Here is a 72,089-nt window from a genome sequence, read left to right as displayed (position 1 = left end):
TATGGAGATCATTGTTTCAGCTCTATGGTAAAGGAGACATTCAGAAAATGGTGTCAGGTAATCGGGATGTCAGATATTTTATTAATAAGTGGCACAGGTGAATATAGGTGAGTACAGGGAGCACAGGTGAGTACAGGGATCACTAATGAATATAAGGATCACAGGTGAGTATAGGGAACACAGGTGAGTATAGGTGAGTACAGGGATCACAGATGAGTAAAAGGTTTACAGGTGAGTATAGGGATCACAGGTGAGTATAAGTGAGTACAGGGAGCACAAGTGAGTATTAGGATAACAGGTGAGTACAGGGAGCACAGGTGTGCACTGTATTAGCAGCTCTATAAATATTAGGTTTGAAATATGTCACTGAAAAGAGATTTTGGTTAAAGGGGAACTTACTCAGAAGTGTGGCTTCAGTCCTTGTTGGTGCTTGTTCCCGGTATCTCTGGTGATGAGACCTCGGTGTTTGGGCTTCCAGATCTGCACAGCCATTGTGGGCTCCACTTCACTCCTCCCCCCACTCCACAGGGTATTTTATTGGTGTGTTTTGTAGGAGCTGGAAATACAAATAATGTCTGGTTTAAATAAAGTTATTAGTGGTATGGAGTGTGCAGGATACAGCACAGCAATCAGAGCAATGGTGTGCAGAATGCAGTAAATAACACCCAGGCAGTATGGAGTATAGTAAGGGAGTATGTCATGTCCATCACAGTGTGTAGGGTGAGGCAGTATTGAGTATGTCAATTCCATCACAGTGTGTAGGGTGGGGCAGTATGGAGTATGTGAAGTACCCTGGGGGTTGTTGATGGCCAACCTGTTGTTGTTTTTTTGGAAATTGATGAAATTTTAGGTCCCAGCAGGGCCGATATCTTCTAATGTCATTGCTTACTTTATGATCTTTTTATAAAGGGAAAACAAAAATTAACTTTTTGTTTTGCTTTGGCAGACACATTCAGAGAAGATATTTCACTGAGGATTATTTGCCCAGCACACCATCTATGGACTGGCCAGGGTGATAGATATAAAAGAATGAATGCTGAGGATTCTATAGCCAACATCGGAATGATTTTATCCTAATTAATTCTGGCACGCAGATTACTGGGCTGTGCTGGACACAAACAGCATCCAACAATTTTCCTTACGCTGAATTTTTTCCTTCCAATACACTGACATTTTCAACAAAATTACTGAAAGCTGAATATAACCCATCAGTTACCGAAACTCAGGGTGTCACCTGCGGTGCAATGACAACATGGCAGACTGCAGGCACTGACAGGCCCCAGGGGACCCCGGAATACCCTCTGATATATCCAAGGCTGAGATTTAATAAAAATGCATTTTTCATAGCAGTGTGTTTTATGAGAATTCAGCACCTGGCCCAGGTACCTGGATGTACATTTTAGGGTACGTGCTTTTGAATGCAAGGGTCTCAGTGCAAAGAAAATAATGCATTGGGCAGGGCAGGCTGGGTAGGTAATTTGTGACGCAGGTGAAGTTTCTGATGCAAGCAGTTCAAAGAAGCATCAAAAGGCAGCAGCTTTCAGTTTGAAGTTCTGGTTTATTCTAAATATAAGGAGCAGTGACAGAATGTGAGAGGTAATTCCAGAGGGCTTGTTCAGACAGGCGATTAGCGACAATTATATAGTTGCGTCATTGCATGCCGGATGCCAATGTACCGCTACCCCGTGCTGTGCCCAGTCCGTTGTCTATTCAACCCAGTGAATGAACTGCCTGTCCAGCACCTGAGGCCATAACAAAAGGCAGCATGGATTGAGGTGTCTCCAATTACACATGGCTGTTCAGCAGCAACTGCACCACCCTAAAACCTGGCAAAGATCCCAATCATTCATTACTGTATACAAATAGAAAAATAAAATACTAGCGGGAGTTGAACTGTAGGCCCAGATTCCAGAGACATGACAAAACATTGGTGACCATTGTGCACCATTCACAAACTAGGTAAGTAAGGTAAGTATAACTGTGGAGAACCCAATTGTGTAAAATTCTATCACCTGTGCTTGGTACCAGATGGGTCATCATGGCAAGATGGCACTTGCAGCAGCAGTCTACTCTGTCTCCTCCTTTATGCAATTGTCCTAATAAGATCCCTACCTACTCTGTTCCTATTCTTCAGGAATTCCACAGATCTTTAAGTTATATCCTAGCCCTACTCTGAGGAATGAGCAGAGTTGTGTTGCAGCTGTTTTGGCGCTGAGAAATGTGCAGCATCCCATGGGCAATGTGCTTGTCAATCACTTTAATAGACTTGAGTAGGAATGCTTTTCAAATGCTTGCTAAGTGGTAATAAGTCGGTATGAACAATATCAAACAGAGGCTGGATTTCCTGTCCTTAAAATGCAACAGGAAATTAGTAAAATCTCCCAAATGTAAGGGGGAAAAATCTTTTTTTTTTTCTTTATAAATGCTACTAAGATAAGTTCACTTCTACAGCAACAAATTGGACTTCCTGTTTCCTCTACAACAGCCGTTCCAACACTTTTATCTCAGAGAAACCCTTGAAATAATTTTTAAGGAACTCCTGCTAAAACTAATTTACTTGGTGTCAGTGTTGGAAATTCACCAGATTCATTCATTCATCAGATGAGAGGACAGTTTAAGGAAGTCCTAGCCACCTCTGGAGGAACTCTGGCTGAGAGTAGCTGCTCTACACCGTGCTGCAAATCTGTATATACAGCCACATTTACTATATATGAAATTACATACTGCCATGGTTTCGCTCCTGTAATGTTCCCAGCAACCTTCAAAATCTTGCACATGCACCAGGTCTGGTCATACAGAATCAAGGCCCTATCTGGGTTATGGCTTTGATCCTCTCCAGGCTTCTCTCCATTCCTTGATCAAACTTCAGGCTTTCTCCTCAGACTCTCACAGCCTCAAAATCTAACACTGCAAAAAATGAAGGCTTGAAAAGTCTAATTTAGAACTTTATTAATCCATTGATCATTCGATTTTCTTTGAAACCATCGCTACATGAACCAAGTTTTACAGTTGGCTTTTAGGTTTGTAGGCTCCATTCCTGTAGATGTTGCCAGTTAGTTCAGGGGATGGATGGTTGTCTAATGCTAGACCTGAAATGGGGGTAGAATGTTGGAGCCCCTCAGAGCGCCATCGTGAAGCAATGCTACACTGACACTGTACAAGAAGAAGTGTAAATTCTGTGCATGTCAAGTAGCCGCACTCACTACCAGGTACCAGGACTCCTTCAGGCAAAGGTGTTTCCATTCACATTAACTCATCCTTTAAACACAGTTTATTTTTGCTTCAAAAGGAAGGCTCTCTGAGTACCGGAAGCCTAGCAGCACAGGCGGAGGCTGCACTGTCTGCTTACATACTGACTCACCCAGCTAGGCACAGCATTTGGTACTTTTGTGTAAAATGAGATTACACGCAGTTCGGGTACCTCAAACATCCTCTTATGGAGGCCATTAGTACTCTGCTGAGATGGCTGATGTCTTGGGAAGGCTCTGATCTCTGTAGGAGGATTACATTTTATATGGAGATTGGAGAATCAGAGGGCCCTTTAATGATGCAGCTATGGGGCCCATCACAAGGATGCTGCAGCATGTAAAACTCTCTTCTTTAAACCTTGGGAATAAAAGGAGAATTCTTTAATAGGATTTCCTGCAGTCTATCTGCAAAGTGAACCTGGCCTGAGGACATGGCGAGAGGAAAGAAACAGAGTTGGGCTTCACATACAATGTAATACCCAACACAGAAGAACGGAATGCCATTCATCTCTGCAGGAAGGAAACAAAAAGCCAAACTTACATACAGCCCTCATCAATCCATCAGTGCCACCTGGGAGCAAACCTTAAAGTAGAAATGCCTACCTACCCCCTACATACTCCAGGGCTGGAAAATGCACGAGAACAATTGGTAAACTGTGACTAAGTGTTGTCACCATATAACCTGAAATACCTAACACGCATCTCCATGGCAGGATCACTTGGTATTTGATTAATAAAAGTTGTGTGTATAACATTACCAATAAAGTGGCGGGTAATGGCTTCTGTAGATGTGTTATGCCGGTTTAGGAAATAGGGGACCCACATGTCAACCATTAAAGGTTTACAGAGGATTTCCTACAATTTTGAAGAGTCACAATATTCATCTATAGCTCATTACATGACACATTTGTGAGTGACATCATAAGATTAGATCATTTCTATTCTGCAGGTTTCCTGGGGAAATATACACAATCAGCTATCCTTTATTTCTTTCTGTGCCATCATTGGGAAGATTTTCTGTACCGTGACACCAGGAAAACCATGTCCCAAGCATCTTTGGTGTCATTCCGCCTTACGCACCGCTCTCTACTCTATCCATGTACTGCGACTTTGTGCATTGTTTGCAGTCCCTGGCTCCGGCCAACTGAAACCTTTCCACTGGTTTCTCCTGTTGCACAGGACATGGAAAATATTTCTCCATTCATGACATGGGTGTGTCAGGCCGCTGTTGCCGGAGTTGAGCCACCACGAGAATTACCACAGCGCAGCCGGTCGCCAGGAGGGATGGTTGCTAAGATGTTCTCGGGCACAAAAGAGGAGTCAGTTGGGACAGCCGGGGTGCTAAATATTGACACAGAAAACAGACTCCACGCACCTTGCTGCCAAACTCCGCATACAATGACTCAAGCCTTAGGGACATGTTAGACGGGCAATTTACTTGCAGCAATTCTCTAGTTTTTCTTTATTTCTTCTAACTTGATAATATTACAGCAATTTGTAGCTCAGTCTCTGAACTGCATTTATGCAAATGTCCAGCTCGCTGTCAAGAATTGCTACAGCTTAGATACAAGGGGGTCTATTTATAAAGCGGTGAATCTGACATTTGCTAAAACATTGGTGGAGAATCTTCTGGGTCAATATGTTTCAAAGGCAGTAATTAATTCAGTCTCAGTCAACGTCGGATTCACCTCTTTATAAATGAAACCCAAAATATTGAAAAAGAAAGTTTTATAACCGAGCACACAAATATATGGTGTACCATAAGCTTCAATACCAGAGATATATTGTGATTCTTCCCCAGCGTCTTCAGCAATGATATCGCAAACTTTTAAATGGTATTGAGCGATTTTCGCTGCTGCAAAATTTCTCATCTAGCATGGCCCTGGAGTCATCTGAGCTTTTTTCTCTGTGTAACAGATAATTGATACAATGTATCTAAAATACAAGCTTCTTAGATACAGAGTGAATGGTTAGAAGATAACCTGTTTACTGCTGTGTGTGCAGAGATTCACCCTTGTGGTGGTGACCATTGTCAGGGTGATACAAAGGAAAACCAAAATAAAACACTTACTTCATGTTGTCTTCATGCTGAGAAATCTCTTCTTTGGAACAGAGAAAACCATTTCTTTCTTCTATCCGAAACTAAATTAGGAGAAAAAAAGGAGTTAGAATTTTTACTTGGATGTTCCTTGCTGTATTCTTTTTTTTTGCACAGTGGTAATAATAATTTTAGCTCTGTTCTATCAGAAATGTTCAGTATACTGGAGGAAACTCCAGTAACCCAGACCAACTAATCATAATTCACTGTATATAAAGAGTACCTGTCATCTATTTAACATATTTGAAGTTCTCCTCACCCTCTCCACATCCTGGCGCTGTCCCCAACTTCTAGCAATACCTAGCAATACCAATACTCCAGCAATTGAGTGTCCACATTGTCCAACATACACTGTGACTAGACCAATCAAAGTTTATCAATATATATCACAGACTTTTAATTCTGGTAATTTGGCAGTTGGTTTCTGTTCTGCCATGTTGATTGGCTGTGCAAAAAATTTGTTAATCACTTCCAATAGATCTCAAATATCTGTGTGTGTCAGAGAACCAACAATTTTTTTTACAAATCCTTGTGGACTTATGATTGACAGATCATATTTTTTGCTCATTATTTTCATTGATCACAAAGTGCAGACAACACCGTGTGTTGCGTTAATCCATTACTTGTTTGCAATTCCTCACATCCAGATTGATCACTATGGGCTCTATTTATAAAGCAGGGAATATGACATTTCTGACATTGTGATTCCCACCAGGGAATGTTGGAGAGAATGTCTGATTCCCCGTTTTATAAATTTGAGCCCTATGTTTATGGCCGAGATACATTCTATGATTCAGTGACTATAGAGTGCAATCATTTTTATTGTTGGTTTGTGCAGCTGGATATACTTTTCAGTTGTGATGTGTTGCATTAAAGAACATGCATTATTAAGTGTTCATGCGTGTTGCATTAAGGCAGACGATTAAAGTCTGATAACATAAAAGGTCCCAAATAAATCCAGCATACAATAATTTTACCAACACAGCACAATGCATCACACTGCGGAAAATCACCGTGCCTTGTGGTGTGTAGCAATCCATGTGAGTTCAAGTTGCATTAACTTATTACATTGGTCTGCTTTTGAAACAGTTACAGTAATGTGTCCATTACTGCAATGCACCACAGGGGAAGGGTGTGAACCCATGCTTAGGCTTCCAAAGATGAAGAGTTTAAACACACCTTTGCGTTGAGGTGCATTGTGGCAACACATGCAATAACATGTTACCACAAAACACATTAAGTGCATTGGAGGTGTGTGGTTCTGTTAATAATAAATGGCACCTCAATGCCTTGAGGCAACACAACTTTGCTGCATGTGTAGTGCAGAACAACGCAGCGCATGGTAAAACTTTGCATATATAAAGGAATGCTTGTTTAATTTGTGGTCTGCTCCTGTGTGTTGGCTGCTCATTCAAAAAATTGGGCTGCCGTAATGCAATGCAAGACACATGGGGCCTGATTTAATAAAGCTCTCCAAAGCTGGAGAGGATACACTTTCATCAGTGAAGCTAAGTGATCCAGCAAACCTGGAATGGATCTGGTCCAGGATTGAAAACATTTGCTAACAAATAGCAAATGACTTTTAAGAAATCTATTCCCGGTTTGCTAGATCACCCAGCTTAACTGATGAAAGTGTATTCTCTCCAGCCCAGGAGATCTTTAATAAATCAGCTCTTCGGGGCAGGGTCCTCTCCTCCTCCTGTGTCACTGTCTGTACTCATTTGTCATTTGCAACCCCTATTTAGTGTAGAGCGCTGCGTAATATGTTGGCTCTATATAAATCCTGTTTATTATTATTAATAATATTAGTAAAATCAGGGCCATTGAGTGGCTTAATATAGACACACAGACAACTGTGAATAGGCCCTAAAATGCTGTGCAGGTCCAATAGACTCCTGGTTATTACAAAATAAGATCCGATTTGCTGCAGTCCTTTGCTCTGTTTCTGAACAAGCAGCCAATGGCAAACAAAATTTTATTTCCTAATAGGAAAAACAAGAGAATGACAGAGTTAGTCAGGTGGCGAGATGTCACTGGATGGAAATCCACCGACATCTCGCCACCCTAGGCTGTGTCCTCCTCCGACTCTTCACAATTCTGAGCATTGCTGGTTGGGCTAATGATAAACATTTACCTGGCAACCTGGGCACATTGCGTCCTTTAAACATTTTTTTGGTAATTGTGTTTAGTTTACAGCACACACTTGCACATTTTCTCAGATTTTATGAGTCAAATAAACACGTTCTTCAATAAGGTGGAGAAATGGCCGTGTTTTCTGCTTGCCTGCGTTTGATATCTCTCAACCAGAGTGTTTATAAATTGTAAACTTTTCTTCCAGGCGCTCATCGAATTTCATAAAATTTCTCCCATCTGGATGAGACTTGCTGGCAATATTACAATTGCATGGGTGACCCCAGTCCATCAGCATGTACTGCATTGTCACTAAAGGCAGTGCAGATGACCCTGGCAAGTAGCACCCTGCTGTGCCCAGTGGGCCAAAACTTCCTTTTGCATACCCGGCACTATTTGGATCATCACTTTACCTGTATGGAGTCTGAACACATAGGGCACGCTGCAAGCCATGCAGGGAAATGAAGTTGCAGTTTGGTGCATGCTACATGTGTTTAATGCAGTACCAACACAAATGTATTACAGTGCACCATAATGCATAATAACATATTACTGTGTCAGGGTGACAACAAAAGGGAGAAATTAGGAGACAGTTGGCACTTAGCCTGAACAAAGACCTTGCTTGAAGGATCACCAGGGGTAATATTAACAAAATCCGCAGATATAAAAAATAATGAACATTTATTTTTCAACACATTAACAAAATGAAGCCAAGCTGACAATAAAAGCTGTGCCTGCATAAAAGCTTGACATCTTTTTTTCAGGAAAGAATTTAAACTCTTTCGTCCTTTTGCTATTAATTACATTGGCAACAAATCCCAATTATCCTGACCAGGTGGCAACCGTACCTGCTGAGTTCACCTAATAGTCATCGGTTCCTTCAGAAACAGACAAGTTGTGTGGTTCACAAGTTGTGATCTCTGGCCCCCTACTGACATCAATGGTTTCTCCCGCTGAGCTACTCCTCACTGTATGATGTATGAGTGGGACGAACCACTGACAGCAGCGGGGGGGGGGGGGGGGTTGATAGGTACCAGCTTTGCTGGTGCAGAGCTGTTTCCTAATATTTTTTATTGGACATCTTGCTTTACAGGAAAAATCTGAACACCTTTTAGATTTATTACTTAGTTGGCTCGTGCTAAGCTTGGGCGTTTTCCTCCTAGGTTGGTAGCAGTGGGGTTACCCCCTCTTAACTGCCTTGGCGGTATTCCCGAGTGTGGCTCGGGGTGAATTTTATATACCAAATTCGGTAACCCCGAGACACACTCGGGGTAGCATCCAAAAATCTTACCTGCTCCCTATGATCCAGTGGCCTCCCCTAGCGAACCATGGCCGGCTTCTGCCTCACATCCTTGGCTTGATTGATGTGATGCGTGAAGCGTTGGTACGCTGAGAAGGCGTGGCCTGGCGGGAAATTTAAAAGCAGATTACATTGTAATCTGCTTTTAAATCATTGATCACAGTGATAAAGTTATAAAAAATAAATCCAAAAGTTTATTCTATTATTGTACCCTTGTTTGGACAAACGTAAAATTTTTTAATAAAATTATTAAAATACATTTCTTGTTATTTCATTATTTTTTATAATTAGTATTTATATTATAATTTATGATTTGTGTTTCAAACTTTATCATAACTGGGAATTATTCCTAAGAATTACAAGCCTAAAATATTAAACAACAAATTTCCACGCAAAACAATGTGCCGCTTTTGACATAAAAATACTGACATAATTAGACTGCCAGGGGGGGTTAAAGTGGAACTAAAATTCCAATTTTAAAGTTGTCATTATTGCAGAATGGAGAGGCGAAGTCCCTTCTGCAATAATGCAACTTGCCGAACCGATCGTTACACGTTTTTGACATAAAGGTGAGCTGAGCATGCGCAGTGTGAACTTTAGTTGCCGGTTTCCTTTGTACGTGCCGAGATGGCGTATGATTATCACCATCCTGGCATGGCCAAACAAGATGGCAAAATATCTTCCGGAGGATCAGAAGGAAGATGGCGGTACCTGGTGCTGGAACAGGCGATCATGCTGGGTTTAGTTTCACTTTTACCAGAGGTAGCCATGCCCATCGGGCAAACGCTGATAGCAGGCAGCTATATAGAAAATCAATGGGGGCAACTGACCAAAGTACCTGAAAAACATGGCGGTGGTAGACACTTGATGCCCATTATAACCCGGAGCTTGTCTGTGTGAAATTAGGCTTAATGCCACTCATAAATACGTCACCATAAAAACTAAAATAAATGCAGTTTTAAAGTTCTTTTTTCTAGCACAAATGCCCAGTCACAATAGAAGGGGCATTTAGGTCAGTGACAGGAATACATTTTCAGCTTCCCCACCCCATCCCTTCCAGAGATGAGACAACGCCTCTAATATCCAGCCTGCCATCATGACAGAGGCAGTTGTGGCCCACAGGCCAAGCTCCCCCTGCATTGATGGCTTTACTTCTGTCACAAAGCCCTTTTCATTCCATTACACGGCAGGAAAGGCTGTAACAAGCTTATGTAACGTGTTTCATTACACAGCCATGCTCTTGTGCTGCTGCCATTCCTGTCACAGCAGGGTTAATGCATCCATTTCTGCACACGGACTTTTTTTCCTGTCAGAGAAGCAGCGCCGTGCACAAAGCGCGGGAACGTCCCGCCCGCCTTTCATAGCTACACACCAGCCGGGACTATATAACCTCGCGGAGGGTTACACGTGCTTCAGTTTGCAGTCTGAGAAGAGGGGTGGCTTCTCTTCGCAGTGTCAGGCGCTCGCCTATTGGTCGTCGGGACCCTGCAATGGTTTCCCGCTTGAAAGAAGCTACGCCATTGGCCGCGCCGTACCTGCAATGCGTCAAGTGTTGGTGGTGGCAGCAGCAGCAGCAGCCGGCTGTGTGTGCTGGAGGAGGATGCTCTGTCACACAGGTTGTGGCGGTCTTCTGACAGATAGCTGCTGCTGGGCTCCATGTTCAGTTACAAATTAGCCCCAGGGTGGTGATAGATGATGACCACAAGGCTGCCCAGTTGTTTCCTGTACTGGTTAATGCAATCCCTCACAGCTGTACATTATATACCTGAGTGACTAGTGCAGTCTTTTGACAATGGCAGCATTGCCTAGTTACCGCTCACAATGACAGAAAAGTAATGTAAATAAAGATAAGCCTGAGGGAATAAAGGTATAAAAATAACAATGAACTGAAGAAAGCAAAACAGTAGTAAATAACACAATTTAAAAAGAATAAATAGAGGAGAGTCAGTAATAAGGCCTTGCTCAGACCGACACTAATGGAGGCTGCTAACCCAGTGTTTCTGAAGCCAGAAGAACTCTGAGGAGGCCCCAACAGCCAGATTAGGCCGAACGATGAGTAAAGAAGTTAGGGCTGGCATTTAGGTACGCTTTGATGTTAGTGGAAGTGTCATAAAAATTTTATAAAGTGTCTGTCCATTTTCCTCTCAGAAATATTTTTTCTAAGATGTAGAAGTAAGATGGAAGTAAACAACATGCAAGAAGAACAACCGCTACTGAGCGTTATTAGACACCCACGGTTCATGTTTCTGAACCGGAAAATAAGAAATGGGGTACAGTATTCAAGAGGTGGGCCTCACCTGGTGATATAGACAATGATATGCCCTTGTGATATCAGCCTTATTCTCTTTGATCTCTACACACTCTTGAAGTTTCCTTTACAATAAATTGAGTTACTAAATCCTAATTATTTTTTTTGTAATATTCAAATGGAATTGTGGGTTTTGTTCAAACAGGAAAATGGCGCCATGTGCTTTCAGATTGTCCCATGGGAAGTCCATCCAGCCTGGAGGCAGCTGTTGCCGCAGCGGGTGGTGGCACCGGATATTTTTTCCTATCGTTGGAAGGCTCCTCATTTTTTGAGGGAAATATTGACAATTCTGGCAGTTGGTTTATCCGAACTGGACTACAAGAACTAAGATTACAGTTTGCATTGATGTGCATTTCGGTTTCCATGAGAAGGTGTAACAAACTGTCTGCAGGATTTCTGTGAACTGATATCAATTATTGGTGGCAACTAGCAGGCAGTGGGTGAGCAGGGTGTGCTAAGTGCAGGGTGGGGGTTTGCCATTGATCTTAAAAAGGAACTCTGGCCACACTTATTGTTTTTCAATGTCATCAAACCCTCACTGAGAAGGAATGGCACCTCAGTTTTGTTGGGGGCTCCCTTTAAGGATCGCATACGCACCATTGCTGGCATGTGAATGGAGCTGCACCCCGGTGTCTTTGCCTTTGTCTATGCATTATTGACATTGTCCCCACCCACCAGAGGAGATTGCTGACTTTCTAAAATACCAGTTGCTTGGCTGTTGTTTTAAACTTTTGATTTCAATGAACAATCGACGCACGACCAACAGTCTACATTTGCATGTTAACTGTAAGTGTAGAAGTTGGAAGACCAGCATGACGACTGACCATCCTTTTCTAGATACACAGGTTCAAGCTGAACTAAACCCGTGATACTGACCTGTTCTCATTGCTGCCATCTTTGTTTTTTCCTGAGGGCGATCTTCAACCATGCTGATTGGCTGGGCTGGGATGACGCAACTCCTGCGCAGATGCACAGGAGTTTATTCATTACCAGCGTATGCAAGGAAAGCCAGGATTGCCGGGTATCCCTGGGAACAATAAAACAATGAAAAAACACAGCGTGCCCACTCACCCTATTTTACTAAAATACAATCACAAGACTGTTTTGTTTTAATGCGATGGAACTGCCATGTGTTGCAGCTCCTAACAGTGCCGTTGATTATGGTATCATTTAAAATAAATGGCACTGCAACGCATGTTACATTCAACACCGCAACTTTTGTATTACCACAACGCAAACATCTATCTAAGACGTGGATGGACAAAGCTCAACGCCTTCTCTAACAGCGGTAACCACGGAGTAGCCTGGCGGTGCCACTAATTGATGAAGGTTCTGAGTGGTTGGTTAATAGCGGGAGACTCGCAGATCGGCCTTCCACTCTACATAAATGGCACGTCTGCAACCACTCCAGCAGCCTTCTATTCACAATAATGCCACCTATTTCCCCGATAATTCTCATTTACAGACTAATGCGATTTCCTTCCCTGCTACGCATGAATCAGCAACAAGTCAGCGAATGGATTAGGACGACCACACAGAATACAGAGGCTGCGATCGCCCGCTCGCAAGCGTTTTAACCCCTCGTTCATGTGCAATTTAAACAACTGCCAACGAGCAGTATAATTTGAGTGAATGCAGCCGAATCGCTGACGTGGCCATAGCCTGAAGTATTTTCCGGAGAACTCCCCAGAGGTCATTACCATGGGGATGGGGAGCTGTGTATGTTGCAGACATGATACGGTGCAATGTACAGAGGACGGTGACTGTCAGGCGTGAGATAACAAGCTGTGAGAGCATCAGAGCCCGCAGTGATTCCTTTCTATATATTGACAGCAATGCATGCAAAAAGAAACCTGTTTTGTCAGTTGAAACGTGAACCCTGCAAAGAGGACCTGTTGTCACCGACCTGACGTGGGTCAATGTCGTTCTGCACTGCAGTAATAAAACGACTCCAACCCCCCACCCTTCCCCTTCACAAAATACTCCACTGACCAATCAGGCAACTTATTGCTGCATTGGGGATTTTTCTCAGTGCCTCCAGTCTGGGACTAATTCTGTGTCACATTCAAAGAAGAAGAAGGACAAAAACATTAAAGCGGACCTCTCAGTTTACAATTTTCTTGGCATAAATTACCTCCATTAGTGGCTTTGCTAAGATGATGTTATTAGTCTGCTGCAGGTAGGTGGAAGCATTTTCTCAGTCTTCTCTTCAGCAGACGTCTCAGGTCCTCATTAAACAAATGAAATGCTCATACGCAGGAAAACCCATTTACTAAATTTATATAGGGTTAATAACTACCCGTCTTGATGCTGAACACTCATGGCTGTCTTTTTAAACTTCATTGGCTGGGTATGCCAGATCTTTGGACCCCCCTGCTATGTGAAATGGTTCATTCCTGTGGCCTTCCATCTCCACTTTGTTCTGTAGTGACTTACAGGCCAAAGGACAGAACCATGGCGAGCAGAGGGGGGGACGGGCATTCAACACACAAGGAAGTGCTGGGTGTTGAAGTTTCACCATGTAGTGGAGCTTGTAAAGACGACACAGATCTGCTGCGGGAGGGGTAAGAACCTTTTTCCTTGCAGGAATTCCCTGCTTCAGATATTTAAAAGGTGATTTGTGCTGATGAATTGGGGATATTTCCCTTCACTTCCTGTCCCAGGGGAGCACTGATAAGTTAAGTTCCTTGGAGCTTACTTAGTAAAGCTACGTACACACGTCAGATTGATTATCGGGCGAAAATCTGCCGTGTGTACAGTCGGTGTCGTCCATCGTCCGGACGACCGACCTGCCGGATCCACGGACGATGGACGACAGCCGATCCTAATGAAAGGGAAGGGGAGAGCGTGCAGCAGGGTGCCGCTCCGTCGCTCTCCCCCTCCCCTCTCCATAGAGCATGAACGGTGCTGTATGTACAGCACCGTTCATGCATCGTGCACTCCCTTGTCGTTGGAAAGGATCGTGAAAGATCCTTTCCAACGACAAAAATTGGAAGTGTGTACGCAGCTTTAACCTTTACCTTTGCTCAGTCCAGATCCCCAGGAAATGCAGATTTTGCATTGCACGCGTCTATGATTGATCTCCACCACTGGAAATTAGTATTTCATAGGCCCAGGCCCGGTCATATTGGTCCTGGGAGCCCTTTTTACCCCTTAATGTAGCCATTTCTCTGGAGTCTAACAATAAGCACAACAGCTGGAAGCTGACCTTACAAAGGACATGTGAAGAGGAACAATGCTGCTTGGTTTTGGTGATAAAATCATATCAGAGTTACAAAGTATACACATACAGGAAGCGTTGGTGGGAGAGCCTTGCTGTGTTATCTGATCGGTGCTGCTGCTACAGCCTGGGGCAAAGTATAGGAATCATTCTTGTGTCAACAGAGGTGCAAATAATTCATGAACAGCCCCCTCCTGGGCTGTAACCCTAAACTAACTGCCCTGATGGGTCTATGCTGTGCAATGCTTGGTTGGCTGAGCGGTTAGCGCCGCCCTCTAGTGGCAAAAAAAAAAAACATTGTACACAAATGTAGACCTTAGGTTTTTTGAAAAAAAAAAAATATATATATATAAACGTTTAACCCCATCTATTTCTTTAAATAAAAATTGGAGTTATAACTGGCATAATAAAAATCAGCAGATGTACGCCATTCTTCTCAAATGTTTTCGTGCTTTATTAAAATGATGTTTCTTTTTTAGCTGAGTAGCAAAATAACACGCAGGACGCATGGTTACAACGCTACGTCCCAGGTTGGAATCTTGGCCAGGACTCTATATGCATGAAGATGCAGGCTCTCCCTGTTTGCGTGGGTTTCCTCTGGGTACTCCGGTTTCCTCCCACATTCCAAAATCATGCAGTAAGGTTAATTGGCTCCCCCCAAAATTGATCTTAGACTGTATTAATGACTGTATTAATATGACTATGGTAGGGACATTAGATTGTGAGCTCCTTTGACAGACAGCTAGTGACATGACTATGGACTATGTACAGTGCTGTGTAATATGTTGGTGCTATATAAATACTGTGGAAAAATAACACAACAAAGAGCTTCTCATTGCATTGGAATCTAACCTTCGAGCTTCCTGAACCCTCGATAATCTCCTCCCTGTGCGCATGCTGGATGGATAAATCATCAATGAGGGAAATTGACATGTGAGAGGTTTATTACATTTGATTGACAAGCTGTGCACTGCAATTGTCATCTCTGCTTAGCCTTTTATTTTCAGTCAATTGTAAAAAGTGTGATATCTCCCTAACAAATCAGAAATATAAATGTCTTAGTACCGTATGTGAGTAGAAGAACTTTCCTGTATTAAATGGAATATGAGATTTAAAGTGATTTCAATAGTAAACGACTCCAAAAAAAGCAATAATCGCAAAATGTAAATCAAAGAGATTTGTGCACCTTGCATGTGATTTCACCCTTCAGTTTGCTTTCCCTGAATCTATTGTCTTCTGTGACATGAAAATTTCCTGCATCAATTTATTTAATTTGGAGGAAATTATTGCAGAAAAATGATGCAAAGATATTCATAGATTTGTCCCATACAAGCAGGAAATGCGCTCATTGATTGACAGCAGTGGAGAGTTGAATGAACTGGAATGTAAAATTTACATTTTTAATTGAATATTAACATTTTTTTTTAATTGTATTCATCATCTTTACATTGCATTTTTGTAAAATCACTTTGTCCTTTTTTTTGCATGTGAACTCTTTTTCTTTCTGCATATTAATCAATACCAATGCAATGCACTGTTACTGCATTTTACAATCTTTATTCTAAAAGAATGGGCAATTGGAGTCTGCTTTTAAATGCATTTAGAAAGGATCTTAGAAAATGGTGAACTTTATATAGGTGCATTGCATAAAGGATGAAGTTTATTCTTCTTATATTTCATATTCCCTGGTTCTTCCTTCCCTAATAACATATTAATGAAATAATAAACACGCTGTTCTGTTTTCACTACATAACTTATTTAGCCCGAGTCACCAGCTTCTTCTATAGGCAATGCAGGCATATTATGGCCCATTGGAGGGCCCAACTGGGTGCTGTACATAGCCAAACTGAATTTTTTTCTAAAATATGAAACGATAATTTAATGACTATATTTTAACTGTTTAGTATTATTCTGTTACTAAGCCTATGATAGGCTTAAGTATGAGGGCTTTTACATAGGATTTATTGATTGATATAAAATAGTATATTCAGTAGCACTAATTAGATATGACTACATTTATTCCCCCCTCTCTTTGTGCTCTAGTCCCTTTTGAAAGGTGGTGGGGTGGGGCTCTAGTCCCTTTTGAAACAAATTGTCCATTTAACATTGGAATAAGTATGAATATAGAAAATTACTAGTTTGGAAATTATTGCACTAATAGGTAAGAATATATGTTAAAATCCCAAATGGGGATTAATTAGTTAATTGATAGTGTCTGATGCACACTCACAGATAGAGGTGTGATAATGAAAGGTTTCAAAATCCTCACTTGTTTGGCTTGTCATTAATGTGTGAAAATGCAATCAAAGTAAGCTGTTAAAGTTAATTAGCCTCTTTTATTTTAATCTGAAGCCTGTACCAACCTGATATAGGATACCTGCATTGATGGATCCTGTGACTCATTTATCCAGAAAATAGACATCTCTATTGATAGCAGTAAGTGCTCTACATGTCAATACAATATTTGCATAAAGATAATGCTGAGTTGTTATAATGAATATGTAAATGTCTGTATTCAATAGGTTAATGAACTCCTGATGAAGCGGACTTTGTTCTGAGAAACGCGTCGATATATCATTAGCCTATTCATTATGTACTAACCTCTGGATTCATTTTATGTACCACATTTTGGATTTTTGTGATGTTTTTAACCAAGTTTTATGAATTATAAATGAATAAATCATTGGATTATTTATTTCTAAATATAATGTTTAAGGGTTTTCAAAAAATATTATATGCTTTAAAAGTCCCAAGGCCAATGACCCAGCCAAAACAAAGTGTCTTGCAATGTTAGATTGAAAGGGATGTGGCATATTCTAACCATGTGCATTAATCTAAAGGAGCTATCTTGAGTACATTTGTTAGGGTGCTGCCAAAGAACTGAAATCCAATGAATGAAATGGGTGGGCCATGCTAGGGGCTAGATGATATTGGCCCTCCTCCAGCCAGGAAATGAGGCGGGCTCTGAGTTGTTGCAACTTCTAATGCACATTGTGAGAAACTTACAGTGTGCATTAAAATAAAATTCCAGTCCAGGAAAGGAGCCAACGTAAGAAAGAAGAGGAGGCTGGAGAGTAGATTTAATGAAATGATTTTTGCTATACAAGCTGTCCTAGTTATATTTTATTTTACTGTTATCTCATATTTTAGAACCCGTATCTGACTGGCATCTGAGATGGTTGTAAGGTGATCTATACCCTCACAAAAAAATAACAATAAGGAACACCGGTACTTCTAACACGTCACAATCATGTAAACACCCACATCTGATCTTCACATAGATGAGATCTGATTTTAACTTAACCTTCCTGAAAACATTCCATGTGTTATGCTGGCTTACCACTCCTGAGTATGCAAATCCTAAACCAGACACTTAGAGGTGAAACACCAAATCTGAAAATGTCAGATCAACTTAAAGGGAGGTCAATATGTGCAAATGAACAGGGCAATACACAGAGCAATGTAAAAGTTCCCTGGTTACTCTGCAATTAGCACATCACAAACCTGTTTTATTATTTTAGGTTTTTGCATACATGTTCTGCAATGTTGCAATGTTTTTTGCATACATTTGCAAATATGTGTACAGACACATTGCCCTTCCTAACACCAAACATTGTTCCCAACTACAGGATATGTATAGCAATGCATAGGATGGGAGAGCGGGGCAAGGCATGGGATGGGAGAGCGGAGCAAGGCATAGGATGGGAAAGCAGGGCAAGGCATAGGATGTGGGGGTGGGGCAAGGCATAGGATGGGAGAGCGGGGTAAGGCATAGGATGGGGGAGCGGGCAATGCATAGGATGGGGGAGCCGACAATGCATTGGATGGGGGAGCAAGGTAATGCATAGTATGTGGGAGCGGGGCAATGCATAGGATGGGGGGGCGGCGCAAGGCATAGGATGGGGGAGCAGGGCAAGGCAAAGCATGGGAGAGCGGGGCAAGGCATAGAATGGGAGAGCGGGGCAAGGCATAGGATCGGGGAATGGGCAATGCATAGGATGGGAGAGCGGGGTAATGCAGCGGGTTTTGGGAGCGGGGCATGGCAAAGGATGGGAGAGCAGGGCAAGGCATAGGATGTGGGAGCGGGGCAAGGAATAGGATGTGGGTGTGGGGCAAGGCATAGGATGTGGGAGCGGGGCAATGCATAGGATGGGGGAGCGAGGCAATGCATAGGATGTGGGAGCGGGGTAATGCATAGGATGTGGGAACGGGGTAATGCATAGGATGGGGGCGCGGGGCAAGGCATAGGATGGGGGAGCGGGATAATGCATGGGATGAGGGAGCAGGGCAAGGCATAAGATCTGGGGCCGGGGCAAGGCATAGGATGGGGGAGCGGGGCAAGGAATAGGATGGGGGAGCGGGGCAAGGCCCAGGATGGGGGAATGGGGCAAGGCATAGGATCTGGGAGCGGGGCAAGGCATAGGATGTGGGAGCGGGGTAATGCATAGGATATGGGAGTGGGGTAATGCATAGGATGGGGGAGCGGGGCAAGGCATAGGATGGGGGAGCGGGGTAATGAATAGGATGTGGGAGCGGGGCAATGCATAGGATGGGGGAGCGGGGCAATGCATTGGATGGGGGAACGGGTCAAGGCAAAGGATGGGAGAGCGGGGCAAGGCATAGAATGGGAGAGCGGGGCAAAGCAAAGGATGGGGGAGCGGGGCAAGGCATAGGATGGGGGGGCAGGGCAATGCATAGGATGGGGGAGGGGGGCAAGGCATAAGATGGAGGAGCAGGGCAAGGCAAAGGATGTGGGAGCGGGGCAATGAATAGGATGGGGGAGCGGGGCAATGCAAAGGATGAGGGAGCAGGGCAAGGCATAAGATCTGGAGCGGGGCAAGGCATAGGATGGGGGAGCGGGGCAATGCATGGGATGGGGGAGCGGGGCAAGGCATAGGATGGGGGAGCGGGGCAAGGCATTGGATGGGGAAACGGGGTAATGCAAAGGATGTGGGAGCGGGGTAATGCATAGGATGGGGGGAGCGGGGCAAGGCATGGGATGGGGGAGTGGGGCAATGCATAGGATGGGGGAGCGGGGCAAGGCATAGGATGGGGGAGCGGGGCAAGGCATAGGATGGAGGAGCAGGGAAGGCATAGGATGGGGGAGCAGGGCAAGGCATAGGATGGGGGAGCTGGGCAATGAATGGGGTGGGGGAGCAAGGCAAGGCATAGTATGGGGGGGCGGGGCAAGGCATAGGATGGGGTAGCGGGGCAAGGCATAGGATGGGGGAGCGGGCAATGCATAGGATGAGGGAGTGGGGCAATGCATAGGATGGGGGGGCAGGTAATCAGTAGGGAGCTCTCTACTTAACATTACAGGAGCTAAGGACCCCCGGTGTGTTTGCACTCCAAATCCAACATGGTCAGCCATCGATACAGTGTATGGCCAAACCAAATGATAGATGTTCAGACCTGCTTGGAGCTACAACAACAGCAGCCATTCTCACCCAGTATTCTGATGGAGGGGGTTCTTTAAATCGTGTCTGACTGGCCCATTTGATACTTGCATAGTTCTGGGGCCACTTGGTATACCCAGCTGCATGATTCTAATGATGTTTTTAGCTGTCTATAGAGGTGTAATCCCAACAACCTTTGTAAGGAATTATTCTTTCCACAAGAATGTGTTCAGGTCCTAATAAACTGGTTTGTAAGGGCTCACAAAAAGCTATGGGCAGCTGGTGGGCTCAGTGGTTAGCACCCTGGCTTTTGCCTTTGGCCAGGACACTGTCTGCATGGAGTTTGCAGGTTCTCCCGTGTTTGTGTGGGTTTTCTCCGGATACTCCGGTTTCCTCCTACATTCCAAAAATCAAGCAGTTAGGTTATTTGGCTTCCCCCAAATTGACCTTAGACTGTGTTAATAACATATGACTATAGTAGGGACATTAGATTGTGAGCTCCAGCGCTGCGTAATATGTCGGTGCTATATAAATACTGTGAAATAAATGTAAAATGTTTTCAAGGGTACAAGGTGAACATGTTTGCAGATGTATGCAACTAAATCCTCAGATTTTCCATTAGCTGAAACAATTTTGTTAGTGTTGACTATCTTCAGAATGCACTGTTGCATTGTCTTTAAACTTTGCCTATAAAATACCTAGCAGTTATAGATTAGAAATAATTATCTATCAGCAGAGATAACTGTAAGTGATATTGTAATGGAGGAGCCAAGAGATTGAGGATGCCAACCCATAGGAGGTCTATCTGTGCCTGCAGACTTCAGGCCAGGCCTGAGAAAAGAATGGAAGCATTGTTACAAAGTAAAATAACACAATGACAACACTGTTCCAAAACCGCTTAGCATTATGAAATGTCTCCTGAAATAAGATTTATCGTAAGAGCTGCTGTGTGCCCGGATGGTTGTCAATCCCCGCACCTTCCAGAACATAAGTGTGGAATTCCCAGCCCTGAAGAACAAGGCGGCCACCCACATGCTGCGCCATGCTCACAGCTCCTCATTGTCCCTTCATATAAATATAAATTCAGATTTGTTCTAAAATACAAAAATTTTTCATTTTCCAGATATGGCATACAAAAGCACTTATCAGTTATTACTATGTAAATATATCATTCCCAGCTGTTCCTCTTTTGGATGAATGGCCTTCTTATGAACCAAAGCTGTCTATTTTCTCCTACTCAGCACTCCTGGTTGGACTATTGTACAATATTGTTGTATAATACAGGTAAAAAGATAAATATAATTCATAAAACCACATTGACCAAAAGGGGGACCATATAGGTCACTAGACAAACAACTATCAGTTATTACTATGTAAATATATCATTCCCAGCTGTTCCTCTTTTGGATGAATGGCCTTCTTATGAACCAAAGCTGTCTATTTTCTTCTACTCAGCACTCCTGGTTGGACCGTTGTACAATACTGTTGTATAATACAGGTAAAAGAGAAAAGCTATGCAGAAAAAAACTTTTTTTTTTAGTCTTTTTTTGGGGAGATTTATCCGTTTCTATTTGTTCTGGTGACCACCAACATCAGAGGGGAGGTCCAGAGCAAGAAAGTTATCACCAAAGCAAGAGTTATGTGTAAATCATCCAAACTGATACAAATATTCCAAGGACAACTAAGATAGGAATTATCCTTTATTTGGGAACAATTTTCTCTCACTTACTGTCCACTCTTCTGAAACTCAGTAAGGGTCTCAACCCTTCCCTTCTCTGTAATAAAACTTTTGGGTGTATTTTTTTTTCTTTTTAATAAATGTTATTTAAAACGTCAGAAAACGTGTCTTATAAACTTTAAAGGACCCAGGACCTGGGTTGGTTTACAATAGAGTGATATTATCACCCATCAAGACCAAACAAGCAATATACACACATTTGGTGTTGTTTAAGTTAAACCTGCACTTTGCTCATGCTAGGTAAGTAATGGGGGGGGGGGGGGGGGTAGAAGCAGGTTGTCCAATATTTCCCCATCTATGCCACACTACAAACACCTAAAAGACAAAAAGATAAATATAATTCATAAAAACACATTGACCAAAAGGGGGACCATATAGGTCACTAGACAAACAACTACCGCCAAAAAAGAAAAGGCGATTTTAACCTTAGGGCTGGGGGAGGTTAGAAACGTCCTTTCTTTTTGGTGGTAGTTATTTATTGCCTAGCGAATTATCCTCACCAACCATTGGGTTTTTGAGGTCAAAATCTTCCTCCTGGTGATAGTGGAAATTTGTCTAGTGGCCTATATGGCCCCCTTTTGGTCAATGTAATTTTATGAATTTGTTTTGATCTTTTTGTATTTTAAATATATGTAAATAAAATTGTGTTTTAACCAACCTGAATTGTTAAGTTCCCTAAAAATCCAACTTTTGGCTTTCCTTTTGCTCCTGAATAGAGAATTAGGACTCCCTTCCCTTTTCCAAATGTTTTATTTAGGGATGCAGTACCTAAACTAGACTACATAATCTACTCCTGCAGGAAATTACACCTACACTCTATGAAAGCACCCCACCTGGGGAAGGTAAACCTAAAAAACAAACACGTGGCCTATATAATGCACTATTTTGTGATTCTAGGAGGAAGGTATTACTATGTGGTTCTATGTGATAAAATATATGTAAAATCATTTATTGTGTAATAATTAGGAACCTCTGTCATGTTTATCAGATAAAGGAAGTGAAAAAGATCAATAATTTTTCAATTGTCACAGAAAGAAAAAAGTAAATCTTATAATCAGAAGACTTTTTTTTCTGGTGACAGCTGTCCGTACTTCTCTATATCTAATGTTCTGCTAAATCTTTACATTTTTAAAAAAGCTTTAAATTACCAAGGAACAGACCTAAAGAAAAAACACGAAAGTTTTGTTTTTATTTCGGATCATTTCATGGGTTGACATTTCCATTCACATTTTTATTTTTCCTCTTTTAGTTTCCTCCATTCAGAGAGTCCTCTGTTCATTTCCTCCTGGTGAGAAAACACAGAACGTTTCTGGGTTTCTAGGTGTCTTTCGGCGTCCACTTGTCAAATGTGTCGGAATGTACTCCATGATATCATAGAAAAAGGCGCGATTCGTGTTTGTTTTGGTAGCTTCCCAGGCAACGGGCCGCTTCTCAATCCAAACTCTAACTGTAGAGATGGCGTTAGGTGTGTACGTTACTATAATGAATTATTAACCCCGAAAATGCCACACATACCAAAGTACAAAGACATAAGATAACAGGTTTGCACATACATACAGATATTGTGTACAAAGGTCACTGCTGTCAAGGTTTCCCTCATTACAACAAACAATGAGTGTTGCTACTATTGTGTTTGCTGAAGTTGGTTAATGTAACTCCAGGCTGAAACAGCTAAATACACAGATACATACATATATGGGAGCTGTTTTTGTATTTGTAGTCCTTAAATTTATATATTTATGGTCAAGCTGCTGACCCGACTTTTCTCAGCTGCAGTTAAGCAATATAGCTTGGTCACCTCCCCGCCCCCTACGGCCTATGATTGGGCAATATATGAGCAACAGACTAGGTAGATAGGGTTATGCTTCTGATCACTTCTCTAATTGTCATTTTCCAGGTGCAGCACACCTGATTTGCTCCTGCTTCTCCCCCTATGTTCAGTTTAGGGATAACAAGAGGCTGATAATAAGTTAAATTTATACTTAATAAATTTATACTGCATGATCTAAGGAAAATAAAGGGTGCTTTGCAGAATTTGGCATAGAGGGATAGTTTTGGAAGATTTTCCCCTCATCACCTGTTCCATGGCTAAGGTAAATTTGTGATTATTAGGATTAAGTTGCAAGAATTATTTTTTAATAGATCGTTTTACTGTTCCCAATCACAGATCTTTGAGAATCCAAGGACAAAATTAAGACTATTGTTTTGTGATTTGTGCCTTTAAGACGTCGGTCCTCCTTGGAACTCACAGCTGACCACATTGGCATTGAGTGCTTCACCATGAATAATTAACACAGTGCTTTACACTGCAGCAACCTGAATTATTAATGACGTAGCATTTCGATTGTCTTTTTTTTAATATACGGCAACACCTGAACGTTTAAATCCGCAGTGTGAACTTTGTGCAAACAATGGTTATAATAAAACAGGTCCGAGCTGTAATCAACAGGACTTAAACAGGACGGCTTCTGCAAGATGATATCATCGCTTGGTTGGTGCGCGTCCTGCGGGGAAAAGACGATGTAAACTCAGTTACTAAAACGTTGTAAAAGATTTTGTGTGTTTTATAGTTTCAAAAATGCTGCTTTTTATTCTCTGCCCAATCATATAATTGGGTTTATATATAAAGCAGTGAATCTGACATTTACTGAAACATTCCCTGGTGAAGATTCTCCCAGGTTCATATGTTTCAATGGCAGTAATTGATTCTCCACCAGGGAATGTGTGAGCAACACAACACATATTTAGGCCTTAAGACAGTCCTTTTTTGTTGCAAATGGATGTACATGCCAATGGAAGTAACTCTGACCCTCCAACAGGTGTGTTTTACCTCTGAGGTTGTGCATTGGGGTACTTTTCAAAATACACATTTGTGCATAATGTACATTGTGGTGACATGCATTACCGTTACACATCAGTGCGAATGGACCCCAAATTCATTCTTAGTAATCCTGCCACAAAGGAACTTCTAGTTCTGGGAGGACAACTGTCTCCCAATTGTGTCCCTACGTTGTCACCCTGTCACATGCTCCCCTCATGGAAAGTCACACATTGTGCAGACATGGCGATCCTTTGCTAGCCCATATCAATGATTTGCAACAACAGGGGAGCAAACAAGTGAAATCATTAGAATGAGCAACACTGATGCAACAAAGGATAAAGAAAAGGTGAAACAGGGATTTCATTCGAAAATTGTCAGTTACTTCTGATACACGGTGCTTTGGCAAACTGCAGTTAGAATTTAGTTCTACTTTAATCGTTCCTCACCCTTTTCTACAGTAGGCAATGAACGTGTTAATAATACAGAAAAGTCTGATGACCATGCAATCCACTGTCATCAACTGATTGCAGAAGCTGGAGCAGTGGTCGCCAACCGGTGGTCATGTCAGCAAATTTTGTGGGTCCGCGGCTCTGGTTGATGCACCCCCGAGCAGGGTCAGGAAAGGGACCCCGCTGGGGGGATGCACCGGCCAGAGCCCTAGACCATAGCCCCCGTGCACTTCCCAGGCTCAGATCTGCAATGGGAGAGTGTGCGGGGTTATGCCATAATGACATCACTCTGGGGGAGGTTTCTCCCCCTTTGAGAGACACCCAGCTCCCCGCACATGCGCGGTCGGAAGCTGGTGATTTTAGTGGCCAGCAGACCTGAAAAGGTTGGCGACCGCTGAGCTTGAGGACAATGCAGACCAGGGGTGTCAAACTCAAATACACAGAGGGCTGAAATTAAAAACTTGAAATTTGAGAATTTATTGAAAAAATTGAGAAAGTTTTTCCTTCTAATTAGATTTAAAACATTTTCATATAGAAAAAAAAGAGGTTTTGCTTAACATTCAATCTGGAACAAGCCTATATTAGAGGAAGAAGCCCAAGAATTTTTATTTTTAAGAAAAAATCTTATGCCTCTTTCTCTTTTCGCTAACAAATGTCAACAGAGGAGGGGGCGCTTGTGCGACTCGACTGACCGCGGAAGATGCTTATAAAGTCATGACCGCCTGTGCTAAACTTGAAGCCCTTGTTACACCAAAAGAATCCCGGCAGCTCCCACGTGTAGCTGAGGGGGAATGCCGGAAGTGCCAGACGCGGCTAATGCAGGGCTAAATCTTATGAGTGGCTGGAACTTCCTCTTCACTGAAATAAAACCGCTACTACAATTCCCTGCGTCGAAAAAACAAAAAACAAAAAAAAACTGCAGAGCTTAATGTTATGAGTGGCTGGAATTCCCTCCAGTCTCACCATATGAAACCTAATTGTTCACAGAAAATTGTTTCTGGGAAATATTCATATAAGCAACCGGAGATAAACGTAAATCAGCAGAGGACATGTTAGGCAAGGAGAACATTTGTGCCCACTATTGTCTATAGCTGTAAACATTGTAGTAAATGTCGGATCGGAATAGTGTGGCAATAGCGTTACTGTGCCAAGGAACAAATTTAGATCAATCCTCTGCATATTACTGCATGCTCTTCTCATTTGTTCTTGTTTGTTCTTATTAAGATTAATTGTTTTACTGTGTCAGGGAATGCAATGTGAAACCAAATTAATTGCTGCAGTCATTTGGTTTCACATTGCATTCTCCGGCACAGTAAAACAATTATAGGAAAGCTCTATGATAATTCCTGATTATTGAGTTTACCTGCCAGTATAAACTCCGGGGGGTCCACGCATAGGCTGCTGTTCAATAGACACGAGTGATGCGGCTACTACAATTCCCAGGATCACTTGCGTCTATAAAATGCGGGGCCACGCATTGGCAGAGAGGCTGCTGGTCTAGAGACGCGTGTGATGGCGGGAATTGTAGTAGCGGCATTGTACTTCCGTCTATAGAACAGCAGCTGGCCCGCCGTTATTACAGATTGCAATAGCAGTGGGCCAGCTGCAATTCATAATAAGAATTCCTTTGTGATGCCAAAAAAAAGTCATCACTTTGTAATAACTTGGTTTATTATAAATTTCATTTCTTCTCTTTTTGTATGCAGTTCCCCCCACAAAGTCACAGCAAAGAGGGAACTCTTCTGACCCAGCAACATTATTCATTCCACCGGCCACACAATCTGAAACTATTGAGATGGCAGCAAAGTGGGCCAGAACTCCCTGGGGTAATGTAAGGCAGTCCTGGGCCGACTTGGAGATATAATCCCGGCAATTACTATTCCCAGCAATATACTAAAACTATTCATTTTCTGAAACAGGCAAGAAGAAAAAATATAGAACACTTGAGTTCTCCTTTAAGATTCACCCATTGCATCCACTTAGCTGTACCTTTCATGTAAAAAGATGACCTCTTTTCTGTACATTATTCTCTAAATAGATGGAAACCCTAACTCAATGACATCTTGTTAGCTAAAATCTGTGCTGCTGAAATCTTCCGGTCATTTCCTAACCTTCCAATGATGGAGTTCAGGAGTCTCCAGTGAAGGGTCCTGGTAATCCTCCATCATACAAAGACCTTGCAGGCAATTGTGCTCTCCCAGCCTTAAGGTCACAGTTTTGGACCCTTTTCTGTTCCCCCATTCCATTTTCTGTTCCCCCAGGGTACAAAGCCAGCTCCACAAAGACATGGGGTCACCGGTTTGGTGTGGAGGAACTTAAGTGTCCTGCACAGACCTCAACCATACTGAACACCTTTGGGGGGAATTGGAATGGTGAGCCAGGTCTTCTCATCAGTTCTTGACCTCACCAATGGGGGCAAATTCGCACAATCACTCTCCAAAATCTTATGCAAGTCTCCCCAGAAGAGCGGAGTCTGGTACACCTGCAACAAAAAGGACAACTCCACATTAATGGCCATAGCCATGGGATATCCACGATCCATAGGTATGATGGTCAGGGGTCCACAAATCTTTTGTGTACACAGTGTACCCTATGCCAGCGGTCGCCAACCAATGGTTCGTGGCCCTGGCCGGTGTGCCTCCCAGCGGGGTCAGGATCATGACCCCTATTTAGACACAACCTGCCTCACTCTCCTATGGCAGGCGGGTTCTGGCATCATGACATCACTTTGGGGGAAGTGTCTTCCCATTTGAGTGACACACGGCTCTGATTACCATACATTTATTGGTCTGTGGGGTCCGAAAGATTGGCCTCCATGTTTCTTAGGAATTTTGAGTTTAGATGACAAAAAATAGCTGCAGAAAGAAACATTGCATTGCTTTAGAGAAGAGAAGGCATGGAGAGGAGTATATTGAAGGAGAGTGAATTGGAGAAGAGCAGACATGGAGATGAGTATCTTGGAGGAAAGTGGGTTAGAGAAGAGCAGGCATGGAGATGAGTATTATGCGGGAAAGTAGAGTGGAGAAGAGAAAGCATGGAGATGAGTATCTTGGGGGAGAGTGGATTAGAGAAGAGCAGGCATAGAGATGTCACCTATCACTGGAGAGAGCCAATGTGCAACTACAGAGTTAAGGCGGGACAACAGAACTCAATGCTCATTGGATAGCTGCGATTCTCTGGCGCCGCGTTGCGCACTGGAAGTTGTAGTTTCTTCCGTGTATTATGTGACGTAGATTGTGTGCGCCGCCGTGTTTTGATATCAGAAACTCCATGGCTCTATTTCCTGCATTTTCAGAATCAGTTGGTACCGACCCGGGTCCTGCTAACACAAGTAAGTGATAGGAGGTGCAAGGTCCGTGCTGGGGCCACCTCCATATCCCAACATACCTCCCTACTTCATACAGAAACTGAGCATGTTATTGTTTTAGGTCTGGGTCACGTGTATGTTGTCATATTTTGCCAGAGAACCCTACAGCCTCCTGCCAGGGCATTTATTTACTTTTCTACCTCCTGCCCAATTTAGGAGAGACTTAAGCCAATTGCCAGTGCCCCTCTTTGTATTGTGCCCCCTTTTATCCCTCTGCCCTCTCCCTCTTGCCCCAGGTAGCTGTTTGCCCCATCTATGAACCCCTAAAACTAACAGACAAGAAGTGCTCTGTTTACAGGTTCCAGAACCAGGACCGGTCAGTCATTTTCCCTGGACTTGCCATGTGTACACACAATTAACCATTTCCTTACCTCTGCTCGTTAAATAAACAGAAGGTTTTCGTTACCGTAAACTAGAACATCCTTGCGTACAGGGACTGTGATCACTATTGATTGATCACTGTGATGTACTAATTATTGAAAGGTTAAAGCCAAACTCCAGCCAGCATCTTTTAATTTTAGTTTTGCATTGAGTTCGGTGTCCATACTCCTGAAAGATAGGAGAACCAAAAAGCGCAGGCATGGGACTGGATCCCTAAATAATTTAAATAGGATAATTTGAAAACAGACGCATGATTGAATCTTGGAAGAGAAATGAACCCGATTGGTCAGATGATGTGAGCAGCATTGGCAGTGACCGGATCTCCATTCCAGATTGAATGTTTGTAACTAGTTTGTGTTCTCCCTTAATGTAAATACATCACACAGGTAGTCCCCGAGGACATCCGACATACAGACGACTCCTAGATACGAAAAGGGATTCCCTGCTTGCTTGTGTGCAGGACGGAGGCTTGATGGGTTACATGACTTACAGAAGAAATCTTTTGCTAAACACAGTTGAGGTTTTGAGTGATCTTAGGGACTGAGCTCTTCTGCAACCTCTTGTAACAATTTAATGACCAAGACAAACTCTGCAGTTGTTTCTATTTGCATATCAAAGCACAGCTTGCTCCAGAAGTTAATGAATTTCTAGGCTCCATAAAGATTTTTTTTGCTTTGTTTGTGATTAGCTCACAGTAAGGATGTTATACAATAACTGACACCACACTGCCTTTTATTATGTTGAGACAAACATCTGTCCTAATTGCATTTATTAAGATGTTGTACCTGTTCTGACTTGCAAATTGAACTTAAGAACAAACCTACAGTCCCTATCCCGTATGTAACCTGAGGACTACCTGTATCATTCCTATGATTTGTTTCTGCTGTTCTGATTCTAGCTGGTTATATATAAAGCAGTGTTCTCCCCGGCCTCTTTTAGTTGGGTGCACCACCCGACATTCTTGGGTCACAAATCAGGGGCTGCCACCTACCTACAACTTCTTCTCACCCAACATAAACATTTTTGGGAAAATACTGTAAAGTGTAAATAAGCCACTGGCATTTATGTCATACCAATATCCAATTACACCGGCGGTGACGATTTCCAGAGTCTGATGAGGGAGATATGAGAGCATAATGGGCAATAGGTTAGAGGGCAATCATCAAAAGATTAGAAACCCCTTCATATATTGTATGTGTCCCCGTCATATATTGTGTGTGTTCCCTTCATATTGTATGTGCCCCCTTCATCATGTATGTGTCCCCATAAGGCTGATTGCTGGACTTCTGATCCAGGTGCACGGTGTGTGATGGAACAGAATTGATATGGGGATACAGATTAGATTTAGAACCTGAACCAGGCTATAATCCTTCTCCACGCTGTCCAATACTTTGCAGCAGTTGGGCTTTGAAGGGGATCTGTAGAATAAAACTAACCTCCCCTCTCCCACCCCCTCAACTGAAGAATAAAAAACTTTTTGCCCACCTAAAGCTTCATTTACATGCCACTCCAGTCCCCCCCCCTACTTATGGGGTCTTCATTTCGCTGTCCCTGTTTAATGTGGACACTTGGTATTGGCTGACCAGCGACCTCTCAGCATTTAGAGAAGGTAAGATGTGATTGCAAGGGGACTGCCAAGCCAGTGGTGCACCACCACACTTTTGCAAAGGTGAGTATATTTTGCTTTATGAATACAGAATGGGTTAGAGAGTGGGTTAAGGTGCTTCTTCCTTCTTTGTATTCCTTGCCTAGCCCCCCCCCCACTGACATGCCATTGCACATATAGGGTGGGCTACATAGAAGGGTATTGGGGTGTGTAAGTTTATCACGGGAGGCTTTAGGGTAATCTGCTTGCAATGATAAAGTGACAGCTGGTGTGCAACAGAGCATCCAGCAACAGAGTGAGTTAGATATGGAAATTTACTTATTTTTTGACGACGCATACAAAAGTTAAATGGCTGTTAAGAAGTAAGGGTTGGGTGAAAGTTCCCCTTTATTGTACATATTGCTGTCTCTCATCCAAGAAGCCAGGTTAAGGTTATGTAAACAGCATTTAGAGAGGACTGGTGACTGTGAGAATTTGAATGACTCACAAGTTTTTGCCCTAATGTGATAAATCTGCAGTGATGTCACAGATATTGATCTTGTCTCTTCCTCTGCAGAGCTCGACTGGCTGAGAAATGATAGCTTTTGTACCAAGGACGCACTGTCTCTGCATCAGCGGTCACTGCAGGCTGAGCCGCCCTCTCGTCAAGAATCTCCCTTTTCCAGGTACCATCCACAGCCAGCTGGGTTCATTTATGATGAAAAATTGAATTGTTCTTGTTGCTGTTATCAAAATTCTGTTTTCAGTCTGCTGGAAGTAAACTTTTCCCCCATCTTCATCTGGTCCTCTAATATCAGGACCTTTGGACATCTTGTCTAGGCCAGGATGCATGCACACAGGTGTTTATTATTCCTGCCACCATGGCATGGCCAGAGGGCACGCTGAACTGCACATGTGCAAAGGTTTAATGCAAGGAAGAGGTGTCACTCAAAGCCACCAATCTGCTTTATTTAATTTTTCAACTTTTAACTTTATTTAACATAAATTTTGCTAAAAAAGAAGAAGAGGAGGAATAAACAATTATGTTTTAAAATGAACCATACACTCCTGGAAACAGACACAGACATGGGGAGAATAAACAAATATCAAGCAGTTAGGCTGCAGTAAGTTCAGAAGGGCAGTTAGATTGCAGTGTGGTTACTGCTTTCTCAAACCACTCCTACGACTTAGGCACCACATGAAGTGTCCTGAACTTGTGGCTGCCTATTGGGAATAATGGGGCAGTATTTAGAGGTTCAGTACCACCCAAAAAGGTAAAATGTTCAAACTCTGGTTTAGAACCAGCACAGTGGTTGGCAAGGCTGCTTGTTCCCACAGCCAATGTATGTGGACATCTGCCTGTCTTTCATCTTCCCTTGGCTACTTTGACAGCCACCACTCCTCTGGAAAGGCTTGCCTTTGCTACCCAAAACTATGAAGAAACCCCGAAGAATCTTCTGCCAGAGGAATGATGGGCATAGTTGAAGAACCACATTGTTACATTGTAAGTCAGGTTGAAAAAAAACATAAGACCATTAAGTTCAACCACTAGGGAAATAAACATATCCCAGATATAAAACCCTATAAGACATAGTTGGTCCAGAGGAAGGCAAAAAAAAAACCCTGGTACAATTTGCTCCAACAAGGAAAAAAATTACTTCCTGATTCCATGAGACGTCCGGATGTTCCCTGCATCAGCAGTCTCTGTTATCTTTACTTTAAAGCTTTAATCCCCAGTTATATTCTGTGCTTCTAAAAATCATCCAGCTTTTTCTTAATGCAATCTATGGAACTTGCTGAAACTACTTTCTGAGGGAGCCGATTCCACATTTTCACAGAGCTTACAGTGAAGAATCCCTTCCTTATCCAGAGCTTAAAGTGGCTTAGGCGATCAAGAATTAAGGGGGCCATGCTTAAAAAAAAATACTATTAAACAAAAGTTTTACTTTAAATAAAAGGGTTCTCTACCCTTTTATGTAAAGTAAAAATTCTGAGTTTAGGTACGCGTTAAACTTTTTTTCCAGACGTAACACAGGGAGCCAAAGTTTTCACAATGTGAGTAAGCCTTAGTAGGCCTCATCCCTCAATTAATTTGGCCATCTCCTTGTAGGACTGGTATCCATATTCTCTGTATTCCCTCTCTGACACCTGTGGGTGAATGTTGTGTTTATGTAATACATCCTACATTGAACAATTTCTGTTCTCCTTCATAGGAGCAGTCCTTCGCCAGGACCCCAATCTTCTGATGACGAGGATGGATCAGAGGCTGAAAAGAAAAAGAAGAAAAAGAAAAAAAAGAAGAAAAAGAAGAAACGCAAAGAGTTAAAAAAGGAGAAGAGGAGGAGTGATGATGACGAATCTGATTCTGCATCTGAAACAAAAAAACATGGAATGGAGACATCAGCCAAAGCCATCAGGTGATTGACATAAAAGACAGCGACAACTTAAAACTGCCTTTCCTTTCTCAGATGGGGGCCTTTGCTTTTTCTGTGGATGCAGTGGTCTCTCTGCCGGGGTATGATGGGTTGGACCAATTTCTCTTAAATAAGCAGAGTTCATGAACTCTAGCTGTACAGTTCTATCTTTGACTCATCAGGAGTGTTGGATCTTTGCAGAGAGATGACTATTTCTATACCGAGAGCAATGGTTCCTCTGTATGGCATGTTGGCAGAGAACAATTTTTTTTCATAGGTTATAGCCATTTTTTATTTGAATGTACCAGAAATGCATTTAACTGATTTAAACGTAGAAAAAATAAAGACTGATGGCCCACTTGGCTTTCTTTCTGTTGTCATTCCTCTTTATTTCCTGCCCTAGCGGCAGCACTGCTCATTCAAAGATACAGCACAGTGAGTAGGTGTTGTCACCCTTGGACAGGAAGTGTGTTTTGGCATCACCAGGTAAAAATAAAGCTCCAGAAAAAGGAAACTAATTTCCTCTACCAAATCTAGGAACTGCTTATTTGCAATACATCAGATTTGTAACTGTTGCTTCTTGCAGGGAGGCATCTCAGACGTCAACCTCTGGAGTTCGCTCAAATTGGCTGGGGGAAGCTCAGTCTGTGGCAGAGGAGACATTCAGGATTGATAAGAAAGCTGACCCAGCGAACTGGGAATACAAATCACTGTACCGAGGAGACATAGCGAGGTGAGACAGCACACAGCACCACTGAAGCCTAAAATAGTTATCAGGGGATGTTACCCTTCAATAACTTTTTCATTTTCTTATTTACAGGTATTACAGTAAATCATGCAAAAATGACAACACGCTAACCCCAAATTATTTATTTCTTTATGGTGAATCCTTTTATTCAGCTGAAATTTTTTTTTTTTATTATTATTGAAAACAGTTTGTAGTGTATCTATGCATTTAACCTGGAACTTAGCTTTAAGCTGAATGGTAAAGGTTCAATATTTTACCAATTCATTTATTTTTAGCACATCTGCACCTATCTGTACTTTTTACTCATGAATATTACCCCATTGATTTCATGTTATGCTGAAAAAATGCACATATAATGCATACTTTTATTGAACATTAAACAAAAATACAACATTTGTTAATACATGTGTGTCAAAAGCCCCTAAAATACCATTTGACATTGTCTATTCACTATCAATCTTTGGGAAATATTTCACCGTTTTCAGGGGTCCATTTATACCCCCCCCCCTTAGGTTGTTTAAAAGTTTGTTAAAAGATAAAGCTGGGAATAAAAGTTCTCTTCTGGCTAATCCCTTCGGCAGACAGTGATCCCTCTCCTCTTTAATTGTGTGTTCTTGCAGCGAAACCTCTTCATATCGCTAAAAGTGATGAACACTATTCATTTAATAAGGTATGTGGATGCCAGCAGCTGGGCTTTTAATCATCACAGTCTCTAATTAACACACAGACCTCCTCGGATGGGAGATTTCATTATCGCCATCCTGCTTCCTCTCTGATGTTTTTTCTATTTGGTAGATTGCCATTTAAAGGTGCACAAAGGCTGCAGTAAGGGTTCGTGCAGTTCTAATTAATCATGACAAATATCTTTAATATGCCCTCTAGCCTTTCCCACATTAAATCTGCCCCCTGGCTTTGCCTTACATTAAATTATTTCTTCATTCTTCCTCACAATAATTCTGCCCTCCAACCATCCCTTCAATAAATCTGTCCTACTGCCCTCTTCTTTAAATCTGCCCTCCAGTCTTCCTTTCAATCTTGCACCATTTTACAGCTCCTCTTCTATACTAGAATTGCTTACTCTGATTTCACCACACATTGTGAGCAATAAGATGCATTAGAAGGTGCAGCAAGTTTTACAAACTCGTGTAATTTCTTGGATAGAGAACATCCAGTGTCATCTAGCCTTTATTATTATTATTATTATTAATAATAAACAGGATTTATATAGCGCCAACATATTACGCAGCGCTGTACATTAAATAGGGATTGCAAATGACAGATTAATACAGACAGTGATACAGGAGGAGAGGACCCTGCCCCGAAGAGCTTACAATCTAGTAGGTGGGTAGCCTTTCTTGCATACTTTCTTCCTGTGGCTGTCCCTGACACTGTCTCCTTTTCCTCTTACTGGATTTATATTTTTTTAATGATTAATCATCAACGCATGTTGTTTTAGGTGAATTGAAACAAATTGCTCCTGTAGTGCTTCCTAAAATATGTTTATGAGTTGACTTTTTATTGGATCTTGGGGAGCTGGATCTCCAGATCTATTTAATAAAAGGTCATTATCTGCACCAGGTTTGTATATGCTTCCAGTCTTTTCTGGAGTTTCCTCTAGATTGGTTGTTGTTCTGGGCCAACAGACCTACAGACCATACCAGTGTGATGTGTGTTGCCTGGGCCACATGTGATATCCGCCAATAATGCTTGTAATTTAGTGATAATCCACAAGCAGATTTGGGAGACAGGGACAGAACGTTGTCACCCCCATAGCGCTTCATGCCAGGTATTGTTTGAAAGCGGCTAAATTTAGGATTGAAAATACCACTTGATATAACAACACCATGTTACAGCGTATGGACAACTTCAGTCATTGTGTTTAGATCCACTTTGATTCTGTTTTATTTTTGGGTGGTGTGGTTTGCTGCTGGTTCACTGACTAAAGTAAAGGTTAAGAAATGAGACACAAATAGAAGTAATATATGTTCTTTTTCCAGATACAAGAGGAAAGGTCAATCCTGCCTGGGCATTGACCCTAAAAGACAGCATATTGTATGGGAGGATGCCCCTGAGAAGAAGCCATCTTACAAGAAACCAGAGCGATATTATAGCAGGAGTGCAGTACAAGCACTCAGGATCAGAGCCGACTATGTGGCCTGCAGTAAGGACACCACAGACACGGCATCCACCAGCTTTATTCCAGTGAGGGACTACGTCCCAGATACCTCCTCCGTCTCTGCCTCCCAAACCAGCTGGGTGAATCCCCTGGGAATCTATGATGATTCTACTTCAATGTGGCTACAAGGCAAAGGGGGCCTGGAGGACAAGACCCCTACGGCTATTCCTAGAGACTCCGAACTGCTCGGGAAAGTAGAGGATTATAATAGGAGAATCAGAGAAAATCCTGGAGATATCCAGATGTGGATGGAGTTCGTCGCATTTCAGGTATGTTTCTGTGTTTTCCATGGAATGTTGTGCGAATTCTGCTCCTTCTGTATCTATCTAAACCGCAAAAAATAATATCTTCAAAATATTACTGCTATTTGGAACTTCAAAGATATTTGCCCTCACTGCTGACAATTACACCTGACAGGAAGTAGGGGTAAATCTTCTTGATTAGAAAAAAAAGATACACAGATCAAAGGAAAACTGCTACATACATAATTGTAACACATGGGAACTGATTTATTGAAGCACTCCAAGAATGGAGAAAGAAGACTTTCATTGGAGCACCTGGGTAATCTAGCAAATCTGGACTGGATTTCCTAATTGCTATTAATTGGCAATATTTTTAAAACCAATCCCAGTTTGATGGATCACCATCATCACAGGTTCCCCCATAAAAGTCTATCTTCTCTAGTCCTGAAGAACTTAAATCAGTTTGTATTGCAGTGAACTAGCATGGGGTTTGATTGATTATGACATAAATTATCACACATAAATCATTGCACTTTTATATATGTGTTTGAATGATTCTCTTTACTCTTCAAAGGACGAGTTGTTAGCACAGCCCAGCATGTTCTCCACCAGTCAGAGAGAGGTGGACAGCTACCGCAAGTCTTTTAAACTGTCCCTGGAAAAGAAGCTCTCCATTCTGGACAGAGCCATCGAGAGCAATCCAGGCAGCACTGAGCTGAAGCTGGCGCGGCTGCAGCTGTGTGCAGAATTCTGGGAAGCCTCCGCAGTGCTGAAGGAATGGCAGAAGTTGATCTTTTTACACCCAAATGACCCGCAGCTCTGGAAGAAATACCTGCTGTTCTCTCAGAGTCAATTCAGCACCTTCTCCATCTCCAAAGTGATCGCCATCTTTGGAAAATGTCTCACCACACTTTCGGCGATACAAGATGGTAGCATGCAGTCTCATCCGGCTGTGCCAGGCACTGAGCATTCCATGTATGGTGAGTAAACTTTGTCACACAGTAGGAAGCCTACTGGGCCTGCGCTACCAGTGGAATACAAGCTTCATAACTCTATATTACAAATTAAAACTGAATGCAAGGCAAGCAAGTACACAGAATAAATGCAGACATTGGAACAGGTTTACCTGTCATATATGTATTTACAGTTTTACAGTTCTATCAGACAGTCCAGTTTGTGACCTGGCTTTTATTTTTCATAAGCATTACAACTTCTCCCTGCCCCGAGCCTGTGACAGAATAGCCACAAACACATGCTTTCTTCGCCTTTCTTTTTGTTCCCCTCCAGCACGTGTACTGCGGCTCACTAGTCTAAGCTCTTTTGTACTTGTATTTATTGGAGCCAATACCAAATCAAATTTCAGATTGTTTCACAAGTTGTTTTTAAAATCTAAATTTAGTGATTTTATAACTTTAAATATTATTTTGTGTTTTTTTAAATCATACAATATAAATAAAAGGCTTGCGGCACAGACAGAGTACACAGAAAACTCATAAGATTTGACAAATCAAAAGGTATTTTTGTACACTCCTCAATCAGATATGTTAAAACACTTTCTGTGGTATATTTTAGAGGCCAAAAAGGAGGAAATAGATCATTGTTGGGGTTACTTACATGATAAAGATATCATTTGGATCCCCAAACGTCCTATATCTGTGTTTCTCTACCAGGGTTCCTCCACAGGTTGCAATGAGCAGTTTGTGCCTCTCAGGTCAGTTTCAGTGGCATTAAAGACCCTTTGGCTATCTGTAAGGATGATAACTAATAGAAGAGAGAAGGGTTTTTTTTTTGTGTCTGAAGAAAACTTCTATATGTGAATATTATAACATGAGAAAATACATACGTAGGACGTTATTGTCCAGGACCCTGTATAACATCATGGGATATGGGCTTATTGACTATACATTCAACATCTACATAAAAATATATTCTAAAAGTTTTGTACCCTGAAGCATTTCGCCTTTCAGGCTTCCTTAGGGGTATATAGAAGAGGTAGTCACAGTAAAGTTGATACGGGTTAATTAATCAAGGACGAGAGACTGTTGTGGTGCAGGGAAATGTTAGTGTGTTTCAGGGGTTCAAAGAAAGACTTAGACTTATTCTCTGGGGTTGTAGTGCTTATGGAAGGTCCTCAGAAGGACTTGTAAGGCTGTTGAAGATCCCTTATGGGGGGCTGATAGAGCTGCCGAAGATCTCTTTAAGTGTAGGAGTAATTTGTCAGAATAGATCTTTCTCCTAGTGCAAGAACAGGCAGCCAGAGAAACATCTATTCTGACAAATTGTGCCTACATCAACTTTACTGTGACTACGTCTTCTATATACCCCTGAGGAAACCTGAAAGGCGAAACGCGTTGGGTTAGAATAAATAATTTTATAATTGGTTCTGGACAATAACTTCTTATCTATGTATTTTCTCATGTTTTAAATTCCATGTAGAGGTTTTCCAAACTTTTTCCCCCAAAAAAACAAAACCACCTTCTTTTTTAATATTTATCTTTAACAGTTAGAAGTGGCTATCCTAGAACATCCAAGAGAAACTGGGAGGCCTACAATTATACTTACCCATATCTGTAAGGATGGCAGCCTTCCCACTGGCCAGCAATGTAAGAGCCATTCTTCCCAATGACCACCACACTAATATACTGTCCACCACACATTATTTACAGCTACTACCCCGTGGGTATAGTACTTATAGAAGGGGTGTCCTAAAGACCTAAAAAGTTATTGAAAGGGTTCCCCCATGTTAAAAAAGTTCTAGAAACTCTGTTCTATATTGACCTTTCCTTATAGTTGCTCCATTTATACCAGGCTCAGGTTTTTGTGCTGTGTTAGTGGACACACACTGCCATCTAGAGTCAAAATAAAGAAATACATTTCATATACAAGCAAGGGAGTAGAATATGTGCGTACTCTGGGCTTTCCTTATGAAAATGCTAGTTGCCTGGCTGGTCCATTGCCTTAGGTGTTTACTGAGTTACTGATCACGAATTCTGATTACATGTGTGTTTGTTCTTAACCTTAACTCAGGAAGTTCTCCACTGCCTAAAATGCTGTCACTATAAATAGTAATAAATAATTAGACCAGAGCTGTTTTTTTTTCAATGGGGAGGCAGTCCATTTTGTCCCATTTAAGACCTCCAGGCCTTGCTTCCTTCTTAGTTGGGCGATCTCTGCATTACATCTATTCTGCAGGTACAGAAGAATACTCATTGATCTGCCAAAAGCTCTCAACCTTTTTGCTCCTAAACATGCCTTTGTTGCACCGAGATTTCTGCCAGTGTTGTCAGCACTACCTGCTGAACTACAGAACTCCACCTATTCCTTGCCTGGCTTGGACTCTTGCATATACATATATTGATTTCTTCCCAAACAAATCATTACAGTTGGCTTGACTGTCAAAAGGCTACCAACACATTTCTTGGGAGATGTAGTTCTAGGGGTATGCCAATTTTAACAGGAACCCAGCCCCTAGAAGATGTCCTTACAAACATTTTGCAGGCCTGGTGAATATAACATCAGAATAAGTAAGAGAAAAAGTGGAAAGATAGCGGCTCTTTATGACAGAAAATAAGTCTAGCATGACATAAGACCTTTTATTTCAGTTATTAAAACATATACTTAGAAACTTCCTAGGATGAGCAGTTGGAGTCCTGGTTTGGACAGCTGCCACCATCTTTTTTCCCCCTATACCTCCTCGCACAACACTTAAGACGATTCTTCCTTATACTCGGAAGCACCTCCCAAATAATCCATAAGATCTTCTTTGGAATACCCTTCCCTTTTTTTTGATAGTATTCCTTACACTGCTTACAAGATCCAACACATATCTTCTGAGGTTGAAGATATATAAAAATAAAACCGCAGCGAGTGTACATATTTAAATCGTAGATACCTCCATCTTCTACAACTGGATTAATTAGTAATTATTACATCAATAAGATAGCCATCCAAAATCTCCAATCGAGTCATTTCCCCCTTTTTGTGACGTTTTCTGGGTTGAATGTACTCTTCCAACTTCTTCTCGTGAGGTCAATATACCAATGTCAATCCCCTGAGGAAGCCCGTTTAGGGCGAAACGTGTCGGGAGAGACCATAAGTACAGTACTGACCCACATCTTGGACACTTTAGTGAGAGTATTTTATAAAGTCATGGTTAAACATTGCCATGGCCTCTTTTACCAATTATGTTTCTAAGAAGTATATGTTTTAATACCTTAAATAAAAGGTTTTATGTCATGCTAGACGTAATTTTCTGCCATAAAGAGCCGCTATCTTTCCACTTTTTCTCTCATGTATTATTGGCTCGGCAACCAATCTAGTGGTATTTTCTATCCTTATCACTGCGGGATTGGCTTCCTTGCTTTCTGATCAGAATGAGTATTAAAAGCTGTTTCATACTACTGGAAAATATTAAAAGATAACGGATACTGTAATATGATCCAGCAGAGAGGAGAGAGGTTTTGGGGTAAATTTGGATCATGCCTACAAATTAAGATAAAAAAACTACACCGTATTAGTCATGTGTACATCCCCATAAATTAAAATCTTGTAATATTCTCACTTGCTTGTAACATCTCTGTTGCTGAACCTCCTTCTCTTCTCTTACCGACAGAGATCTTCCTCCAGCAGTGTCACTTCCTGCGGCAGGCTGGCCATTGTGAGAAAGCGGTGTCCTTGTTCCAGGCACTTATCGACTTTACCTTCTATAAACCAGACAGTGTCAAGGACATGACAACCAAGGGACAGGTAGGTGCATGTGTTACAGGTATGCTTAGGTATTTTCATAATATTATATGTGATGTATGTTCTCAGTGGCTCAGTCATTGGAAAAGTATGGTGATATAGTTACATAGTAAGTCAGGTTGAAAAAAGACATAAATTTATCAAGTTCAACCACTAGGGAAATAAAAATATCCCAGATATAAACCTATTGGTTCAGAGGAAGGCAAAAAAAACCCTGGTACAATTTGCTACAACAGGGAACAAAATCCCTTCCTGAGACAGAAACTAAGGTGTTTGTGACAAAATTCCTTCCTGATTTCCTGAGGTATTCAGATGTTCCCTGGATCAGCAGTCTCATACAGCTTTTTCTTAAAGCAATCTATAGATGCTGAAAATACTTGAGGGAGCTCATTCCACATTTTCACAGACCTTACAGTGAAGAATCCTTTCCGGAGCTTAAACTTCTTTTCCTCACACAAAGAGTGTCCTCTTGTCCTTTGTAATAATCTTAAAGTAAATAATACGAAAGACAGTTTTCTATATGGACTATATATATATATATATATATATATATATATATATATATATACGGCGATCATATCCCCCCTTTTACGTCTCTTCTCAAGGGAGAATATATTTAGTTCAGCTAATCTCTCCTCATAGCTGAGCTCCTCCATTCCTTTTATTAGTTTAGTTGCCCTTCTCTGCACTCTCTCCAGTTCCACAATGTTATTTTTGTAAACTGGTACCCAAAACTGGACTGCATATTCTAGATGTGGTCTGACCAATGCTTTGTACAGGGGCAGGATTATGTCTCAATCTCTGCAGTCTATTCCTCTTTTAACACAAGACCTCTCCCCTGACAATGCTGGTTTCCTGTCTGTTATGCCATTGCTTTGGCTTTAATGCTTTTGAAACCTCTGACTGGAAGAACAATGTCAAATAATTTCAAATGCTTTGTTTCCATTTTACCTGCCAAAGGATTTTTGTTATTGTCCAGGCTTTCCTGAGATTTATGTAATCCTGTTTTGGTGTTCTTTGGTACTCTGCTTTGGTGAGCAATAAAACTTGCATGTCACCATTCTTTGTAACTGAGCAGTTATTATTTTTCTGTCCCATTGCTTTATCTTCCTTATTGGCGTGTACTGAGAGACAGAGACTAAGGTGTTTGTGACAGGGTGACAACACAACACAACTGGGATACAGTTGTCACCCCTTAACATTTTTTAAAATTACATTAATTACAGCTACTACCCTGAGCTGTCACACTCTGGTACCAGTGCCAGGGATTGTGGTGCCCCTCTCAGATGATACGGTTTTTACTACTGCTCTGGTGGTCCACAGGCCACAGACGGTTACCTCAGCTGCCCCCACATTCACTAACCTGCCCCGCCGAGGCTGAAGGGAGCCCAGACACTGAGCTCTAGGAAAATGCTTCACAAACAAGGGTGGACTATGGACGGGTATGGACGGGAAAGTCTGCATTCTAGTGGGACTGGGGCCGCAGAGTGATGCCGGTAGCTCTGCAGCTAGTGACAGTGTGATGACAGAAGGCAGAATTATTTTTATTGTTATTGCACAGTATTTATATAGCGCCATCATATCACGCAGCGCTGTACAAAGTCCATAGTCATGTTGCTAGCTGTCCCTTAAAGGGGCTCACAATCTAATCTGCCATAGTCATATGTCTTTAACACAGTCTAAGGTGAATTTTGGGGGGAAGCCTAACCTAACCTAACTGCAAGTTTTTGGTATGTGGGAGGAAATCGGAATACTCTGAGGAAACCCCCACAAACACGGGGAGAACCTGAAAACTACATGCAGTGTCCTGGCCGAGATTCAAACCTGGGACCCAGCGCTGCATTAGTCAGAGTGCTAACCACTGAGCCACCATTCTGTCCTGGCAGAGGACACACTTTGCATGCAGGGCCTCATGGCCCCACTCCTAAGGTGGCATCACGCTCTCTGTATTAGCAGAGGGCCACTTTTGGGCTAGAGAAGAGTGGAAGAAGACACCTCAGGGTGGGCAGGTAAGGGCTGAGTCCTTAGTTGGCATTATGTAATCATTAGACCCATGGGTAAATTATTTGGGTACATGGTAAGCTTCTCTGTGCATTTGGTCTAGATGAAGATGAGATGTGTTCCATTTTAATTTAATGTCTGCTCTGTTGATTGCTGGTCATAGAAAGGATTGGACCTTTAACTCTAGTCAACACTATTTCTTGTATTTCAAGCAAAAGGTTAATAGGAGGCATTCTGTTCGATAAAATGAACATCTACCTTGTCTGTTTCCTCATTATTACAAATATCGGTGATATTAAAATGAAAGATGAACCCAGCTGAATTTAACAACAGATTGAAAAGAGGTAATTCTGTGCTAGGGCTGAGCAGGGAGCAAATATTTCAAACCGTTTAATTAAACGCTGAAGCTCCGCTTTGCCAGAATGACCCAGGAGAGTCCTGATTTGTTTTTTTATTAATTAGGAAATACAGCCAAGAGAAAATTTTATAGCTTAAAGACACATAAGTTGTTTTGGAATGGGATGTCTATGAAGCTCATATAAATTGGTATATTGATGAGCTGTACAAAACATTTGGCCTTTTCCCATTGCTTTGCTACAACACGGGACACCTCCAACTCAGAACAAATGAAACTACTTCTTGACAGTCCTCAAATTTTCAGTTCATCAAAATCATTGCCCTGATAAATAAATGATGGTCAACAAGTGGCACAATCTCTCCATAGCAAAGATTTATTCACATGTGTTATCTCATGTTGGCCATCAACATGCCTTGAACCCAGAACTTTTTTTGTTGGAATCCTTGTTATGTTTTTGTTTCCAGAAGGAATTTAGAAGACCAACGCACCACGCCACAGGTCTTTAAAAGTCCACATAAAGGTTTATGTTTAATTTTTGGAGTCAAAGGCGTCATCAGTATTGAAAAGTCATGTACATTCCTCAGCAAACATTTTTCTCCATAATTTTTTTTTTTCAGCCAAATTTTAGTCCTCTGGTTTTCCAGCCCTGGTTGAATGTCAATGGGGTATTGTATTCCCTGAAAATAGCTGGCACATCTTATTACACAAAAAATAAGTTTTTTAATTTTACCTGTGAATTGGTGTTTTTGTCTTTTAGACTTATGATTGCAGGGGAAGCTCTTGGGAATCAGTGTTTCCCCAGCCCCTTTTAGCTGGGTGCACCACCCGGCACTTTTCAGCAACCACCTGGCGGTTTTTGGATGGTTACTGAAGAGTTGAGTCACAATACAGGGTCCATTACCCGCCTACAATTTCTTCCCAACCAGCCTATAAAAAAAATCTGGGTTGAGCACTGGATGTCCTCAAGACTACCTTCTACACTTGATACTATTTGTGTCCTGCAGAATAGATTTAACCTTTTTTAATTTGTCCTGATGACCAATGTCTCCAGACGAGGAAGTGATATCTCCCCCACGATGCACAGACAACAGAAAAAAAACTCTTAATATATCTGTATGGTTAACTATAAACTATTGAATAATTAAGTGATTTTCCCTAATGAGAACAGCTGTTTTTTTTTTTTTTTTTTTATTACACTGGGCATTTCATTGCATTGCTAAATGCATGGCCAACATAAGTCAGGTTTACAGCATCCCACATCACTATTTCTTCTGTCTGCTCAGTGCACAACCCATCCATCTTCCATTTCTTTGATTAGCGTTCAGGCAGGTAACACAGGAAGGGAAGCCCAACCAGGAAATGGAGGAATTTCTTTTCCAGTAAAACAGTGTGGGTGTGGGACCCCGGAGAGTGATTTGGTGGAATTACAGATCTTTCCGGAGATGAGACAATTTCTTTGTGTGTTTTCCTGATTTCTGCATACTTGTCTGTTTTCCAAATTTTATAGGTTGTAAATAGATTCCAAACATCGGGGTCCGTAACCTTTTCATGTTATTTTTACAGATCTTTCTTTAGTATTTAATTGAGTCATAACCACACCTGGCTCTGCTAACTCATCATCCCCAGGACTAAGCCCTGTATTTCATTGTTCCAGGAACTGTCAGATGTGTATGTGTGATAGACGAGTAATGATGTGGAACATTCTCACCTGTCAGAGTCAGATAGAGAGATTGGCTTCCAAAAATACTCCTTTTATTTAATGATATATCTCTGAGAGAGCGGTACAGAGAACACTGCACTGTTCACATCAATCTTCACCAGATGAGTTCCTATGATAGATTTACATGTATGCATGTTTGTAGATGAGAAAAATAAAAACAACAGAGTTTGTCCCGGCTCCTTTTAGATGGGCGAAGCCAGCACTTTTTAGTAACCACCCGGCTGTTTTTAAGTGTTTACTGATGAGTTGCGTCACAATACCAGGGCCACCACCCGCCTACAGCTTCTTCCCACCCAGCTTAAAAAAAAACTTCTGAGTTGAATAGTGTGACCTATTCCTAACCTACGGGTTACCTTCACTACTATTCATCACTTTAAAGTCAAAGGTGGGAGACATAACCGGCAATAACCTTTCAATGGAGATCACTTTCACATACTGCACCTGATGAGATGCCTCTGAATACCCCTATTTATTGTACAGCGCTGCATAATATGTTGGTGCTACATAAATACTGTTTTAAAATAATATCATCCTGCTGAGATGCCTCTGAATACCCCTATTTATTGTACAGCGCTGCATAATATGTTGGTGCTACATAAATACTGTTTTAAAATAATATCATCCTGCTATGTCTTATAAAAGTTAAAGGAAACCAAGCAAGTCTGACTATCCTGTGTTTTTTTTTTTTTGGAAAACATGCTACATTCTATGGAGCTGGTTAGCAGCTGGCATACATAGGATCTTCCACTTTGTATGTGTTTGCAAGCTGGTGTGCACATAGGATGAACATGTATACACCATGCGGAGAATACCAGTTTTGAGTATGTTATACATACATATTCATAGGGACCAATGCAGCTTATTTAAGTTAAACTCACTTAAAAAATGAATTCAAATTACCGGTAGGTCAGGAGATGCTAAAAAAGTACATTGCTGCAATATATACACCTTTTATGTTCTATTCCTTTAAACATGTTGGAAGTGCAAAAACTGTACAATAACTCTAGATATGGCAGAGATGTAGTATACTTCTACCTTTGACTTGACAACACAGCTCATAATTCCTAAGCCTTTGATGTCAGCCTTGCCTAATCCTGTCCTACCCCCAAAATCTTTTTTTGGCAAAATTACCAGGTTCAACAGATCAACTTTTTTCCTTTTATCATCAAACTAAAACAAATTTATTATTAAACTAAAGGGGAGTAAGTAAGAGACATTTATTGTTAGGGTTTATATACATTTTGGACAGCATGGTGGTTCCAGTGGTTAGCACTCTGGCCTTTGCAGCACTGGGTCCAAGGTTCGAATCTCAGCCAGGACACAATCTGCATGGAGTTTGCAGGTTTTCCTCTGGGTACTTTGGTTTTCTCCCACGAAACATGTAGTTAGGTTAATTGTCTTCCCCCTAAAATTGCCCTTTGACTATGGTAGGGACATTAGATTGTGTGACCCTCTGAGGGACAGTTAGTGACATGACTATAGACTTTGTACAGCGCTGCGTAATATGTCAGCATTATATAAACACTGAATAATAACTAAATTGCAATTAGGTTATTTAACTTGTCAATCACTTATGAGAAATGAACCATCACATTCACCTCCCTGGGCAAATGGATTCCATAGTTGAGAGTGATTGTTGTAAAATAATGACAAATTTTTCTGTTTTTCTAGGTGGAATTTTTTGAGCCTTTTTGGGACAGTGGTGAACCTCGATTTGGAGAAAAAGGAGCAAAAGGATGGAGCTCATGGATGCGCCAGCAAGAGAGAGGAGGCTGGGTGGTTCTCAATAACCTGGGTAATCTCACTGTCTATGTGTGTGTGTGTGTGTGTGTGTACATTATCTTTCTAGCTGAAAAGTGTTCTTTGTTTGATATGTAGGGTTTTCTAATATGCACAGGTGCAGCAATTAAAGTGCTCCTCTCACACTATTACTTATTAACACACCTGTATGGCCAATTGTCTGTAGACACCTAACCAATAAACCTATATGAGCTTGTTAGACATACTATTCTAAAACCATTGCCATTATTACTTGGTAGTCCACCCATCTTTTGTGGTTATACCACTCTCTACACTCCTGGGAAGGATTTCCACAAAATTTGAGGGTTTCCATGGAGATTTGTGCTCATTTGTAAGGTCAGGGATTGATGAGAAGTCCTGGCTCTCTATTTCAATTCACCCCAAAGGTGTTCAGTAGGGCTGAGGTCAGGGCTCCGTGCAGGACACTCGAGTTCCTCCACACCAAACTGGTAACTCCATGCCTTTATGGAGCTGGATTTGTACCCTAGGGCACAGTTATGGGGGAACAGAAAAGTGTCTTTACCAAACTGTGACCACAAGGCTGGAGGAGCACAATTGTCTGCAATGTCCTTGTATGATAGATTAAAAAAGGGACACCTCACTAGGAATACCTTAGCTTGCTCATTTCTAGGGAGTCAACTTACCGGGGGTACAACTTTATTTAAGTTGTGATGAATAAAGATTACTGTTATAGCTTGGGAATGACTGCATAGAAGTTGCTCGGCTTTATGTTCATGTACACATCTTCATTTACTCATTGGCAAGTGATAGTTTTCCGCATTTTTTTTTAACTATTATGACAATACTCCAATAAAAATCAAGACTTTAAAATAGAAGTTTACTTTTATTAAGTGATTTTGTGTGTGTTTTCAGAAGAGGAAGAAGATGATGTGGAGGAGGATATTGATATAAAGGACAAAAGTCTTCCCCGTCATAAGATCTGGCTGGACATGGAAGGTTTGCGGGAGGCTAGACATTGGATACCATGGAGGCCAGACCCTGATAAAAAGCAAACTGAGGAGGACTGTGAGGATCCTGAGAGACAGGTAAGAGAGAGTGCACACCTTGTACAGTCAACAGGTATCGGGGTTTTGTTTAAAACTTTATACTGTCTTCATTATTCTGCTGCAGATTTCACAACACCTTATTTTAATGTTTACCTTTCTTACGATTCCCCAGTGAAACTTTTGGGAAATTCAAAATATTACAGTTGTCAGCTAAATTTTTCATTGGAGCAATGTTTTGCCTGAATTTTAAAGTGCTTTACCCTGCTATTTTTAGGATGATGACAGGGCCTCTTTAAGCTAAGAAGAAATGCAGCAATACTTGCCAATTGTCTTGTATTTCTCAGAAAAAATCCAATTTTGGAAAATATGTCTTTGGAACATGTATATTTTAACTTACAAAAATGACAATAGGGTGTCTGGTGGGCTGAATTTCAGGCTGGGTAAAATATGCCCAATAGGGCAACCAACTCCATTTCGTCCCCAATGACTCCCTGTCAAGTCTTAGTGCTTTTACTGCCTTCAGAGTTTGTACAATCTGATAATAATATTTTTCACATGAAGAAAGAATGTCTGTATTCCTGTGTGGCTATTTGTCTGTATTATGCTTACCACCATTTTTTGCTACAGGTCCTCTTTGATGACCTTGGACCCTCGATGTTCAAGATCACCAGCCCAGCATTAAAGTTTCAGTTGATTTTGTCCTTTCTGCAGTTTCTGGGGGTCCCGTGTGGCCCTCGGCTTTCACCCTCCTGTCTGTATCTCGCCTTGGATGAGCTCTCCCTCTTTGACCACATGTCAGCTGGTGAGAGGCTTGTGACTTCATTTGAGACGCCCTTAGCCGGAGTCAGTATGGTCGGTGACCTTGACACGATGAACAGAGGGAGACGGCAAATAGGCCATTGTAAGGAAGGTGAACGCTTTATACAGAATGTCTTCCAGTCTGCACTGTCCTTGTTCCATGGAGAACAGAAGATGGAACTCTCGGCCTGCTGGTTGCAGTATGAAATCTTCAAGGTAACGGAACCCGATTATTGCTTTAAATATCACATATCTCTAACATAGGAATATTGTAACTTGCTAAATATTCCCATCTGCCAAAATGTCTGTGAAGAGACCCTATCACCCTGCGCACTTGCAAAGTAACCTTGTCCCTGTAAACCCCACCTCTCAACCATGGTAATGCTAAAAGAATGGGAGCCCAAAAAGCATATGTATTGTAACGTAATGGGTTACCAAGCCTTATGTGTAAATACCATATGAAGAAGGAAGAAACAGAAGAACGACTCTTTGTGGCAACAACAGTAGCCTAAATAGTTTGTATTGTAGGTTTTTAAGCTGTACAAAGCTCAACTAAGCATGATGACAAGCATACAAAACAAATGCATACAATCTTATCTCAATACAGACATAACACCAAAAAATGGTATCTCTGTTTACTGATGTCTTTCGCAGTAAGGTTTCTTCAGGAGAGTGTGGAGACCATATTGATATATTTGAGATGCAGGGATTATTGCAATAGCTTAGATGGGTGAGATTGTAGAGAATGATAAAAGAATCTGATGAGCTTATATGGATAGTTTGGATAAATGTAGATGAGGCACTTGCATATTGGTAGTTGCAATTAGTCTGTATGAGGGAAGGGATAGAGGGAGACCCAGGAGTAGTAGTCCATCCAAGTTATAGATGGTCCTTAATGGTGAGGCCCAATAGGGTTAATGCTGCTATGATTGGAGATTAAGAGGTGAAACGTAGGTGGTGAGATCTAATATAGCAAAGTTTTGCAGTCTAAAGATGTTAGGACATTTGGCATTATGTCTATATTGAGATAAGATTGTATGCATTTGTTTTGCATGCTTGTTCAGTGTTCTCTCCAGGCCCTTTTAGCTGGGCGCACCACTTGGCACTTTTCAGTAACCACCCGGCTGTTTTTGGGTGGTTACTGAAAAGTTGGGTAACAATACAGGGGCTGCCACCCACCTACAGCTTCTTCCCACCTGGCTTAAAAAAGTTTCTGGGTTGAACAAAGTTGTTATCATACTTGGTTAAGCTTTGTATAGCTTAAGAACCATCAATAAAAACTATTTAAACTACTGTTATTGCCACAAAGAGCCATTCTTCTGTTTCTTTCCTCTTCACATGTCACCTCTCAACCATCTTCCTCACACTTTCCTTTCTCACCTTGCTGCTTTTTTTTCTGCATCCACCACTGCAGAATACACAGTGCTTCGTTGTTCAGGAAAGCAGCTTGCCTCTTCTCATAATGTAGTATTAGAGCCTAGCAGCTAATCACTAGGTCTAAGCTTTGTCAAATGACTGAGACACAATGGGATTCTACAATGGCAGCCACCAAAGAGGGAGCAGCAGGTTAATACACTGAAGGTAAGTTTAAGGTGGTCAGGAGAAGGGTGCAGCTTTAAACAAACCCATTTTCAACCCCAAACTTTTTATAGGACACATAGTGTTTCGTATGACCCTTTGTTAAGCTTATCCTTGAATTGATTTCCATGAGTATTATTGAACCATACAGGCTTTTCTTTATCATTCCCTCATATTTGCTCTCTTCTGGAGCCTTGTGCTGCAATTGCAGGTCTCTCCTTGTCACCTCAATAGATTTTGTTCTATTTAGAATTAGATTTTAATTCCCTGTTTTTCGTACACACCTTTTTATTTTCCTAGTTAATTTTTGTGTTCATCCAATCTTCGTTGGCATTGTGTATAAACATGTATAAAGGATTGGGTGACATAGAGAACAAAATATATTTTGAGGAAGGAGAAGACCTATACTTACTGCATGAAACTTAGAGAGACAATGAATGAGAGAAAGGGGCTTAATTTAGGAGAACCTGTATGTTCTGACTCTTCCATCAGTGTTGATTTCAGCAAACTCCTAACAGAAGTGTTGGCTGTGATAAGAGACTGACATTGATGGTAATTTTCTCAAATTTTTGGTCTGTTCTGTACTTGGCTTTAAGTGGATTCAAGTTTGGGAAATGAAGATTTGGTATTTTATAGGGAACATCCAGAAATGTGGATTATGCCTAATCAGTACCTGCACTCTGGTATTCCACTAAAAAATATCAGTGCACTTCCTGCTATGTGAATGTTCTTGGCCACTTTTGTTGTATAGCCTCCTAGCTATATGTCTGCAGTGTGGGATCTTTTAAGGCTGTGCTGCCTCTGATTACAGTCTCAAGAGATTTGGTGATGCTCATTTTTTACCTTTCTGGAGTCTCTGACATGAGGAAGCAAATCCCTGCATCTACCAGGATGGCTGCCTTCATGCAAAGCCACTGAACAGAACTAGAAGAGGAAATCCCCCAATGCAATGCTTTTTTTTATTTCTCAGCAGCATGTGTCCGACTGTTGGGTAACATGTTTTGTTTTCCTGTTTCAGGTTGTCCAATGTATTCAAGCACAGAGGAAAAAGCAACTAAAATCCCAGGGAAAGAGAAGTAAGAGACTTGCCAAAAGTCTGCTGAAAGAGCCATCTAACCGGAACAGCCTGGCACTGTGGAAGGAGTACGCCCTCCTGGAGTGGCTGCTTGGGAACACAGAGGAGGCCAGGAAGGTTTTCGATGCTGCCATTAGTTTGGCAGGAGGCAAAGGGTTAAAGGACCAAGACCTCTGCAGCCTTTGTTTGCTATATGCAGAACTAGAAGGGGGGATATTAGCACCTTTGGAGGGGGCTGGTGGGTCTCGAGCCGTCCATGTACTCACCAGCCTGGCAGAAAATGCACCTTACAGACCCTTTAATGGACCAATTCAGGCTACTAATATTCTGAAAGCTCGGAAAACTTATGAGCATGTTCTACAAGACAGCTTAAATCGGCCACCATCACCCTACCTGGTTACTTTAACTGGTTGTTATGCACTTTACCAGTATCTTACAATGGGTATAGAAGCTGCTAGTAAAATTTTTAGAGAGGTTGCTGGTTCGCTGCCCCCCGTTTCTGCTGTGTATGTAGAATCACAGGACACATACAGCCCTCTGCAGGCTGTCACCTTAATGAATATAAACTTGTTCTTACACCACAGTAAAGTAAGTGTGTACCCACGGGCACCTCTCAGAGACGCATTGTCCGATGCTTTACGTTTGTACCCCAACAATGTCTCTTTGTGGAAATCCTACATTCAGACTGAGAGCAGGTCTCATAATATCAGCAAAGCTAGGAGGTTCGTCGATGGGGTAAGGCGGACGTCCGATGCTCTGGAGCCATATCTGTTTGCCATTCGAGGAGAGGAAGATAGAAAGAAGCTTCTGGAATCTGTTCAAAGGTAGCCAAGGCCTTTCATATCATCGTAATTTGATGTAATAATTTAGAATAATCTGCAGGTTTGGTGACAAGGTTTTGTAGCTTTAATATGAAGGTGCCATGTCCCTGGCTTCTTGTAACATGTGATCTCCTTTTACATGACTGGTAATTGCCAGATACCCTTAATGACCACAATTTACCCCTTCTATCACATTTGTCACTGGTACAAACTTGAAATTACTTTTTTATTGACTTGGGAAACAAACCTCTGTCAATTTTTTTTTAACCTATTGTTGAAGCAGAAGCAAGTTTAATCCAATATAAAGTCCAGGGAAAACGTTAGGGAAGCCGTGGCATTTCAGAAGCTAAACATTTCTATCAAAGATGGAAAACTTGGAAAGGGATTTTTGTGGTGAAAGTCAAGTTTAATGATTTGACTGTTGTGTAAAAATGATTCATCTTAAAAAAAACATTGGGTTACCACAAGCCCAAAGAAAGAAAGAAAGAAAGAAAGGATTTAATGGCATCCAGTAGAAAATATACAATTACATTTGCTTTATTAAATTCACATTATTAAAAATATGAAAATATACATGAAGAACATATACCAATAAAAAAAAGTTGGTTTACCAATGGTTGATGCCATGATGATTGTTCATCTGATAGATCTTATATGATTGTATGGTATTAAGGATTACATTTACACAGTAGAATACCAAAATAGAAGGCATGGATTCTCAATCCAAAATATTAAAATTACATTTAATAACACCAGGGCAGATCTTCACGCGCTTCATAGCTCTAGGCTATCTTAAAGCCTTACGTCAAGCTCTAGCCTTCTTTAGGAGAGTTAATGAATAAAATTCAACTATTCATTGATCATAAGCTTCAAAAATCAATGTTACAGCCTCCACTGAAACAAAGCAGCATGTTTAACCCACTTTATTAATTGAAAATGTTCAAATAGAGGTAGACAGGAATAAACTTCTGGGTTTTAAATAAATGGCTATAGACATAGATGTAAAGTAATGCTGGTTGCAAGGTGACTGCTTGCTTAGCAGACTATCTACTGGATACCATTAAATCCAATGGATAACCCAATGTATTAATTAGTGATTCAGTTTGATGTATTATCTAGGGTAGAAGGCATCAATTACCTAAAGCATTGATCATTATTCTAAAACAAAGTTTTGACTGTTGTGTTTGTAAAGGGTCATGCTTGGCAGCAGCGGATTGTTGCAGGCTCTGACAAGCTTGGCCAGGACCAAGCTAAGGATCATTGGCAGTAAGTAAGCTGCCGATCCCTCGGTGGCCAATTTAGGAGAACCAGAGAGCACAGAATTGGTGTTTTGCCCCCTTACTGACCAATAACAATTCTTTTATTTCCATAAAATGTAACATAAAATCTGATTGGTCGGTATTGCAAAATATGTTTTGTGGTCATTTGGAACTTTGACAACTGGGGTCAGTAAAGACCCCTCTCTCCTTTACTTAGTTATATATCTGCCCTGTTGTCTGTATTATGTTATTAGATGTTCAAATAAGCCTTACAAATGTACCACTTGATAAATAAATGTATTCGGGGAACACACAGGACTGTATGATTTGAGGCTTTGGATTTTGTTTTGCAGGGCGGATATGGGAGAGGTGCATACACTAATGCCAGAGACTGGCTTGTCTAACCGCATCAAGGCCTTGTTTGAGCACTGTGTGGCCACGGAGCGTGGATCCCGGTGTGTCCTGCTGTGGAGGATGTACCTGCACTTTATGGTGAGTTGTGTGCAGACACTTACTGCTTTTGTTGGTCTTATCCATGTTTTAAAAAAATATCTGTAACAGAGCTGATAACAGATGTTGGTCAGCATATACATAGCTAGTTCAGATTTCTTAAAATGTCTGATCAAATTTATAAATCATTAAATATTCTATTTCTCTATTTCATATCGTTCTATGAATACCTCCTTATAACCTAGTGCATGTTCACACCACCGTTCGATGGCTGGTCATAGGCAGTGCCTTGGTTGCGATAAAAGCCTGCCGCACGCTGGGCTCGGACATCATCTTAAATCAGCGGTCGCCATCTTTTTGGACCTTGCGGACCACTAAATTCACGATTTTAAATCCTGCGGACCAATAATATGAATTATTTTAAAAAAAGATAAATACATTTGTAAAATAATTATCTTCCTAATGGTGCATGACCAGGACTGTGGAGGCTCTGATTCATTGATCAGCTAAGTGTTAAGTGAAGTATTACTATTATCATTAGTTGCATTATCTTTGGTATTACTAAAGAAATGGAAAATATTTGTTTGCTTTTTCTCACTCACTGGGTTTATTTCATTCCAATTTAAGACCAAACAAGAAAAGTTATCAAAGTCAAACAATTTGATGCCATTAAATATAAAAGTTAAAGAAAATACACAGGTAAGGTCATACTTACCTAAAAGGGCATCTGAGAAATAAACAAATAAAATAATCAGAGGAGAATCGGTATTTGCGGAGCAGGGTGACTGTTGTAATGATCGAAACAATATATTAATTTATTAATAAAATTATTTTTGTTTTATTATCAATAAAACATAAAAATTGCAAATAATATACACTTTTTTCTTGTGGACCACCAAAATGTTCTTGTGTACCACCAGTCGTCCACGAACCACTGGTTGGCGACCACTGTTTTAAACTATGCTGTTCTGTGCAGACTACACATATTAATCTGATTTAGACTATTATTTTGTAGGTTTCTCTGGGACGTGGTGACAGGGGTCGTGGTCTCTTCTACAAAGCAATACAGAGCTGTCCATGGGCTAAGGTAAGAAATGCCCCCCTTTCCTCATTTGCCTCATAAATTTTGCTAGTCATGACTATTTACATAACCCCTGATGGAAGAGGAAACCTCAAAACGCTTTGGGTGTGATATTTGAATATTTGCTTTTAAGTAAAGTTGGCAAACATTTGTTCCTTTTGGTTTTGCCCCTGGTAATCTATTTGTAAGGACAAGAAGTCAGTTTAGAGGCACATTAGCTTGGCCACTGTGATACAAAATAGACCTGAACCCGCTAATGTTTTAAGCACCCGACCACAATAAAAGAGCACAGCCAGTGTGGGATGCAGTTATATTACCGAATATATGTGGGGAAAAAAAAACAATGATGGGAAGCAGGTGGCAAAAATGTAGAGAAGTTGTGACCCCATGACTTACATATTTGTACAAAAAGACTAAATCATAAGAGATTGGATCTGAATTTTAGCAAGAAAATGGCAACGTCACACTCACAGAATGTGAATGAACCATCTCTTAGATTGTAAGCTCTTCTGGGCAGGGTCCTCTCCTCCTCCTGTGTCACGGTCTGTATCTGTCTGTCATTTGCAACCCCTATTTAATGTAAAGCACTGCGTAATATGTTGGCCCTATATAAATATAATCATATAATAAATACTGTATTCTGAGCAAATTTCCTAATGATTTGCCCTTTTTGTGTTTTCTGCTCTTTTTTTTACCATCTGTAGGTGCTGTACATGGATGCCGTGGAGTATTTTCCTGAGCAGTTACAAGAGATTGTCGATCTGATGACAGAAAAAGAGCTGAGAATTCGCCTTCCTCTGGAAGAGCTGGACTTGTTATTGGAAGATTAATTATTTCTGTGTGTTGCAAAAAAAAACAAAAATTTGTATTATCTTTGTATAGAACAAAGTGTGATATTTCTGTAAAAAATATAGAATAAATTATACCTGGGATGTACAGCTTGGTGCGCAGGAAATTTTTATTGCTCATTTATTTTCCTGTCACTCAGGCAGACAAGCAAAGCCTAAAAATTAAACATATTACATTATTATTATTATTAGAAACGCTGAACACAATCCCTAAGAAGCAGCTACGTGAAAAATGACATTCGGGATTGACAAATAAATAATGGATTAGGAAAATGTAAAATGGTATATAATTTGCTGTAATAAATATAACTGACACAATAAATGATATTTAATTTGTCGCTATGTTTCAAACAAAGCAAAGTACAGTCCTAACCATAATATACCAGCACTAGTCTCTAAGTGGTAGCGATTTTTATTGGTACAGAATTTGTTTTACAGTCAACTATTATCTAATTATTTTTCTAATTTTTCAGTGTTCTTCTATTTCATGTTCTTACAGTGAAGAGTGAAAGGTTAGTTGACACGGTGTGTTTTTAGAACATGTCCAGCCAAAACAGTTTGCATTGAATGGAAAAGAATTAAAATTTCTAGTGACAGGTTTTATCAGGCAAGTAGAAATAATTTATATAAGGTTGTAGATTGCTTTTTTTGATGTTGTGAATTAAAAGCCTTAGTGTTTCAGCCATTCTTGCAACCAATTAAGTGTTCAGTTGCAATAAAAGCCAATAAGCAGTAAGAGCAGTAACGTAGAAAGAGCTCCACCTTATCAGCACCAGCCCCTATTTTTATGCTGGGTTCATGCCATTCTCTATATAGTCTAATGAATTTAAGTCTTATATCCTGCTGGCTCTGCCCAGTATGAGCCCAGTGTATAGGGAGGAGGTCCCCTAGGGATGCCTATGCTAATGGAATGACGATAATATGATGGCATTAGCACTTTTATGTGTATGAATATACTGTTAATGTAAAGGGCTGTGGTGCTGGCTCCTCAGGGGCGTGACTTTCTCTCTGCTCTTAGTGTCATCCCAGTCTTCCGGGTTGAATAATGTAAGACTGAGGACATCTAGTGGCAAAATTGACTTCCTAAGGGAGAGGAGGTGAACATTGCAGCTTGAGCTGTCTGTGTTATGTGCTTGGTGCCTTGTTGTTTGCTTTATTACTTTGGACCGCTGACCTGAAACAGATATTGAAATCACAAACGTCAAATATTCATACTTAATAAGGGATTTAGCATTAAAGCCATTGGAGCATCATGACAGCCATGACATTGAAGGTACTGGAAGGGAAAGTTGCCAATCTAATTCCTTGCCATTGGGATTAGCTGACTGCTTTCCTGATAAAATCCTGTTTATCGGAATTTGGACCGGAAATGGTGTAATGATGGCTGCCTGATAGCTGACGTATGTAATGTCTGTAGATGCATGCATCTGTAATTGGAAGTTATTAACTCAGTCACCACTTCCAACATGTTAATGAATTGCAGATTTCAGACATTTCAATGTCACTGGTGCCCTGTCACCGCTTTAATATATGTACCCTCACAGCCTCTGCTTGGAGGTTAATACAACCCAGCTCCGTCCGGCTGAAACAAACGCTCCGGCTCAGCCAGTCCTAGGAGACGGATACACAGACTAGAAGTTCTGGGATTGCCTAAACATTTGCTGGACCATTGCTCCACATGGACCTTAGATGGGGTTTCTGCTTCTTGCTTCATCTTCTGGGCTCTCTTCCTATGGTAGCACCTGTGCCAGGTAAGATGGAGGTGAGTGGGATAATGCAGCTTTTTTTAATAAATATATCACAGCAGAGACCAGTAGCAGCTACAGATCTCCCATCTTGCTTTTCTATTGCATTTTGTAGCTGTGATGAGGAAGAGGGAAGAAAAGTTGTACCAATTGCTAGTATAGCAATGGTTGCCAAGCTAGTAATATTCATATAGGGAAAAAGGAGAAAGAAGGATGGCTTTTTGGCAATAATACAAACACTACTAACATACTTAATAAATAAAGAAAAAACATGCTGATCAGATTATTAAATCATCATATATGGTTATATGGTGTTCTTATACATGGTTCTACTACATGTTCAGTAATCATTTATCAATGATCACAGAGAAATACAAAGATCACATGACTCGTATAAATGTGCATATGTACCTAGTCAGGTTTTGTCTCTTTTGCCCAACGTGTTTCGCTCTATGGCTTCCTCAGGGGATCCCGTGACTCATACTAGATTGTGTAAACGGAAAAATATCTTACAGAACAGTCATAATAGATCTAGGTATTTTATATTCAGTCATGAAAAATGTCAAATATGTAACAAACAAAAGTGTAGCTGTAGTTGAACTTTTCTAGACATCTACAAAAACTCTGGTGATTCTCAGGCATTGAGATCTGCATTGGATCACATGTACATCCATTGAAACAATGATATAGGTCCACATGCTGCACTAACGTAATTACTTAAGTGATCTGCAACACAAACTTTTCACTTTCTGAATTTTTTTTTTTAAAGAGCACATTCACACCAGGGGCTATGCGTTGTGATGTGTTTGATGCATGCCTATACACGTCTTATGCTGCATTGCATTTGCATTAGGGCAATCATTTCACTTCAAAGGGATGCCAAGCTCATAATGAATCTAAAATTGTGCCTTCTGCATTATTGGTAGTAGGAGATAGTAAGTTACCATGTGTTGTGTTGAATGTGATTGATATGGATCCCAGTGATTGCAACATGTTTGGTGGTGATTTTAATCTGATTCAATCAGAATTGTAGACTAGAAGACTTTTCTTACTATTTTTTGTCACATTGAGGAGTAAAGAATTGGGTGGCTCTGGTAAATAGAAATAATTTCTTGTCCACTATAGAAGGCATTCTGTTATTTTCTTCTCTTCCTTCTACAGATGATGAATGCCCCGATGCTCTTCCAGCCCGAGAGAACTGCGACTATGATGAGGTTTGTGAAGATTCTCTGTGTCGGTACAATGAGTTTGTCACCTGTCATCTGAACCGATGCGGGACATGTGAGGCCGTCTACACTGGATATGACAATGTGACTGTCAACTGCAACCAGTGTGAGTAATGTCTAAATATCCAAAACTTCATCCAGTCCATATACTCGAAGGTCAGTCAAAGGAAACCGGTCCTGAACTAGTATGCAGATAGGGACCTCTGATTTTGTCTTCTCTCATGTGTCTTTGTTAGGGGTCATTGAGTCAGGAGGTGTTTATTTACAATTTTTTAGTTGGGCATCAGTTGTAAAAATACCTATATTTTTTCTTAGCAAAGGTTTATTTTTAAAATTTGTATAGCCTCTTCATTTACTTGAGAATGCAGCATTTCTATTCACTAGAGGACCAGGGCCATCACTAAAAATTTCAGCCTATCAATTTCCTAAGAGACCGGTGACCTCACTGAGAATGCAGCCTATCCATTCACTAGAGACCGGTGACCTCACTGAGGATGCAGCCTATCCATTCACTAGAGACTGGTGACATCACTGAGAATGCAGCCTATCCATTCACTAGAGACTGGTGACATCACTGAGAATGCAGCCTATCCATTCACTAGAGACTGGTGACATAACTGAGAATGCAACCTATCCATCCACTAGAGACTGGTGACATCACAGAGAAAGCAGCTTATCCAATCACTAGAGACCGGTGACATCAATGAGAATGCAGCCTATCAATTCACTAGAGACCTGTGACATCATTGAGAATGCAGCCTATCAATTCACTAGAGACTGGTGACATCACTGAGAATGCAACCTATCCATCCACTAGAGACCAGTGACATCACTGAGAATGCAGCCTATCCAATCACTAGAAACCGGTGACATCAATGAGAAATGCAGCCTATCAATTCACTAGAGACCAGTGACATCTCTGAGAATGCACCTATGCATTCATTATAGTCAGAAACATTTTTTAGTACGTGTTATGGGCCAGCAAAGACAGTACTTTCCATTACACCAGTATTTTATTGGTTTTAATATTGAGGTAGTAACGGGTTGAATATTTCTGTTCTCTCTAGTGACACCTAAATGCCGGCTGATGCATCTGGAAATGCTGCATAAGAGCCGTCGTGGACGTAGTCACCCAGGACATGGCAGGATGGAGGTAGACAACGTATACGATCCTGAGTGTGAGGATAATGGAGCTTTTAAAGCCAAGCAATGTGACGAAGATTCCAATCTGTGTTGGTGTGTGGACAGCGCTGGGGTCCGTGTCACAGACAAGACCGGGGATGATCCCAAATGTGATAGACTAGTTATAGTTCAGTGAGTAGATATCTTTTTTTTTACAATATCACCACTCACAGAGAGTTTGCCACAAAGGGCCTGATTTATTAAATTTCTCCAAGACTGGAGAAGATAGACTGTCATGGGTGAATCTTGGTGATCCAACAAACCTGGAATTGATTTCTTAAAAAAAACTTTTGCTTTTTTTGGCAAATATTTTCAATCCAGGACCACCAATTTGCTTCTATTCACTTGTCTACAAGAATGAATGGGTTTAGTTGGCACCCCTGCATGTCCAAAACTGGTAGAGGAAGAGCAGTCCACAGAAAGCAATTAACATCAGTTATTTCTTCCAAAGGCTGTTCTACCAAGTATCAAGCTGCGGGTGCCAATAATTTTGTTCAGGACATTTTTGATGTTTTTTGTGGAATGTCTTAGATTTTTTCTCTCTGATTTTTTGCGTTCTTTCAGTGCCAACCAAATAAATAAATATGACGATACTAAAACAATTGTAATTACATCAATTTTCTGGGAGAAGTGGTCCATTTTCTGACATAAATACAAGGGTGCCAATAATTTTGGCCATGACTATAATAGTTGTATTCAAACCAGCACTGTGGGGGTCTTTTATTCCACCAGCCACTAATTTAAGAGGTTCTTTTCCACCACTGACCCCAAATTAATTGGTTTTAGCAGGGATTCCCCGAGACCTGAAAATTATTTCAAGTTCCTTAGGGGTACAAATGTTGAGAAAGGGTGCTGTAGGCTGTGTTTTGCTGTGTTTTTGTTTTTGCTTTTGTATAACTAGACCTCCCAGTCTGTTACAAGAGTATTTCTGAATGAAGCTAGAGTCTATCATGTGTGGGGTTTTCTCTCACAAATCTTAGTCTTCCCTATAACTTTGTATGAAGATTATATTAATGGATGATGTTGTTGTTTTGCAGCCTCATTCAAATCCACTTCACCTTCAAAGCAGAGTTTGCACAGCTGAAGGGCCGAGAAGAAGAGATCCGCAGGTAAGATCATCTGTATTATTATTAATATTAATAATAATAAACAGGATTTGGGGATATAGCGCCAACATATTACGCAGCACTGTACGTAGAGTGTCATCCCTGGAAATTATGGGGACATCCTGATTATTCTGCATTGCCTTTTTAATCTCTAGGAAGAAAATTCTTTAAACCTGAACTCTGGGATAAGCAAATATTGTCTATATACAAGAGCCCGGATCTTAGCAGTAATAAAATTATTAATATTAGAATTATAAAAGATAGAGACAGGAGGGTTTCTGGCTTTTAAATAGTAAATACATCATAGGCTTACATTGTGGTATAGAAGAAGCATATTAATGATATAAAACAAAAAGAACAGGTGCAACCAAAAATTGTTTTGGTACAATATACAACAAACAAAAGTTGTTTAAGAGAAATTTCTGGTATGATAACAATTCACATGTATACAGTGAATAGAAAACCAGATCTTCCCAGACATATAACTTCTAGTATAATTTTAAATGGAGGGTATATATACAATGAGGAAGGTCTCTAATTCGGACTGGGCTTCCTCAGGTGTATTGGGGAGACTGTAATTGTAATGTCCTATGAGTTAAGTATTGGATAAACCATAAGGGATTTTTAGGATCTAGAAGAAAACCAGTCCAAGTCTAATGAACAGCCAAACTATAGCAGATTGTCATGGGGAGTGTAGACAGCAAATTGTACCATGAGTATATTAACAAGAGAATGATCCCTTAAAGGGTTAAGTCCTGAAAGATGGTTCCTTTAGGGACATTGTGATGGGTGGCTGGGGAGGGCAGGAACTTCCTGCAATACAGACTAATCTTTTCTGCTCTTACCCGTTGTGCAGGGCGACTGGTCTTGTATCCGCCCTCTGTAGTTTTCTGCAGGCATATGGTAATATTTGGAACCGTTGGGACCCTCCTTCTGCTCTTCACAGACAATGTACAGCACAATGACAGCATTACTTCTTTTTTTTTTTGCAATGTATGACAGTATTCTCCCCACATTTCTTTTTTAAGCTGGGTGAGAAGAAGCCGTTGGCAGGTGGTGGCCCCTGTATTGTGACACAACTTTTCAGTAAACCCCCAAAAACAGCCGGGTGGTTATGGAAAAGTGCCAGGTGTTGCGCTAAAAGGGGCCGGGGAGAGCACTGGCATGATCTGGGTTTGCAAGAGCATTCAGGAGCATACAAATTGGATTATTATCCTTAGTGATGTTTAGGGAGTATCCCGAAGTTTTTGTTTTGAGAGGTCAGTTTAAAAGAGTAAGTACAACACCTTCACTTGTTTGGTATTTGCATCACATTTGCAAAGGTTTGCTTTATTTGATTTTAAAACAGGTATAAATAGTAAAATAAAACAATGCATATCCTTGTACGATGCATTGTGGGAGTTCATGTTGTTTTGTGTTGCATTTCAATTTCTAACCGGCTATGATTTCTAACATTGTCTTTAATGTAATTTTGGCAATTATACTCTGTATAGGATTTCCCAGAATAGCTATCCTGCTGCTTGTGTCACTGGCTTGTTGCTTTCCACAAAAGTCTTCAGGGGACTCGAGGTCAAATGGCCACAATCCCTCTAATAGGAAGTCTCATGTTAATATAATTTTTAAGACTTCTATACTAACAAATGTCGTGGATGCATCTTGTTTTAGAGACGCTAAACCCTTCAAGTAGACATGACATTACTGTGTATCATAAATTACTTACATCCCCTGTTACATCTCTTTGCAACCATCATGCCTATATGCAAACCAGCAATGGTTGCATGGTATTTCTAAAGGTAGCCTTCCTAGTGGTAACAACAGTGTACCAAATCTGTGTATTGTGTCCTGCTACTTGTTTCCAATGGAAGCCTGTGTAACAAGGTGACAACACAGGAGCACAGTTAGGAACCTGTAACATAATGTTGTCACCCCCAACAGCCAGAGAGTATTGACCATGCCTTATCAGTATACAGTAGTTATGTTTAATCTTCTTAAAGATTTTGACTCTGTCTGCTCTGCTCTCTTCCATAGGCAGCTGATCAGTAAAGTGAATCGGTTCCTCCCGAAGGCTCCTCAGATCCTGCAGGTGACTGTGAGTACAGCAGGAAGTCACAGCTTATTACCACCTATCATTTCCTCCTGACGTGACTCCGCTCTCTGCTGCAGGTACATGAGCTGGCCCATGATGTTACCATGAAAGTTATTTCATCCAATGGATCAGAAGACTTGGTGGATATCGCTACGGTGGCCTATTACATCGAGAGGGAGGTATGGTAAAAACTAAACTTGCAGTCTTGCTTTTCGTACATTTTCTTGGGTTATGAGGACAACACTGAATGCACAGAGAGTCAACAGCAGTACAATGGCTCATGTGACCCCTTCATATACAAAGTCCTCATTGTGCCACACTCTCTGTGGGCAGGGATGGTTCTAGGGGAAAAACATGTCCTGGACAAGTGGAAGCTAAATACATTCCAGCTCCATTTACCCCCCTTCTATTGCCCTGGAGCAGTTGGGACCCTGGGCAATTGCTGAGTTTGCCTTTCCCAAAATCAGCTCCAAGGAAACCCCATAATGCCAAGCATTAATCATGTTTTGCAGGATGCACAGATAGTATTTTTTACCCATACATACACTTTAAATCAAACTTCAAAACAATAATTTATTAAGCAATGGTATTCTTCTTTTATTATAATTACATTTTGTTTTGTTGGCAGTTAAAGCAGCGAAAGTTCAGTCTTCCTGTGGATGTACACGGCTTGGAGGTGGATCGAGATTCCATTCGCGTCCTATTTTTTGACAATGAGCCCCCTCGAATCAATATGAAGACCATATCTCCAGGATTCGCAGCCATCATCATCATCATCGCTCTGGCTATTCTTACTGGGATAGCTGTGTTGGTAAGAGACAATGATTTGTTCTTCAGTGAAATCTGGCAATGAATAAGAGTAATGTGTAATGTAATGTAATTCTTTACTTTCTTTTTTTTTGTTACATAAATCTATTTCGCTTTATCTCCCTGCTTGCTTATCATTACCCTAAATAGTTTCAATCAATTTAGACATTGATAGACATTTTGATTTGCAAAATTTTCTTTAATTTGGTTCTGTAAATTTTAACATGCTGAAAGCATGCAATGGAACAGGAGCACATACCAATATGTGAATCTCGTACAACTCTGTACGGGCCTGTGTTCTCATGGATGTAGAGTAAGGCTTGTACAGGTGCCATGTTATTTTAGGGGGTCTTTAGGTGGGGAGGGCCTGGCTGCTGTTTTGGGGGTGTGATAGTGGACCCTGGCTGATGTGTTGGGGTGCTTTAGGGTAAGAAGCCCCCTGGCTGATGTTTTTGGGGGTGCTATAGTACAAAATTTCTGGCTGATGTTTTGGGGTGCTTTAGAGTAAGAAGCCCCCTGGCTTCTGTTTTGGGGGGTGTGATAGTACAAAGTCCCTGGCTGATGTTTTGGGGTGCTTTGGAGTAAGAAGCCCCCTGGCTTCTGTTTTGGGGTGCTTTGGAGTAAGAAGCCCCCTGGCTTCTGTTTTGGGGTGCTTTGGAGTAAGAAGCCCCCTGGCTTCTGTTTTGGGGTGCTTTGGAGTAAGAAGCCCCGGGCTTCTGTTCTGGGGGTGTGATAGTGGTCCCTGGCTGATGTTTTGGGGTGCTTTGGAGTAAGAAGCCCCCTGGCTTCTGTTTTGGGGCGCTTTGGAGTAAGAAGCCCCCTGGCTTCTGTTTTGGGGGGTGTGAGTGCAAGGTCCCTGGCTGATGTTTTGGGTAGCTTTAGGGTAAGAAGCCCCCTGGCGTCTGTTTTGGGGGTGTGATAGTACAAAGTCCCTGGCTGATGTTTTGGCAACAAGACTAAATAATTATTGCAGGCTAAGTAACTATTACAGAGCCAGGATAACAATTTCCATCAGAGCCTTTTCTTTTCAGGCATTTTACTTTTGTGAGAATAATTGTGTTGTCTTACAGGTGGTGCTGCGGAGGAGAGCAGAGCAAGAGAGGATGCAATTTGAAGTAATTGAGGTAAGATTATGGAGACAGTGTATATCTATCTGTCTTCATCACCATCTCCCTCTATATCAAATCACTGCTATTACTTTTGTTGACATCTCTCATAACATCCTCAGGATCACACACCGGCCTAGTATCTGTCATTATCCCCACTCCTCCTCAGAATGCCCCCCTATCCCCAATTCCTAAACCCCGTACATATATTAGAGATACTGTCACTTTACCCATTCAGGACAGAATGACAATAAAGCACCCAAAGAGGTTTTCTTTTCCCAGCTTTATAGGGTGGGGTAGGTCATTGAGTAAATGTTGATAGGGAGGTGGCCTATCTGGAGGTATTTTTTCCAGTAAGGTGTAGATTCCTAAGTGACAGGGTCTCTTTAAAAGCAGGTATGATAAAGTGACATAAAACTTAAGCCTCCTGTTAAGGAGCAGTCTTATTCCAATCTGTAAATTTGGTATTTCTCTCCCCCCCCAATGCCTTTTTCTGTAACTATGCATTCAAATAGTTCAAAATGTGTAAATAATGTGAATCAATCCTGTCTGTTCTGCAGGGACATGAACTAGAAGATCATCAGCTGGCACAGGGAGACGGTCTGCGATACTATTACTATTAAATAAATGATTGTTATATTTCTAAGTTATCCCGAGCTTCTTCTTCCTCTCATTGTCCTGAAGCTCCTGATTGGTGATGGTTTACGATGCTTGATTCCTTTGCATATTGCAGATAAACAGTAGCAAATGTAAACCTTTTTTTAAAAAATTATTATTTTTTCAGCTTCACTGTTTGCTCAACAGAAATCTGTCCTCACTGAACCAACAGTGCTCCAATCAACCCATAAGCAGTACTGTGGGTAAAGCCCCACTGTACAGGAGGGGTACAGGTCAGAGCATAGCGGATTCGAATTGTTGCAATCTGTGTTAAGCAGGGGTCCGACGCTCCATTGTGCTGCCAGCATTTGATATTTAAGACCTAGCCAGACAAGACACACCCCTGATTTTATTACTATTTATGCAGCCTGGGTGCATTCCTTACAGTACCAAAATTTCAGTTGGTTGGGTTTTTAAGGATTTGCTACTTTAGTACAATATTCTTTTCCTACACTAGATGGCTCTTCTTTACCGCTGTAATATTTTATCACAAGAAAATATGATCATATGATATATCAGACCTGAACCTTCTCTGGAACGTGGAAATTTAAACCAAGCAGCTGTACAAGAATTTATGCTTTTTTTTAAATACTGGGACTGGCCCAGTGATCTCTATACAGCACTATTATAATAGTGTGTGACTGTGGGGGGACATTAGAGTGTCAGCTCCTCTGTACAGAGACTGATGGGACTGGCTCAGTGATCTCTATACAGCACTGCTTTACTACAGGACTATTATAATAATAGTGTGTGACTGTGGGGGGACATTAGAGTGTCGGCTCCTCTGTACAGAGACTGATGGGACTGGCTCAGTGTTCTCTGTACAGCACTGCGGTATACGTCAGAGCTATATATAAATGTATAATATTAGTGTGTGACTGTGGGGGACATTAGAATGTCAGCTCCTCCGTACAGAGACTGATGGGACTGGTTCCGTGTTCTATCACTGTGGTAAGTGTCAGAGCTATATAAGTGTAAATTAATACTAGTGTTATTATACAGTGCCCGCCTTAATATTTACCCCTCTGTGCACCTATAAGACAAAGGTGGCTTGTTGAGGAGAGGTCACATGACCCCAGTCTGTTTCTTGCATCCTCCAGCTGTTGCATATAGGCAGTGGGAATATACCCACAAGAATGCAGTTTGGTTATAATATGTCACATTCACTCGTCTGCCCCATTGGTGTTTCTGCTACACATCCCACTGGATTTACACAGACTGGCAGTTGCGGCAAACCAGAGGAACTCGTGGCGGAGGAAACTTTTCCTTTTTTGCCATCATTCTCCTTTAATAGATCTGCTTTCATTCCACTAAAGTTCTGCATTCCATTTCTGTATGTGGTTATGTTTCCTGAACATCATTTGCATTCATGTACCAAAGACCGGCTGTGTTTTTGCAGACAGAATAGCAATGTGAGCCCTTTATATTCCCCATATTGTGTGCAGGAAATGGCAATAAATATGGATTAGAGATAAAGATTGCTCGGAAAAAATTCCATATGTATATGCAGTATATATTATATACACACTGAGCTGAGCAGTGAGCTCCCTGTACAATCAGTTAATGGAAGGCTACACATTGCCCTTGTTATCCTCATCCTGAAAAGCGCAGTCAGTTCTGGGAGGATTTCTCATTTTTGGATAGCGGGCAGAGTCATGCAAATCATCACATTTTTGTCCCATCAGCCAAATCCAGATCCGGAGCTGCTGTATGTGGAGTGCAGATATAATCTACTATTGTAGAGCAATTTATTCCAATCTACATACAGCTGCTTCAGGCCTATTGGCCGTTATCAATGTATGGAAACCATGCATGCTCCTGGGTACCAATAAGGTGGTATAACCATGCAATTTATGGGGATTACAGGGATCGTCAATAGGCCCTGTAAAAGGAACTTTGTACAAAATAGAATTCCTGTATATAATGCAGTCTATCAGTTATCAGTTTTGGCTTTTCTGAGCTCCCTTCCACCCAATTTCCAATAGCACATTTTTATTATCAGTGCATCATGAGAAAGGGGAAGTTTGATTCTATACCCAGAGCATAGACACCCTGGGAAAGAACAAACTAAACTACTGGGATTTTCAAGGTACTGTATTTGAAAAAAAAGCTTCTTTCATTTCTATTTAAAAACATTGAAATACATAACAAAATAATGCAAACAAACATTAAAAACATGTTCGAAAGGGCCAAAACCGGCCACTAAACATGTCTTCCACTGCTTATAGATTGAGATAACCAACCACACCGTCGATATTTAAAGTTTTTTCTAGACATTATTCTGCTGCAACAAGGTAGGTATTATTTAAGTTACTCTACGCGTTTCACAGATCTAGTCTGCTTCTTCAAGAGTTTAATTTGAACCAATTAGTATTGGTTAAAGTAATGATGATGGTATCAGGTAAACTCTGGACCATGAGAGGAGACATTTACAGGCAGAGCCCAAACAGGTGGATAGGGTAGTTAATACTGTTCTGGTACTTGCCGTCAGTAAAAAGTAGCAAAAAAGTTTCCTTAAAGTAACCAACAGCTAAAAAAAAAAGTTTAATACAGACAGAACTGTATGCAAACAGTTGTAGTGGTCTGTGTAGAATCATATCCTTCAGCTCCAATAGAAGGATGTCATCTTCCCAGTGTAACAGAAAGCCTCCAGGGTAGTAACAATAATTACCCCCTGAAGGCAGCATGAAAAGTTTTCATGCTGCTTTCAGGGGGTCATTTTTGTTAAATCAATTTATCTGTGCATCATGCCAGCAGATCCATTTTTTCTATGAATTGGGCAACAACAATACTGTTTGTTCTGAAGATAATCAAGCAGCAATGGTGTCACCTCGTGGATGGGGTAGTTTTCATTAGACATCTTATTTGTAAATTGACTTTTATGTCAAAAGCAAACAGTATAGCTCTGCTGCACACCCGCGACTCCGACTATTGGAGCTGTGTCCATAATGCACGGTTATCCTTTGTATACTTTCCTTGGTCAACCACTGACCAGTCACAGAATGAGAGAGGTTCTGGGAATAGCCATGGAGAGAAGGTGAATGGTTACCTATGACTTACTTTAACCTCCCTAGTGGTAATCCGGAGTGTGACTCGGGGTAGAAAAAAGTTGCTGAAAGTGGTAACCCCGAGTCACACTCGGGGTAGGTAAACCTATGGAAGTAATAGTAAATACAGCCTCTACCTTATCCGCCGGCGTCCCGCGTCGTCCATCACTGCTATCTCCGTCTTCTTCCTCCGGCTGGCTTCTGCACCCGATGAGTCACCGGGGAATTCCCGGTGACGTCGGTGCGTGTGTTCGTTGCCGGCAGGGAGGGAAATTCAAAATCCATTTGTATTGCATTCAATACAAAATAACTGTATTGAATGCAATACATTGGATTTATATGTGTAAAAGCAGTACATTGTTTTCATGAACATTTATTTTACAGTATACACAATAGTATGAGTATTTTATGTATTTAAAATTTTTTTTTTTTTTAAATATATAGATTTTTTTAATTTATTCAATTTATTATTTTTACATGATTTTTTGTTTCAAACTTTATTATACTATTATATTATACTGTAAAATAAATTTTCATGAAAAACAACGTACCGATTTTAGACATATAAAACCGGAAAGAAATTAACTGCTAGGCTTACCAAAAGTTTATTAAAGACTGGCTTTTTTTCAAACCTGTACCTCTACCTCCTAGGGTATATTTGCCAGTTCATAGTATATATAATATGATCAAAAGACGAGAGCTTGTATAGAGTGCGAGTCTTAGTAAATAACGGAATGCCGATTTTGCTTCAGTTACCCCTGGTTGATGTTTATGTCTCCCCAGAAGAAGCTTCCTTGGCAAATGCATTGGGATTCCTCAACCCTTCTATTCATTCTATGTGAACTAATATTAAACCTTAGGCCCTGGCCGTTGCTTCCCATCCACATGGTGGGGCCTGTTTGCATGGCCACCCTAACACTAGAGACCTGACAGACGGTATCTGACCGCTGTGCTCAATGCACGTTCTTCTAATTCGCAGCACCCCACCATGTCCCATTATTCTGATCGTCTGTAGTTCAGCCAATAGATCACCAAATACATTAAATTATTATTTATCATTGAGTGAATGTGGATAGCGGGGTCTAATTCTGTGTTCCCATTCAGCTGTGTAATCACAGATTATCGTTTCTACCGTTACGATGATCTGTGAATCACTCGTCTTTCAGGTCTAATTTTCAAGAGCCTTGTCCAAAGGAGAACAAAAGGCCGATGTTCCAATAGAGCCGCATATTGGAAATAATAAGCCGGATGTGTATTGTCAGCAGGATGCGCCTTTATCTTGATTAGTGGAGATTTTATAAAGAACAATTAAAATAAATTAAAATTAATATACTGAACAGCCAACATTACACTAAGCAACCTGAAAGAAATAATGATGAGTAGACAGAAGGCTTGTATATTGATGTAATGATGTGAAATGTTCTCTTTGTACTCCACATATTACCTGCAGAACATTGCATAGAGCCGGACTGCGTACAAACCTACACAATGATACCCAAGGGTCCCACAACCATTACATGCTGACATTTGGGGATCCCAGAAAAATGACACCTGGAGCACCTGAAGAAATACAAATATACTTGGGGGTTCTATAACAGTGACTTACTGACACTTGGGGGATTTCTGACCAATGACACCCTGACATTGACACCCTGACACTTGCAGATGGAGGGGGGGGCAGATAATTGACACCGCCACACTTGAGGGGGGAGAAGAAAATTGACACCCCCACACTTGTGGGGAGAGAGAATTGACACCCCCACACTTGTGGGGAGAGAGAATTGACACCCCCACACTTGCAGGGGGAGAGAACTGACACCCCCACACTTGCAGGGGGAGAGAATTGACACCCCCACACTTGCAGAAGGAGGAGGGGTAAAGAAATGACACCCAAACACTTGGAGGAGGGGGAATAGAGAATTGACACCCAACACTTGAAGGAAGAGGGAGGTAGAGAATTGACACTCCAACACTTGCAGGGGTGGGGGGGGGGAGATTCATGCCCTGACACTTGGAGGAGGGGAGATGTTAGAGAATTGACACCCTGAAACAGAGGGGGGGTGAATTGACACCCCAACACTTGGAGAAAGAGGAGTGGGGTAGAGAATTGACACAGTTCTCTGTTCCTTTGCATCCCCCCTCTGACCCCCGAGAACTTGATTCTGAGATCAATGACACCTTGACAATTGGGATCCCCAAACAATGGCATCCTGACACTTGGGTGTTTCCACACCAATGACACTGGCACTTGGGGTACCCCCTAAAAAAAAAAAAAAGAAATTTGTACACTTGAGGGTTCTCATACAAACAAAATCTGACACTTGTGGGTCCAGACCAGTGTCTGGACACTTGGGGTCACCAATAAATGAAAAGCTGACAGTCAAGAAGTCCAGAGACGCGATATCCTGACACTTTGGGTCCCTGAACAATGTAACGCTGACATGTATAGAGTTCTAGAACACTGCCAGTGAGATTTCTCTTTGATGAGCCCTCATTCCCTGGGTACGTCAGTGTGCAGTATTAATGTCTCCCCTGAATACAGAGGAATCCTGTAATGAGTGCTCAGATCGGTTTGATAGATGTGTTGTATTAAACATTGAGCTTTACACACCTATCCTGACTAATCCTGTAATTATTTCTGCTTGTGGAGAATTCTCAGATCTTGCAGCTCTTCCTGTTCCTATAAGTGGCGGCCTGAATTCTGCTTCTTGCACTTGCTGACTAATTAAAGTGTTATCTTAATGTGAGGGTGACATCGTTATGTCATTATGTACAGCTTAAATTACTGCAGGCAAAAATTAAGTAGCATCTTGGCACTTAACTGCATGTGACAAGCTGGATGAGGACTTCTGCTAGAGAATGCGAAACAGTACAGGTAAGACGCAAGGAATGCAAGTATATACACTGCATTCACACAGTGCTTATATAGTGAATGTGCACTCTACTCAATCTGATCCAACATTTGCATTTAACAGGGACAAGCCCTGGGCAAATATGACGAAGGGACCTCCAAATGCACAGTGCACCCCTGCTAATTTGTCAACTGGGCCCCTGGAGAAAATGGGGGGCCTGGGCAATTGTACAATTTGCCCTAAAACCAAGCTTACACAGCACACTGCACAAACCATGCACTCACATTGTACACTTATTGTGGGCACAAGGTCATATTTTCAATGATCAAAATATAAAAAATATAGGGTGAAGGATTATCTACAACACTTTTGAAGTTTAACCAGCCTGTTAGTTTGATACAAGGCCACATCCCTGAATCTTTGAACAAATACACAAAATCTGAGGAACTACCTCTGCAACTGGGACTTTTAAGGCCAATGAACATTGATTACAATAATATAAATTCAAACCAATATCTTATTTAACAGCATTAAAACAGACATCAATAAAACTTTTAAAAATATGAAGCAAATATTGTCAAACATTCCCGTCCTAGTAATGTTACCCTGTTGGTTTGATGCGTTTCGCGGAGTGTATCCGCTTCTTCGGAAAAAGACAGGACAAGAACATCTAGAACAAAAATTGTACCAATTCTGAAACATTTGGCATCAAAAATGAACTTTGTAATGTGCCTCTAAGGTGTAATATTTGTATAAGAGCTCTCACTAAAAAGATATATTTAAAAGAGAAAATGGCGGCACTGTTTTTGACGGGTGTTTAAACATGGTGTGTACAAGCGCTATCAATGGGTCAATGATTGGATTAATAGATATAAGCAATTTATAAAGTGTCTTAATTGGAAAAGAAAACAATTTTTCTTTAGACAAACACATCTATATAAATTGTGGTCGACTTTTGGGCACATTAATTATATAAAGCATATACATTGTAATAAAAGAGTCGGTTCTCCCTTTTTTCTATTATTAGATATAGGAAATAATTGTCGATTGAAAAGTAGCCCTAAAGTCGCTGTCCCCGACTATCCTCACCTGCACCAGGTGGGTGCTATGTGCTG

At 41.1% G+C, this 72,089-nt stretch overlaps 2 protein-coding genes and 1 long non-coding RNA gene across 4 annotated transcripts in view; 2 read left to right on the top strand and 1 right to left on the bottom strand.

The window, feature by feature from the left end:
• Positions 1–5,789, bottom strand: part of LOC140342582 (uncharacterized) — a 6,547-nt gene extending 758 nt beyond the window's left edge. Inside the window, exons 1-2 of the long non-coding RNA XR_011923101.1 lie at positions 5,320–5,789; positions 400–556 (exon numbers count right to left, since the gene is read on the bottom strand). This is a non-coding gene — a long non-coding RNA (uncharacterized lncRNA). The remainder of the gene's footprint in view (positions 1–399; positions 557–5,319) is intronic.
• A 22,108-nt stretch (positions 5,790–27,897) lies between these two features.
• On the top strand, positions 27,898–55,248 carry NRDE2 (NRDE-2, necessary for RNA interference, domain containing). Its single transcript, XM_072427503.1, has 14 exons — positions 27,898–28,039; positions 30,619–30,727; positions 32,255–32,458; positions 33,042–33,188; positions 35,201–35,648; positions 36,196–36,601; positions 40,234–40,367; positions 46,115–46,238; positions 47,117–47,289; positions 47,878–48,264; positions 50,645–51,525; positions 53,135–53,273; positions 54,247–54,318; positions 55,017–55,248. The coding sequence occupies exons 1-14, from the start codon at positions 27,979–27,981 to the stop codon at positions 55,140–55,142; spliced, it is 3,411 nt and encodes a 1,136-aa protein (XP_072283604.1). The 5' UTR covers positions 27,898–27,978; the 3' UTR covers positions 55,143–55,248.
• A 149-nt stretch (positions 55,249–55,397) lies between these two features.
• LOC140341664 (epithelial cell adhesion molecule-like) lies at positions 55,398–65,084 on the top strand. 2 transcript variants are annotated; one of them, XM_072427505.1, is made up of 9 exons: positions 55,398–56,911; positions 58,067–58,237; positions 59,199–59,445; positions 60,351–60,422; positions 62,448–62,502; positions 62,583–62,684; positions 63,134–63,316; positions 64,383–64,436; positions 64,979–65,084. In XM_072427505.1, exons 1-9 carry the CDS (start codon positions 56,839–56,841, stop codon positions 65,039–65,041), a joined length of 1,020 nt encoding a protein of 339 aa, XP_072283606.1. In that variant the 5' UTR covers positions 55,398–56,838; the 3' UTR covers positions 65,042–65,084. The 2 variants fall into 2 exon arrangements, with proteins under 2 accessions (XP_072283606.1, XP_072283605.1); XM_072427504.1 differs by having other exon boundaries at positions 62,448–62,508.
• The last annotated feature ends 7,005 nt before the right edge of the window (positions 65,085–72,089 follow it).

The sequence above is a fragment of the Pyxicephalus adspersus genome, chromosome 12, assembly GCF_032062135.1.
Source record: "Pyxicephalus adspersus chromosome 12, UCB_Pads_2.0, whole genome shotgun sequence".
NCBI classification, from domain to species: domain Eukaryota; kingdom Metazoa; phylum Chordata; class Amphibia; order Anura; family Pyxicephalidae; genus Pyxicephalus; species Pyxicephalus adspersus.
The sequence above is the reverse complement of the archived record's forward strand: the minus strand, read 5'-3'. Positions and strand labels throughout refer to the sequence as shown.

Bases quoted from the DNA above. Each gene is read 5' to 3' on its own strand.
- NRDE2 (XM_072427503.1), top strand. From the start codon at position 27,979: ATGGCTCTATTTCCTGCATTTTCAGAATCAGTTGGTACCGACCCGGGT. The intron at 48,265-50,644 runs GTAACGGAACCC...TTCCTGTTTCAG, and splicing joins TGCAGTATGAAATCTTCAAG to GTTGTCCAATGTATTCAAGC. The intron at 51,526-53,134 runs GTAGCCAAGGCC...TTTGTTTTGCAG, and splicing joins CTTCTGGAATCTGTTCAAAG to GGCGGATATGGGAGAGGTGC.
- LOC140341664 (XM_072427504.1), top strand. From the start codon at position 56,839: ATGGACCTTAGATGGGGTTTCTGCTTCTTGCTTCATCTTCTGGGCTCT. The intron at 58,238-59,198 runs GTGAGTAATGTC...TGTTCTCTCTAG, and splicing joins GACTGTCAACTGCAACCAGT to TGACACCTAAATGCCGGCTG. The intron at 63,317-64,382 runs GTAAGAGACAAT...GTTGTCTTACAG, and splicing joins TTACTGGGATAGCTGTGTTG to GTGGTGCTGCGGAGGAGAGC.